This window comes from Hyla sarda, chromosome 5, assembly GCF_029499605.1.
Source record: "Hyla sarda isolate aHylSar1 chromosome 5, aHylSar1.hap1, whole genome shotgun sequence".
Taxonomy (NCBI): Eukaryota; Metazoa; Chordata; class Amphibia; order Anura; family Hylidae; genus Hyla; species Hyla sarda.
This window is the reverse complement of record NC_079193.1, coordinates 224,380,385-224,452,473: the sequence shown is the minus strand read 5'-3', so window position 1 is coordinate 224,452,473 and position 72,089 is coordinate 224,380,385. Positions and strand designations below refer to the sequence as shown.

The 72,089-nt window shown below is 46.7% G+C and overlaps 1 protein-coding gene across 1 annotated transcript; it reads left to right on the top strand.

Moving 5' to 3' along the window:
* Nucleotides 1-27,611: 27,611 nt before the first annotated feature.
* Nucleotides 27,612-66,109, top strand: LOC130272653 (regulator of G-protein signaling 9-binding protein B-like). The gene is made up of 3 exons (XM_056518493.1): nucleotides 27,612-27,853; nucleotides 35,737-36,046; nucleotides 65,148-66,109. The coding sequence occupies exons 1-3, from the start codon at nucleotides 27,758-27,760 to the stop codon at nucleotides 65,495-65,497; spliced, it is 756 nt and encodes a 251-aa protein (XP_056374468.1). The 5' UTR covers nucleotides 27,612-27,757; the 3' UTR covers nucleotides 65,498-66,109.
* Nucleotides 66,110-72,089: the final 5,980 nt, after the last annotated feature.

Below are 72,089 nucleotides of genomic sequence, written 5' to 3'. Positions count from 1 at the left end.
CTTCCTCCCCAAGAGGTGCGAGTAGAAGGATCTGACGACCTCCAAGATCCCTGATCTGGACCGATTCAGAGATCCTGTACTATCAATCAGTCCTGAAATGACTTTACTACTCACTGACATCTTGCAGTTCCTGTAAGGGTCGGGCGAGCGGTACTTCCCGAAATCCCTCTCAAAAACCAAAGATGCGTGCCTATCGTACTGACACCTCATCAGCAAGGATTTCACTCTGGAGATATCCTCTCGGCTACCTCCAGTCGAGACAAGAAGCTCGAGTTTCCTCCTCAGACCCTGATACAGGCGATACCTGTTCAGGGACCTGAGGCTCGAGAGCTGGCGGAAGAACCCCGCAACCCGCTTCTTGAATATCTCCCACCACTCTGACTTACTACTACATAGGTCCAGTAAAGGTACCTGACTCTGAAGAAAATCCTCAAAGGACTGTCTTACCTCCGCTTCCTCCAGGAGGGACGAATTTAGCTTTCAATAACCTTTTCCCATCCGGGGGGTCTCTGAAACATTCAGGGAAAACAAAATCATACAGTGATCGGAGAATTCCACCTCAACCACGGACACTGCGGAAGAGACGGCTTCCTCCTTCAAATAAAACCTATCTATCCTAGACCTGCGACTACCTTGATGATAGGTGAAACCCGCGTGGCCCGAGGGGCTCCGGATGTGGGCATCCTCTAAGCGAGCTTCTCTAGTTATGCTAATCAGTGCCACACTATCACAAGTCAGCGGACCATTGGAGCCTCTCCGATCTTGGGACCTCGTGACATTATTGAAGTCCCCTCCAAAGATCACTTGCCGACTCGTAAAAAGAAAGGGCTTAATCCTCATAAAGAGATCTTTACGGCCCCGCTTAGTTTGCGGGGCGTAGATGTTAATGAGCCGAAGCTCTTGTCCCTTCATGAAGACATCTAAGATCAGGCACCTCCCCATTTCTAATTCAATAACCCGTCGGCATTCAACAGGAGCGGTAAAAAGGACCGCCACCCCACTATACGGCTCAGCCGCAAGAGACCAGTGGGAGGGACCACGCCTCCACTCTCTTCTGGCTCTTACCAGAGAGGCTAGATCTGGCAACCTGGTCTCCTGTAAAAAGAAAATGTCAGCTTCAAGGCGGCGGAGAAAATCAAAGGCTGCGAATCTAGCCGTATCTGACTTTATGCTGGCACAGTTAATAGATGCCAGCGTCAATGGGGTGAGTGCCGCCATACAGGGTGATTAAATTAGACGGCCACACCCTTTACTTTTTCTTTCCCTTCTTTTTAGCCCCCTCATCCCCCGAAGAAGATGAGAGGGCAGGACCACTCTTAGTTCTTTTTTTTGATTCAGTTTGGTCCATTTGATCCCCATCTACGTCCGGCCCCGGTCTAGCCCTGCCCTCCAAGGAAGGAGCCTCAATAGGACAGGGCCCAGTTCCCCCCGGAGGCTCCTTCTTCCTAGGCACCTGGCCCTCACCTTCCCCCTTCAAGGAGGGGGAGGAGATGGTATCGAGGACGAGGTACCGGTTTGACAGGTCAATCAGAGGGGGGGCAATCAGGCTTCCGTTTTGGACCTGGCCCGTAGTACAGGGAACAGAGGGCTCTGACCTCTTCTTTCTCCCTTTTCTTTTGCCCTTGTCTTTCTTTTTAGGCCTCTCTAAACTCTCCTCATCCACACTTTCATAGTGGGAGTAATCGGGAGTGTCGGCCATATTGCCCTCCTCTTTGTGCAGCCTCCTGACCTCCTCATCCAGCACGTCCTCCTCCTGGGTTTCAGCGGTTACAGGGCCAGCTTCAGGAGCAGGGGCCGGAACTACCCCCGCCTTCTGGGCACTCTCCAGCTCCCTACTCCTCCTCCGATTTTCCTCCCGCCTTAGTTTGGCGGGGCCCTTTTTCCTCCTCACTAGCCCTGTTGCGCCCCCATCCCTGCCCGTGCCCTCCCCAGCCGAGGCAACTTCACAGCTCTCCTCAGCCGGAGACCTGCACAGTACAGGCTGCGCTAAAGTGGGTGGGGCTGCCACACCTGTGACAGACCTTAGGCTGCCCCTGGTAGAAGACCTGGATCCTATCATGTCCAAGGAAGGCGGCTGACGGAATGTGGGCAACTGTACTACCTGAACGCTTGAGTTTGACGGAAAACTTCCAGGCCCCGGACCAGATCCCGTGCTCATCAAAGTTTTTCTTGGGCATGTCCGTCACATCCCCCGTCCGAGCCAGGTCATGATGTCATAACAAGAAAGAGACTCGTTACAGGTCAAAACGGTCACTTTCTTGACAGAGTTCTGACGGGAAATCGCCTTTACGGCGAAATCCCGCCAGCCGGGCTCGTTCTTCGCCACTTCGTAGTTCGACCAGAAGAGTTCAAGACCCTCTGGCCGAACGAAACTGACGTCAAACTCAGACGAACCATAGGGGTGAATCAGGGCAAAGATGTCGCTCGTCCTGAATTCCATCTGAAGGAGGAGCTCAACCACTTTTGCGCGAGGTGGGCACGTATCCTCGCCCCTCCAAATCAGACGGACCACATTCCTACGGTTATTGTCCTGCCCGGATGTCGGGAGGGACCAGACCACCTCCCCATTCCTCTCTTGAAAAGCCCCCAAACCGTGCCTCTCTATCCAGAAAGACAGGTCGACCTCACCCCTTCCCTCTACCTGGATCGACCTGTCACCCCTGCGTAGAGCCTCCAGGAGGCGCTGTTGCAAGAGGCCTCCAGAGCCGGACGGAGACAGGGACCCCCCTGAACCCCCGGCAGCGACATTGGCATAGCTCCTAGGAGCAGTCACTACCGGGGGGGGCAGCCGGACCAGACCCAGAACCAAACCCAGAACCACTAATAACACCATTCACACCACTTCTCTCATCATCTTTCTTCCCATTCATACCACTACTACTCCCACCATCATTCACTCCACTGACTCTCCCACATACACTCCTCTCATCCACAACACTTCCACACTAAGCATTCTCACATCCAGCACTCTTATCCTGACTAACATTTTCTGGGCTGGCTGGGACTTGTAGTGTTGCAGGTTTTATTACACTCTTTTTTTCTGGCTTAGCTGCCGGGGTCGATGCTGATAGTTCCTGCTCCATAGCTGAAGTCACTTCCGGAGTCTGGGGCTGCCCCTCCGGGCGCACCCCAGCTCCTCCCACAGTGCCAGCACCTACTTTTCCCAACCACACGGGTTCTGTGGATGATGCCGGCGCCCGGACACTCCCCCCCCCTCACAGAGGAGTGCCCCGCAGCGCCCACAGAATACACAGTACTCGGAGGACCGCCCCCGAGCACACAGACCTACCACTCTCCTCCACCGGCACCCGGACACTCCCCCCCCTCACAGGGGAGTGCCCCGCAGTGCCGGTAATGCCCATAGCACTCGGGGAACCGCCCCCCGAGCACACGGCAGCATAGCTTGCCTCGCCACTGCCCACCATCAGCCCATCCTGCCCCTCCCTACCGGCAAGATGGGTGGGCTTCACATCTATTGCGCCCTCTGCCTTTTCTGACGCCATGCTGTACCCCCCATGCTGGCTCCGTTCCACCACAGAAACGGGGTCTGGCAGTCTGGGGGGCCCAGCAGCCTGAACCAGCTTTGCAGCTGGCCCAGACTGCTGGAAGGGAACAAACACATATTGTACTGTTTCCTGAATCTTTTGTTTCTTAGCTTTTCGCTTCACCACCACATCCTCACACTGATCTTCTCCAAAGGTAAAATTCTGGAGGTGGGCTGGGGACTCCTGCATTATGATCGCCCTCAACAATTCCCCAGCCTCACTTTCCACATCCTCCTCACTATCGCTTGATGGTAGTGCCACCTGTGCTGGCTCAATGTAGCTGTCCTGTGTTTTGGTGTCATAGGGAGTAGCCACAGGAACAGCATCCATCTCCACAACTTGTGCACTTTCTTCCACCTTCTCCTCCTCCTTTACAGCTTCACCACCATCCTCACTATCTTCACCGCCACTACTCTCCCCGACATCCACCTCCACCTTACCTGGGGATTTCGTGGCGGCAAACCGGCTGTCGTTCTCAAGCTTTTCCTTAAAGAGACCGCTCCCCTCCAAGATCTCTGCTCTCCTCTCCTCCAGCTGCACAATCTCAGCTTTCAGTGCTGCGATCTTTTTCCTTAACTCTGGCCTGTTCTTTTTTGGCGCAGTGTTCACCAGATTCTGAGCGCCTCGCAGATCTTCTCTGGCCAACTTCAGATCCTTGCCGCACCGATCATACTCAGCAAACCTCGCGGCCAGGCGGGAGCAGTAGTTGGCACTGGACTCCTTGGGCCCTCGCTCTACCCACAACTCCACACTTCTCCTCCTCGCCTTTTGTCCACCAGATCTCTGGCTGGTATCTGTTGCCGGGGGAGCAGAGCCTGCATTGCTGCAGACTCTGCCAGATCTTCTACCCCGGGCCGGAATGGCTGTTGCTGTTTGCTCTCCACCCCCCGCCAGCCTTGAAGAACGGGAGGTGGAGGCCAGGGACGCCATGCAGGGAGGCTCTCCCGAGGAGGCTGCCACACTCCTGGGGAGGCTGATGAAACACCTGCTCTGGTCTGCTGGAAGTCTCTGGAGCACACAAAGAGACACACCCGAATGAGCTGCACACCAAACTGCTCAGGACTACAGGAAGTGCTCTGTGCTGACACCTCTGTATGTGTCAGGAATTGTCCAGAGCAGGAGAGGTTTTCAATGGGGATTTGCTTCTAATCTGAACAGTTCCTGACATAGACAGAGGTGTCAGCAGAGAGCACTGTTGTCAGACTGGAAATAACTTCACAAATTTCTCTGTAGTATACAGCAGCTGATAAGTACTGGAAGAGTTAAATTAGATTTTTAAATAGAAGTCATTTACAAATCTGTATAACTTTCTGGCACCAGTTGATTTAAACACTAAGGACACTAATATATGACATATGAACAGGCGTGGGATTCCGATTTTTAATAGTGTCTTTATTTTACACCCAGGCTGTCTATGGTGCAGCACACTGAGGAAAATTGTTCCTACTACTGTATAATAGTCAAATTGCCAAGTCAGGTTAAATGTGCTAGTGAAGATTGTAGAAGTGAATCTACCGCTCCCAGTATGACCTGAACAATGATAAGCATATGCAGAAAGTTGTTATTTCTCAAGCTAGAAAGGTGTCCGACATTATTTCACTTGCAGACAGACACACAGACAAACAAGCTCCTCAGAAGCAGGATAGACATGGCCCACATTTATGATTGTTGGTGTAAGTGAAGCATTTTTTACCCTTTTTTTTGTGTGCTGATAATGTGTAGGATCACCAAATGTATTAAATGTTCACCGAGCATTTGATACATTTTGTGCAGGTAAACATTTTCTAAAATTTCTCTCTTCACATACACTAAAAAGCTACGCCAGGTCTGGGCTGGTGTAGTTTTAGACACTTTTCAGTGGCTTTGCGCCTGTTTACAAAAGGTGCAGTTCATAAATCCCTTCTATATCATGTGTATTGCCAAAATCAGTGGATCATAACTCAAATTCAGTGGATTGCAACTTAAAATCAGCAGAAATGTGTAAACAAAAAGGCGCAAATAAACCCTGCTTGCGCTTTTTTGCTCCTCTTGTAGACACAAAAAAACAGTCTAAAGACAATGATAAATGTCGGCCATGATCTGAAAGCAGCGGTAGAAAATGATCTGGGTGAAGATCTGCATGAAATTTATCATGGTCACTGTGACAATATGATAAATTTGGAGCAGCACCGCCAAAAAAACACATCTAGACAAACAACAAAAATTATCTAGCCAAGACCATTATTGATAAATAACCCCCTGTGTGTTTAATCTCTCACTTGCATCAGGCAACCAGCTCTGTACCATGTCCTGCTGCTTCTGCTATTGCTGCAGTTTCCCCTATGTCCTCTTGGGGCTGCGTGCAAGCACTGACTGAGACTTATAGGGCCAGTGTGCACTCCCTATTAGATTCCAAGCCAATTTCTGCTAGGCACCACTTTTAAAAGAGCACTCCTCCTTTTCTGTGGTGCCTGAGCAACATTGTAAGTTTCTACAGCAAAGGTCCCTGTCTGCTGTGTTCCAGTGTTCCAGTCTACTGCACCTGAGCTATCCAGCCCGGCTGTTGTTACGGCACCTGCCTGCTAAATCACTTAATTCAGCTCTGCTGTGTCTGATGCCTTCTATTGCATCTGTTTGCCCCATTCTGCAAGCTTGGCCAGCTGTCACTTTTGGCACTGTGGGTCCGCACCCATGGGGCGTTACACTCGTCTTGGCAGTGACAGTCGGCTCAACCAATCACAGGCTGCAACGGTGTCCTGCCTCAGTCCATGTTTGGCTGAGCGGGTCGTCACTGCCAAGACAAGTCCATCTCGGAAGTAGCAGCTGTAGTATTCAGCGAGGGACCGTACATTTTTTTTTTTTTTATTATTTTCATGGTGGCTACAGCAAAATAAGGGACTATATAAAGAACCTGGAATACCCCTCCAGCTTTCTGAGGGTGAATACCTATTCACAAAAGAAATTGTTTTGTATTTTTCTGCCGTTAAGGGCAATGTTATTATCCTTTTACCATACACCTATTTTAAAAAGTTTGTTATGTTGTCACCAGCAGTAAAAGTACATAGCTGATGTAATCATAGGGAGCTTAAAGGACATCTATAGTGCAAAATAACTTATCCCCTATCCGAAAGATAGGGGATAAGTTATCGATCGCGGGGGGTAAGAGTGCTGCCCCCCTGCGCGATCTCCGGTACGGGGCCGCGACAATGTACAGGAAAAGGGGTGTTCCGTCCCCGCATGACCAGGCGGCCGACACGCCCCCTCCATGTACCCTATAGAGATACATGGATGGGGCGTGTCTGCCGCGGCTTTCTGCTGGGGACGAAACTTCACTTCCTGCAGACTGCCGCTGCCCCATCCAGGAGATCCCTGGGGGCCCAGGTGCTCGGACCCCCCGCGATCTATAACTTATTTCCTATCCTTTGGATAGGGGATAAGTTATTTTGCACTGGAGTACTCCTTTAAACCTTATCCAATATTTCAAAACAATGAAACTGCATGATTTTGTTAGCTTAACCCTTTAGAGTTAGGGTAAGGTGATATTCATGCTTTCCTTGTGGTTATGAGGCCTCTAATAGTCTGTACCATGGTGCACAGTTATTTCCCATTCTCTTTACTTCAGGGGGTTGTTTGCCAGTAGTTCACACACAGGCCCTTTCTTTCCCTTACTTGTCTGGCGAAGTACAGCGTAGTACATGCTCCTTTCTGCTATGATATGACATGGTGCTGGGGAAAATGCACTGAACAGGCTGGCACTGTGCTGGGGGAAATTTTTCACAGACACTGCTATAGGAGGAGAAGGGCTTACTTACTGATGGACTGGGTTTGCAAAGTGCTATATGAGCAGAAATAAAAGAAACAGCAAAACAGCAGTAGCACAGTAAAGAATGGGTTACACTAAACAATAAACTGATTATGATGATGATGGTGTGGGTGATGAAAAGCTTGCAGTCTATAGAGAGAGGGGAGGGGAAGATTACACTGCAGCACTATGGACATACAGCAGTAAGTATGGGGTAGGCGGGAGTGAGAGATGATATGGATACTTAGCTGGCAGGTTTTCTGGTTCATGACACCAAAAGTAGGGTTGTGATACAGTGAACGGTAGACGATGAGGGTTGTAGTTGTTAGGAGCCTGGAGTGTAGCAACTCTGTATAAAAATGACACTTCCCACTAATCACAACTAATTAAGTAATCAAGGCCGTGGGAAATGAACACCTCAAAAGTCATGATTTATACATAACTTGTCCTTTACTTGGTGATGCAGATCCGATACAGTAGAAGACATTTGAGATCATACTGACTTGAAACACAATACAGTGAGCACAATAGGTATAGACAACTTTCTCTGTAGTATACAGCATCTGAAGAAACTGAAGTACTGAAGGGCTAAAGATTTTTAAATAGAAGTCCTTTTCAAACCTGTATAACTTTCTGGCACCAGTTGATTAGAAAACATTTGTTTTCCACCAGAGTACCCCTTTAATGTTCAGAATACCTCAGCTAGCATTTATAATTTTTTTCAATAAGCCACAACTCGTTCTATACGTTTGATCTATTCACAATTTGATCTATTACTATAATATGCCCATTGCTAAGCTCTCTTTCTCTACCATTTACTTGTTGAAACATTGTTCTACCATTTGCAATATGTAACTAATACATTACACATATGCAATCCTGATGTTTTTCTTGCTAAAGTAACCAAGTATTTGGCAATTTAATGTCAGTTAACATAGAACCAGCTATTTCTACTGGCCATCCTAAGTTACCATCAGCACCTTGGTAATCGATGTCTTTTAGCAATGGGGGAAGATTTATCAAAACCTGTCCAGAGGAAAAGTTGTTGAGTTGCCCATCATAACCAATCAGATCACTTCTTTCATTTTTCAGAGGCCTTTTCGAAAATTAAAGCAGCGATCTAATTGGTTGCTATGGGCAACTCAGCAATTTTTCCTCTGGACAGGCTTTGATAAATCTTCCCCCAATGTGACCTGCTAACACTCAGTTTCCATTATTGATTTATAACACCCGAGAGAACAAACAAGTGTCCCCAAGAATTGGGAGGTCATTGACTAAATATTTGACATGTTGTGTGCTACCTGTATGATTATCTGCCCTTAATATCTACAGGTTCATAAAAGTACCTTATCAGTGGGGAAATAACTTATTTATGCTTAATATGTCTTGTGGTCTTTCAACAAGTTGGAAATGGTTGTATGTGTTTCATGTCCATGTGAAAGGGACAGTAAGGTCTGTATCTTATGGTGTTTTCTTGAAAGACATGTGAAGTAAATAGAAGTGAGGAGGTTCCTGTGCAGGCCTACCCTTATTAAGTGGAAAGTGGACTGGGCTTTCTAGTTGTGGTGTCCCAGTACATGTCCCAGGCATGGTCCTGTACCCTTCCTAAGTCCCCTCAGGAAGAGTCCCTGCAGTCCATAGGGCTCTCCTGCAGGGCTCACCCCTTGCTTACCTTTTATAAATGCATTGTAAATGTATTATGCATATTGTTCTTTGTATATAAAGTTGTAAAAATGTATAGGACCTTCCTGGGTTATGTGATCTACTGTCATGTGATGTACCCAGAATTCCCTGGGTACAGGACCTACAGACTTTGCAACCAATGGGCTTTAGTCCAGCCCTCCTAGTATATAAGGGGCTGTAGTCTCTAAATTCACTCTCTTATCACCTGGATTTCAGACAAGCACAATACTCTAAACTCTCTAAATTCATCTAATCTAGGCCAAAGTGTAAGGAACCTGCAGCCACTTCAAAACGTAAGTTATCAAGCTCTATCTACAATTCTAGTAACTACTACTCAACTCAAGAATAATATTAGTAGCACAGTGGCCTGCATAAATCTCAATACTACAAGTCCCAGCAAGCCTGTGAGGTATCCTGCATCCTGGTTGCCTCTAGAGAAACTGCATAACTGTAAAGACTGTTCCATAAGAAGTTTAAGTAAAAGTTCCAGTTATCGCACAAACCCTGCTGTGGACATTCCTTTATTGCCTGCCGTTTCTGAGTTGGTTGTTGTCAGGGCCTTATGCAGAAAACAACCACATCCTGGCGTCACAACTAATCAGGGGTTAATAACACCTTACCCCACAGGGTTAAAACCACCAGACCCTGCTACACCATTGCAACACCCCGGCACCACATAGTAAATAAGAGATTCCTAGGAACTCCATATTAATTTGTCTTGCCTTGAGCAAAAAACATAGGATATTGATCTAAGCATTGATGGGTATCTTACCATGAACAGGTTACGAGCCTCCCAAGTATCCCTATCCACCTACAATTACACAGTTCTAAGTATCTAGGACCTCCCTATGCCCTAATCGGTAGGAACAATTGAAGTAAGGACTACAAGCAGAGGTGTAGCTTGTAGCTTCTGGACCCCGATACCAAATCTGCAACAGGGCCCCATATGCCAATTAATATACTGTTCTCTTATGGGGCACAGGGGCGGACATATCACTTGTTCAGCCGGTTCAGCTGCACAGGGGCCCAGCATGTTAGGGGGCCCCCCTAGTAGCCCAGGTTACAGCCTGGGCCTCACAGTCTGGGCCCCTGCAGGGCCCCCTGCCAGTACTTCATACTTTTTGCTGCAGCAACAGGTCCCGGACCTGCCGCTGACAGCAGTAATTTACCTTTAAACCGGCCGGGGCGAGACGGACAGGCCAGGGGCTGATGGGAACAGAGGTGCCCCGCGCAGGCACGCACGTCTGTTCCAAGCCCCTGACGTCACGTGTCATGGCCTCTGACCCCGGCAGAAGCGACAGGGGCAGCAAACCCTCCCGTCTCACACGGCCGCATCGCTGAGCAGATGAGGTGAGGAGAGCGACGATCGGTTGCAGGGGGGTGGGGGGTTGGGGAGGGGATTGTAATGATGATGAAGAGGACAGGAGGGGTGTTGAAGAGGTTGGTGGTGTAATGATAAGAAGGATTGGGGGTCTGGGAGAGCATAGTGTTGATAAGGAGGACCATAGGGGGGGGGTCAGGGGTGTAGTGATTAGGGGGTTTAATGTTGATGAGAAGGACTGGGGGGTGTGGTGCTTAAGGTATATGAGGTGATGAGGAGACTGAGGATGGAGTGCATGGGGTGTATGAGGTGATGAGGAGACTGAGGATGGAGTGCATGGGGTGTATGAGGTGATGAGGAGACTGAGGATGGAGTGCATGAGGTGTATGAGGTGATGAGGAGACTGAGGATGGGGTGCGTGGGGTGTATGGGGTGATGAGGATGGAGTGCATGGGGTGATGAGGAGACTGAGGATGGAGTGCATGGGGTGATGAGGAGACTGAGGATGGAGTGTGTGGGGTGTATGGGGGTGATGAGGATGGAGTGCATGGGGTGTATGGGGTGATGAGGATGGAGTGCATGGGGTGTATGGGGGTGATAAGGAGACTGAGGATGGAGTGCGTGGGGTGTATGGGGGTGATGAGGAGACTGAGGATGGGGTGCGTGGGGTGTATGGGGTGATGAGGAGACTGAGGATGGGGTGCGTGGGGTGTATGGGGGTGATGAGGAGACTGAGGATTGGGTGCGTGGGGTGTATGGGGGTGATGAGGAGACTGAGGATGGGGTGCGTGGGGTGTATGGGGTGATGAGGAGACTGAGGATGGAGTGTGTGGGGTGTATGGGGGTGATGAGGATGGAGTGCATGGGGTGTATGGGGGTGATGAGGATAGGGTGTATGGGGGTGATGAGGAGACTGAGGATGGAGTGCGTGGGGTGTATGGGGGTGATGAGGAGACTGAGGATGGGGTGCGTGGGGTGTATGGGGTGATGAGGAGATTGAGGATGGAGTGTGTGGGGTGTATGGGGTGATGAGGATGGAGTGCATGGGGTGTATGGGGTGATGAGGATGGAGTGCATGGGGTGCATGGGGGTGATGAGGAGACTGAGGATGGAGTGCGTGGGGTGTATGGGGGTGATGAGGAGACTGAGGATGGGGTGCGTGGGGTGTATGGGGTGATGAGGAGACTGAGGATGGGGTGCGTGGGGTGTATGGGGGTGATGAGGAGACTGAGGATGGGGTGCGTGGGGTGTATAGGGTGATGAGGAGACTGAGGATGGGGTGCGTGGGGTGTATGGGGGTGATGAGGAGACTGAGGATGGGGTGCGTGGGGTGTATGGGGGTGATGAGGAGACTGAGGATGGGGTGCGTAGGGTGTATGGGGTGATGAGGAGACTGAGGATGGAGTGTGTGGGGTGTATGGGGGTGATGAGGATGGAGTGCATGGGGTGTATGGGGGTGATGAGGATGGGGTGTATGGGGGTGATGAGGAGACTGACGATGGAGTGCGTGGGGTGTATGGGGGTGATGAGGAGACTGAGGATGGGGTGCGTGGGGTGTATGGGGTGATGAGGAGACTGAGGATGGAGTGTGTGGGGTGTATGGGGTGATGAGGATGGAGTGCATGGGGTGTATGGGGTGATGAGGATGGAGTGCATGGGGTGTATGGGGGTGATGAGGATGGAGTGCATGGGGTGTATGGGGGTGATGAGGAGACTGAGGATGGGGTGCGTGGGGTGTATGGGATGATGAGGAGACTGAGGATGGGGTGCGTGGGGTGTATGGGGGTGATGAGGAGACTGAGGATGGGGTGCGTGGGGTGTATGGGGTGATGAGGAAACTGAGGATGGAGTGCATGGGGTGTATGGGGTGATGAGGAGACTGAGGATGGAGTGCGTGGGGTGTATGGGGTGATGAGGAGACTGAGGATGGGGTGTATGGGGGTGATGAGGAGACTGAGGATGGAGTGCATGGGGTGTATGGGGGTGATGAGGAGACTGAGGATGGAGTGCATGGGGTGTATGGGGTGATGAGGAGACTGAGGATGGAGTGCGTGGGGTGTATGGGGGTGACGAGGAGACTGAGGATGGGGTGCGTGGGGTCTATGGGGGTGATGAGGAGACTGAGGATGGTTTGCATGGGGTGATGAGGAGACTGAGGATGGAGTGCGTGGGGTGTATGGGGTGATGAGGAGACTGAGGATGGAGTGCGTGGGGTGTATGGGATGATGAGGAGACTGAGGATGGAGTGCGTGGGGTGATGAGGAGACTGAGGATGGAGTGCATGGGGTGTATGGGGGTGATGAGGAGACTGAGGATGGAGTGCATGGGGTGTATGCGGGTGATGAGGAGACTGAGGATGGAGTGCATGGGGTGATGAGGAGACTGATGATGGGGTATATGGGGGTGATGAGGAGACTGAGGATGGAGTGTATGGGGTGATGAGAAGACCGAGGATGGGTTGTGTGGGGTGTATGGGGTGATGAGACTGAGGATGGGGTGCGTGGGGTATATGGGGGTGATGAGGAGACTGAGGATGGAGTGCATGGGGTGATGAGGAGACCGAGGATGGAGTGTGTGGGTTGTATGGGGTGATGAGACTGAGGATGGGGTGCGTGGGGTGTATGGGGTGATGAGACTGAGGATGGGGTGCGTGGGGTGTATGGGGGTGATGAGGAGACTGGGGATGGAGTGTGTGGGTTGTATGGGGTGATGAGAAGACCGAGGATGGGTTGTGTGGGGTGTATGGGGTGATGAGACTGAGGATGGGGTGCGTGGGGTGTATGGGGTGATGAGACTGAGGATGGAGTGCATGGGGTGATGAGGAGACCGAGGATGGAGTGTGTGGGTTGTATGGGGTGATGAGACTGAGGATGGGGTGCGTGGGGTGTATGGGGTGATGAGACTGAGGATGGAGTGCATGGGGTGTATGGGGTGATGAGACTGAGGATGGGGTGCGTGGGGTGTATGGGGGTGATGAGACTGAGGGTGGGGTGTATGGGGTGATGAGGAGACTGAGGATGGAGTGCATGGGGTGATGAGGAGACCGAGGATGGAGTGTGTGGGGTGTATGGGGTGATGAGAAGACCGAGGATGGGTTGTGTGGGGTGTATGGGGTGATAAGACTGAGGATGGGGTGCGTGGGGTATATGGGGGTGATGAGGAGACTGAGGATGGAGTGTGTGGGGTGTATGGGGTGATGAGACTGAGGATGGGGTGCGTGGGGTGTATGGGGTGATGAGACTGAGGATGGGGTGCGTGGGGTGTATGGGGTGATGAGACTGAGGATGGAGTGCATGGGGTGATGAGAGTGAGGATGGGGTGCGTGGGGTGTATGGGGTGATGAGACTGAGGATGGAGTGCATGGGGTGTATGGGGGTGATGAGGAGACTGAGGATGGAGTGCATGGGGTGTATGCGGGTGATGAGGAGACTGAGGATGGAGTGCATGGGGTGTATGGGGTGATGAGGAGACTGATGATGGGTTGTGTGGGGTGTATGGGGTGATGAGACTGAGGATGGGGTGCGTGGGGTATATGGGGGTGATGAGGAGACTGAGGATGGAGTGTGTGGGGTGTATGGGGTGATGAGACTGAGGATGGGGTGCGTGGGGTGTATGGGGTGATGAGACTGAGGATGGGGTGCGTGGGGTGTATGGGGTGATGAGACTGAGGATGGAGTGCATGGGGTGATGAGACTGAGGATGGGGTGCGTGGGGTGTATGGGGTGATGAGACTGAGGATGGAGTGCATGGGGTGTATGGGGGTGATGAGGAGACTGAGGATGGAGTGCATGGGGTGTATGCGGGTGATGAGGAGACTGAGGATGGAGTGCATGGGGTGTATGGGGTGATGAGGAGACTGATGATGGGGTGCGTGGGGTGTATGGGGTGATGAGGATGGAGTGCATGGGATGTATGGGGTGATGAGGAGACTGAGGATGGAGTGCATGGGGTGTATGGGGTGATGAGGAGACTGAGGATGGAGTGCATGGGGTGATGAGGAGACTGAAGATGGGGTATATGGGGGTGATGAGGAGACTGAGGATGGAGTGTATGGGGTGATGAGGGGACCGAGGATGGGGTGTGTGGGGTGTATGGGGTGATGAGAAGACCGAGGATGGGTTGTGTGGGGTGTATGGGGTGATGAGACTGAGGATGGGGTGCGTGGGGTGTAGGGGGTGATGATTAAACTGAGGATGGGTTGTGTGGGGTATATGGGGGGATGAGACTGAGGATGGGGTGCGTGGGGTGTATGGGGGAGATGAGGAGACTGAGGATGGAGTGCGTGGGGTGTATGGGGTGAGTCAGTGGTTGGTACAGTGGTTGGCAGTATTATATTCAGGGGTACAGTATTTGGCAGTATTATATTCAGGGGTACAGTGGTTGGCAGTATTATATTCAGGGGGTTCAGTGGTTGGCAGTATTCAGGGGGTACAGTGATTGGCAGTATTATATTCAGGGGTACAGTATTTGGCAAGGTTATAATGATTATTGTCATCATACAGAGGATGAGCATCTACTGACAAATTAAGGAACCAATTATGTCCAGGTGTCAGACTCTACAGAGAAGATGGAAGAAATCCTGGTGTCTGGACCAGATGAGGAAAAGTAAAGACAACAGAGAAGACGTCACTCAGGTCAGTAATATCATTGTGTATGTTCCTAACTGTCCCATCAGAGCTGTAGTCACTGATATCATTGTGTAGTCTATTGACTGTCCCATCAGCTTTAGTCACTTCAGACATGATGGGAGTTGCAGCTTTCCAACCTCTGGGGAGCCACTTGAACCAAGGTGATTGGTAGGGGTCCCATGAGTCAGAACCCCACCATAAAAATGGGCTGTTTATTTTTGGTCCCAGTCTGGCCCTGCCTGTAAGTCACTTCTATCACTAAGGATAAGAAGCCAAGGAACCAGGGGGTGCCAAGGGGTGTCGTGCTAAGTCCAGGGGTGCGAATGTAAAGGGGAGCACTGCTCTCTGCCTCCCAGCTAGATGCGGGTCAGGCTGACGCGGGGGAGTACTCACTGGGCCTGGGCCGCACATTGAGAGGGACAGGGGCCACCCGGAGCCCACCTCAGGAGCCGTTCCATCCACCTGTGGTGGACAAGGCAAGTGGCGACACTACACGTGCGGGGTAAGTGGAGGCCCTCCGGTGGGGTCTAGGTACATGAGGGGGCACAGTGCTGGGGGGGGGGGGGCCTGGCACATTCTTTTCACAGGGGCCCTCTGCTGTCTGTGTCCGCCCCTGATGGGGCAGATGTGTTTTGGGGCCCTGTGACGGGGTTTGTCACTCAGGAATTGTCACACAATCAACAGAGCAAGAGAAGGGAGAACAGCACCAGGTTTATTGGCAGAGATCACAAAAAACAATCCACAGGATGAGGGGTGATCCAGTGTCTGGGCAAACAATGGGCAACAGAAGGGCACAGTCACTGGGCAAACAATGGGCAACAGAAGGACCCAGTCACTGAGCATCGGGGAAGGAACAAACTGCAGATCCCAGGATTCAGCTCCGGATCCAATACTCTACACTCCAATGTATTGTCAACAGTCCACAGATAACAGCTCCACATCTAGTGGTACCTCAGGTCCCCTGGGGGTCCAGTCCTCACATCCACTCCTCAGTTCACAGGTGTCCACATCTAAGTCCACAGATAACTCTATGGTAACCCACGGTGATGGTGGGACCACGGGGTGTTGCGGTGGAGGGGGCAAAATGGTATTGTGGTGTCCCGGTACGGTATTGCATACCGTACCTTGTATGGTGGTCCCCAAAGTCAGAGTTACTATGTTCAGGTAGGGTCCTCCAGGTAGGACAGCCCCTAGTCTCCTCCTCCTTCTCTAATTTATAGTGTTTAAGTGTATATATTTAATAATGTATATTAATATGATTACCTTTATAGCATAGCATCGCAGGACCTTCGGTCATGTGACTATGTTAATTCCTTTGGGTTATGCTTTAGGACCTTTCAGAGGTCACATGGTGTGGTCACATGTCAGACCATGATCCTTTGTACAGATGATTGACAGAAGTTTTGGACCAATCAGCTTAAGGCCAGCCCCTGCCCATATAAGGGAGCTGCAGCCAATGATCGCTCTCTTGAGTTCTGGATCATCGGAGAGTTGGGATCTGCGTAACTTGCAAAGACAACCCTGGTCCTGAAGCCTGCCGGCCTCAGCCTGAATCAAACCGTGAGTCCTAAACTAAATCCCCACTAAAGCTAGTGTGACTACTGGACCGAAACTAAATCCCCTAAATCCAGTGGAACAGCGCATATTAGTCTCCAGACTTTAAAACGCTCAAGGTCCCAACCACTGTCAATATCTAAGAGACTTTGCTTGTAAAGAACTGTTCCTGTTATAAAGCCTGCATAAAATCTTCTGTAAAAGTTTCAACAGTTTTCAGCAAACTCTCCGGTTGAGGACATTCACTTATTTAATACCTCCCCACCGCTCTTGGGACGGGTGGTGGTAGGACAAGCATTACAGAGGAGCCCTCGCCCTGGCGTCACAAATAGAATTGGTTAACCAGACACCCTTTAGTTGCCACACAGCTTCACCCCATATACCCTACAACCCCAGGCTACCACAGTATTAACCCCATGGGCAAGGTGTTATTAACCCATAATGTTCGTGACGCCAGAGTGTTTTTTTGGGTATCGGAACCACACAAACGGTATCTCCGCTATCTCAATGGCTAGGTGGTGAAATGAGAGTCCACAACCAAGTTATGGTTTAACGGAGGCTTTACTGAGTTAAGACAGGTGTTATTATCTTCACAGCTAGGCCAGAATCCCAGAGAGGTGGCCAGGAACACAGAAGAGGTGGAAGAAGAAGGAGAATTGTAATAGCCGCCCACTTATGTAGAGGCTGAGCCAAAGCCCATTGGTCAAGCTGCAGGTCATGTGTTAAGCTGGTGCCCTCTGGGTAACATGTGATAACATAAACATAACATGTGACATCTCACAGGTCCTTTAGATGACCTCTCACAGGTCCTTTATACTAACTATACATTTAATACACTGACTACAATTCTATTACAATAAATGACAGTATAGTCACAGCAGGGGAGACACTGCAGGAGAGCCCCAGGTCAATGAGGGACTCAACCTGACAGGGCCTAAGTGTAGTGCAGGACCATGTCCTGTAGTGGGACATCACAACTCCAACACAATTCCTTGTTCCAGAGGGCAGCCTCTGCTTCAACTCCTCTATCTCAGCAATTCTCCAGATTCTGGGGCACGATCTTCAGGGCTGTGTTGTACTAGCAGCAACTCTTACCCCAGAGATCATCACACAGCAACTGCTTGAATCCACCACCCAGCTTTTCTTATCTTCACAGATTCCTGTAGGATGGGGGGAAGGTACCTCCAGTGTCTCCATGGTGTATTCCCCCAGACCTGAGGTGGTCAGCATTTTCCTGTGCCCATCTTATGTCCAGACCTATCCACCATGACAGGCCCCTCTTAGGCACCAGGGCCCAGGTGTGACTGCTACCTCTGCTACCTCTATAGCTACGCCCCTGACTACAAGGATATTTAGGAGGCTCCAGCACAGGATCGGCCTCATCAGGGTGGAAATCTTGCATTTTTCTGGCAAGGACTCTTACAGTTGCTTACAGATAACTAAGGATATTAACGGGGTACCCCGGTGGAAAACTTTTTTCTTAACTGGTGCAAGAAAGTTAAACAGTACTTATTAGCTGCTGAATACTACAGAGGAAATTATTTTCTTTTTGGAACACAGAGCTCTCTGCTGACATCACGAGCACAGTGCTCTCTGCTGACATCTCTGTCCATTTTAAGAACTGTCCAGAGTAGGAGAAAATCCCCATGGCAAACATATGCTGCTCTGGTCAATTCCTAAAATGGACAGAGATCTCAGCAGAGAGCACTGTGCTCATCACGAGAAAGCAGAAAGCATTGTGTTTCCAAAAGAAAATAATTTCCTCTGTTGTATTCAGCAGCTAATAAGTGCTGGAAGGATTAAGATTTTATTTATAGAAGTAATTTACAAATCTGTAGAAATACAAAGAAAGGAATAGCCTCGGCACAGGTGCGTCTGACCACAGGTATTGCTCTCAATGAAGGCAGGTACACTGCTATTGCAAAAATAGGTGGCGCTCTGACTTCAGCAGAATCAATAGAGTCACAATCCAAAGAAAGAAAGAATAATTCGGCGACTCACCATTCAGTTGCTTCTCAGTCGCGCTGTTCGGGACCGCCGCGGTGAAATCGCGGCATCCCGAACAGCTGACCGGACACCGGGAGGGCCCTTACCTGCCTCCTCGGTGTCCGATCGACGAATGACTGCTCCGTGCCCGTGCCTAATACATGCCAGTGATCAGCATAGGAGATCAGTGTGTGCAGTGTTATAGGTCCCTATGGGACCTATAACACTGCAAAAAAATATGTAAAAAAAAAGTGTTAATAAAGGTCATTTAACCCCTTCCCTAATAAAAGTTTGAATCACCCCCCTTTTCCCATAAAAAAATAAAACAGTGTAAAAAAAAAAAATAAACATATGTGGTATCGCCGCGTGCGTAAATGTCCGAACTATAAAAATATATCATTAATTAAACCTCGCGGTCAATGGCGTACGCGCAAAAAAATTCCAAAGTCCAAAAAAGCGTATTTTGGTCACTTTTTATACCATTAAAAAAATTTATAAAAAGTGATCAAAAAGTCCGATCAAAACAAAAATCATACCGATAAAAACTTCAGATCACGGCGCAAAAAATGAGTCCTCATACCGCCCTGTACATGGAAAAATAAAAAAGTTATAGGGGTCAGAAAATGACATTTTTAAACGTGTAAATTTTCCTGCATGTAGTTATGATTTTTTCCAGAAGTGCGACAAAATCAAACCTATATAAGTAGGGTCTCATTTTAACCGTATGGACCTACAGAATAATGATAAGGTGTAATTTTTACCGAAATATGCACTGCATAGAAACGGAAGCCCCCAAAAGTTACAAAATGGTGTTTTTTTTCGATTTTGTCGCATAATGATTTTTTTTCCGTTTCGCCGTGCATTTTTGGGTAAAATGACTAATGTCACTGCAAAGTAGAATTGGCGACACAAAAAATAAGCCATAATATGGATTTTTAGGTGGAAAATTGAAAGGGTTATGATTTTTAAAAGGTAAGGAGGAAAAAACGAAAGTGCAAAAACGGAAAAACCCTGAGTCCTTAAGGGGTTAAAAAAAAGTTTTCCAACAGAGTACCCCTTTAATCCCTAGGAATACATCTTTCTTCTGTCTACAATTTTGGCTTTACTGTGCTGTTTTGTGAATTTACTATTTTAAATTTGACATTCAAGGTTAAGTTTTAAGCAGTAGTTTGTTTGATTTGCATGGTCTTTGTTACTGAGCTGCTGATTGGATGACTAATACCATGCCTGGTAACAGGTCTTTTAGTTACACCAATAAATATGGGCAACATAGTCAGTTTTGCTCTGATTTTCAGTGACTGGCCAGGTACCACTGATGTTTTTTTAAAAGGGTATTCCAGCGTTATAGAGTAGAGTAGAGTTTTTTTGTTTGCTTTTTATGCCAGCAGCCTGGGCATGATTTTTAAAAATAAAAGTTTAACACGGGAGTACTTCTTTGTTCACAGACCTTTCATTTTGCACCATTCTTTAAATCACCCTGTATTTTGGTATCTGACAACCCAGTTGCACAACTTGTGAAGAGACTAAACATAATGTGGGCCTTCCCTGCTCGATCCAGTAGCTAAAGCAAAGATATGGAAATTTATCTTCTTAAGGACTGCTGCAAATATATTTTAAGTATAAACAAAAAGCATCCCAGATACATATGGTCAATTGGAATTGTGTTCTATTTTAGACAGTGAGAACTTCCCAATTTAGATGAAGTATGGTATAAGGAAGGGGTCCTCAAACTACGGCCCGCGGGCCACATGCGGCCCGCAGGGCGCATTTACCCGGCCCGCCGGGTGTTTTTGCTTTAGGACATCCCTGTGTTCCGAAAGATGCTTTCGGAACACAAGGATGCCTCTGTGAAGTCCTTGCGGCCCGCGTTTACTTTAAAAACGCGGGGACCGTCGGGAGCAGGCGCACGCAGCGACGTCACTGACGTCCCATGCGTGCGCCCATGGCAACCAAGCGCGGAGCAGCGGAGAAGAAGCAAGGACGCGCGCTGGTAGTAGGTAAGTGTTTACCAGCGGTGCGTCCCTTCGGTGTTCTTACCACCGATCCTCCGGTCCTGCTATGGCCGGACCCAAGGAGCGGTGATCGGAACACTGAAATGGGGCAGTACACAGGCATACAGCCTCCAGCCATACTTTATGGCTGGAGGCTGTATGCCTGTGGGGGAACATACTGCCAACGTAATTTGGGGGACTATACTGCCAGCCTAATGTGGGGGAACATACTGCATCTAATGTGGGGGAACTATACTGCCAACCTAATGTGGGGGAACTATACTGCACCAAATGTGGGGGAACTATACTGCACCTAATGTAATTTGGGGGACTATACTGCACCTAATGTGTGGGGGAACATACTGCACCTAATGTGGGGGGACATACTGCACCTAATGTGTGGGAACTATACTGCCAATGTCATTTGGGGGACTATACTGCCAGCCTAATGTGGGGGACTATACTGCACCTAATGTGAGGGAACTATACTGCCAATGTAACTTGGGGGACTATACTGCACCTAATGTGGGGGAACATACTGCCAACGTAATGTGGGGGACTATATTGCACCTAATGTGGGGGAACTATAATGCACCTAATGTGGGGCACTATATTGCACCTATTGTGGGGGAACTATACTGCCAGCCTAATGTGGGGGACTATATTGCACCTAATGTGGGGGAACTATACTGCCAGCATACTGTGGGGGACTATATTGCACCTAATGTGGGGGAACTATACTGCCAGCCCAATGTGGGGGACTATATTGCACCTAATGTGGGGGAACATACTGCCAACGTAATGTGGGGGGCTATATTGCACCTAATGTGGGGGAACTATACTGCCAGCCTAATGTGGGGGACTATATTGCACATAATGTGGGCCAACATACTGCCAACGTAATGTGGGGGACTATATTGCACATAATGTGGGGGAACTATACTGCCAGCCTAATGTGGGGGACTATATTGAACCTAATGTGGGGGAACTATACTGCCAGCCTAATGTGGGGGACTATATTGCACCTAATGTGGGGGAACTATACTGCCAATGTCATTTGGGGGACTATAGTGCCAGCCTAATGTGGGGGACTATACTGCACCTAATGTGGGGGAACTATACTGCCAATGTAATTTGGGGGACTATACTGCACCTAATGTGGGGGAACATACTGCCAACGTAATGTGGGGGACTATATTGCACCTAATATGGGGGAACTATAATGCACCTAATGTGGGGCACTATATTGCACCTATTGTGGGGGAACTATACTGCCAGCCTAATGTGGGGGACTATATTGCACCTAATGTGGGGGAACAATACTGCCAGCATAATGTGGGGGACTATATTGCACCTAATGTGGGGGAACTATACTGCCAGCCTAATGTGGGGGACTATATTGCACCTAATGTGGGGGAACATACTGCCAAGGTAATGTGGGGGGCTATATTGCACCTAATGTGGGGGAACTATACTGCCAGCCTAATGTGGGGGACTATATTGCACCTAATGTGGGGGAACATATTGCCAATGTAATGTGGGGGACTATATTGCACATAATGTGGGAGAACTATACTGCACCTAATGTGGGGGACTATATTGCACCTAATGTGGGGGAACTATACTGCCAGCCTAATGTGGGGGACTATATTGCACCTAATGTGGGGGAACTATACTGCCAGACTAATGTGGGGGACTATATTGCACCTAATGTGGGCCAACGTAATGTGGGGGACTATTTTGCACATAATGTGGGGGAACTATACTGCCAGCCTAATATGGGGGACTATATTGCACCTAATGTGGGGGAACTATACTGACAGCCTAATGTGGGGGACTAGATTGCACCTAATGTGGGGGAACTATACTGCCAGCCTAATGTGGGGGACTATATTGCACCTAATGTGGGGGAACATACTGCCAACGTAATGTGGGGGACTATATTGCACCTAATGTGGGGGAACTATAATGCACCTAATGTGGGGCACTATATTGCACCTATTGTGGGGGAACTATACTGCCAGCCTAATGTGGGGGACTATATTGCACCTAATGTGGGGGAACTATACTGCCAGCATAATGTGGGGGACTATATTGCACCTAATGTGGGGGAACTATACTGCCAGCCTAATGTGGGGGACTATATTGCACCTAATGTGGGGGAACATACTGCCAACGTAATGTGGGGGGCTATATTGCACCTAATGTGGGGGAACTATACTGCCAGCCTAATGTGGGGGACTATATTGCACCTAATGTGGGGGAACATACTGCCAACGTAATGTGGGGGACTATATTGCACATAATGTGGGAGAACTATACTGCCAATGTAATTTGGGGGACTATACTGCACCTAATGTGGGGGAACATACTGCCAACGTAATGTGGGGGACTATATTGCACCTAATATGGGGGAACTATAATGCACCTAATGTGGGGCACTATATTGCACCTATTGTGGGGGAACTATACTGCCAGCCTAATGTGGGGGACTATATTGCACCTAATGTGGGGGAACAATACTGCCAGCATAATGTGGGGGACTATATTGCACCTAATGTGGGGGAACTATACTGCCAGCCTAATGTGGGGGACTATATTGCACCTAATGTGGGGGAACATACTGCCAAGGTAATGTGGGGGCTATATTGCACCTAATGTGGGGGAACTATACTGCCAGCCTAATGTGGGGGACTATATTGCACCTAATGTGGGGGAACATACTGCCAATGTAATGTGGGGGACTATATTGCACATAATGTGGGAGAACTATACTGCACCTAATGTGGGGGACTATATTGCACCTCATGTGGGGGAACTATACTGCCAGCCTAATGTGGGGGACTATATTGCACCTAATGTGGGGGAACTATACTGCCAGACTAATGTGGGGGACTATATTGCACCTAATGTGGGCCAACGTAATGTGGGGGACTATATTGCACATAATGTGGGGGAACTATACTGCCAGCCTAATATGGGGGACTATATTGCACCTAATGTGGGGGAACTATACTGCCAGCCTAATGTGGGGGACTAGATTGCACCTAATGTGGGGGAACTATACTGCCAGCCTAATGTGGGGGACTATATTGCACCTAATGTGGGGGAACATACTGCCAACGTAATGTGGGGGACTATATTGCACCTAATGTGGGGGAACTATAATGCACCTAATGTGGGGCACTATATTGCACCTATTGTGGGGGAACTATACTGCCAGCCTAATGTGGGGGACTATATTGCACCTAATGTGGGGGAACTATACTGCCAGCATAATGTGGGGGACTATATTGCACCTAATGTGGGGGAACTATACTGCCAGCCTAATGTGGGGGACTATATTGCACCTAATGTGGGGGAACATACTGCCAACGTAATGTGGGGGGCTATATTGCACCTAATGTGGGGGAACTATACTGCCAGCCTAATGTGGGGGACTATATTGCACCTAATGTGGGGGAACATACTGCCAACGTAATGTGGGGGACTATATTGCACATAATGTGGGAGAACTATGCTGCACCTAATGTGGGGGACTATATTGCACCTAATGTGGGGGAACTATACTGCCAGCCTAATGTGGGGGACTATATTGCACCTAATGTGGGGGAACTATACTGCCAGCCTAATGTGGGGGACTATATTGCACCTAATGTGGGGGAACTATACTGCCAGCCTAATGTGGGGGACTATATTGCACCTAATGTGGGCCAACATACTGCCAATGTAATGTGGGGGACTATATTGCACATAATGTGGGGGAACTATACTGCCAGCCTAATGTGGGGGACTATATTGCACATAATGTGGGAGAACTATACTGCACCTAATGTGGGGGACTATATTGCACCTAATGTGGGGGAACTATACTGCCAGCCTAATGTGGGGGACTATACTGCACCTAATGTGGGCCAACATGCTGCCAACGTAATGTGGGGGACTATATTGCACATAATGTGGGGGAACTATACTGCCAGCCTAATGTGGGGGACTATATTGCACCTAATGTGGGGGACTATACTGCCAGCCTAATGTGGGGGACTATATTGCACCTAATGTGGGGGAACTATATTGCCAGCCTAATGTGGGGGACTATATTGTACCTTATGTGGGGGAACATACTGCCAATGTAATGTGGGGGACTATATTGTACCTAATGTGGGGGAACTATACTGCCAGCCTAATGTGGGGGACTATATTGCACCTAATGTGGGGGAACTATACTGCCAGTCGAATGTGGGGGACTATATTGCACCTAATGTGGGGGGACTATACTGCCAATGTAATGTGGGGGACTATATTGCACCTAATGTGGGGGAACATACTGCCAACGTAATGTGGGGGACTATATTGCACCTAATGTGAGGGAACTATACTGCCAGCCTAATGTGGGGGACTATATTGCACCTAATGTGGGGGAACTATACTGCCAGCATAATGTGGGGGACTATATTGCACCTAATGTGGGGGAACTATACTGCCAGCCTAATGTGGGGGACTATATTGCACCTAATGTGGGGGAACATACTGCCAACGTAATGTGGGGGGCTATATTGCACCTAATGTGGGGGAACTATACTGCCAGCCTAATGTGGGGGACTATATTGCACCTAATGTGGGGGAACATACTGCCAACGTAATGTGGGGGCCTATATTGCACATAATGTGGGAGAACTATACTGCACCTAATGTGGGGGACTATATTGCACCTAATGTGGGGGAACTATACTGCCAGCCTAATGTGGGGGACTATACTGCACCTAATGTGGGCCAACATGCTGCCAACGTAATGTGGGGGACTATATTGCACATAATGTGGGGGAACTATACTGCCAGCCTAATGTGGGGGACTATATTGCACCTAATGTGGGGGACTATACTGCCAGCCTAATGTGGGGGACTATATTGCACCTAATGTGGGGGAACTATATTGCCAGCCTAATGTGGGGGACTATATTGTACCTTATGTGGGGGAACATACTGCCAATGTAATGTGGGGGACTATATTGTACCTAATGTGGGGGAACTATACTGCCAGCCTAATGTGGGGGACTATATTGCACCTAATGTGGGGGAACTATACTGCCAGTCGAATGTGGGGGACTATATTGCACCTAATGTGGGGGGACTATACTGCCAATGTAATGTGGGGGACTATATTGCACCTAATGTGGGGGAACATACTGCCAACGTAATGTGGGGGACTATATTGCACCTAATGTGAGGGAACTATACTGCCAGCCTAATGTGGGGGACTATATTGCACCTAATGTGGGGGAACTATACTGCCAGCATAATGTGGGGGACTATATTGCACCTAATGTGGGGGAACTATACTGCCAGCCTAATGTGGGGGACTATATTGCACCTAATGTGGGGGAACATACTGCCAACGTAATGTGGGGGGCTATATTGCACCTAATGTGGGGGAACTATAGTGCCAGCCTAATGTGGGGGACTATATTGCACCTAATGTGGGGGAACATACTGCCAACGTAATGTGGGGGACTATATTGCACCTAATGTGGGGAACTATACTGCCAGCCTAATGTGGGGGACTATATTGCACCTAATGTGGGGGGACTATACTGCCAACGTAATGTGGGGGACTATATTGCACATAATGTTGGGGAACTATACTGCACCTAATGTGGGGGACTATATTGCACCTAATGTGGGGGAACTATACTGCCAGCCTAATGTCGGGGACTATATTGCACCTAATGTGGGGGAACTATACTGCCAGCCTAATGTGGGGGACTATATTGCACCTAATGTGGGCCAACATACTGCCAACGTAATGTGGGGGACTATATTGCACATAATGTGGGGGAACTATACTGCCAGCCTAATGTGGGGGACTATATTGCACCTAATTTGGGGGAACATACTGCCAACGTAATTTGGGGGACTATATTGCACCTAATGTGGGGGAACTATACAGCCAGCCTAATGTGGGGGAACATACTGCCAACGTAATGTGGGGGACTATATTGCACCTAATGTAGGGGAACTATACTGCCAGCCTAATCTGAGGGACTATATTGCACCTAATGTGGGGGAACTATACTGCCAGTCTAATGTGGGGGACTATATTGCACCTAATGTGGGGGAACTATGCTGCCAATGTAATGTGGGGGACTATATTGCACCTAATGTGGGAGAACTATACTGCACCTAATGTGGGGGACTATATTGCACCTAATGTGAGGGAACATACTGCAAGCCTAGTGTGGGGGACTATATTGCACCTAATGTGAGGGAACATACTGCAAGCCTAATGTGGGGGACTATATTGCACCTAATGTGGGGGAACTACAACCTAATGTGGGTGAACTATACTGCACCTAATGTGGGGGGGAACTACAACCTAATGTAGGGGAACTACTACCTAATGTGGGGGACTATACTGCCAACCTAATGTGGGGGAATTGTACTGCACCTAATGTGGGGGACCTATACTGCCAACCTAATGTGGGGGAATTGTACTGCACCTAATGTGGGGGAACTGTACTGCCAACCCTAATGTGGGGGAACTGTACTGCCAACCCTAATGTGGGGGAACTGTATTGCCAACCCTAATGTGGGGGAACTACAACCTAATGTGGGGGATCTATACTGCCAACCTAATGTGGGGGCAACTGTGCTGTGTACTTAAAGTGGTAGTCCACTAATAAGATATATAAGTGTGCATAGGAATTTATTCATGTTTTATTATCTATAGTCCGGCCCTCCAACGGTCTGAGGGACCGTGAACTGGCCCCCCGTTTAAAAAGTTTGAGGACCCCTGGTATAAGGTGTCTAAACGATACACAGCACATTACAGTCTACACATATTGGTGCTTCTGGAGCACAAAAATCATAACAAAAAAAAACTTTACAGAATAGCATCTAAGCATAACTTTGTAAAATAGAATACAACAGAGCTGCATAGAGATCACTTGGGCTCCAAAGCTAAGAGTATGGGATAAAGAGATTACGAAGGCCTTTTCATTTCACCGAGGTTGGAACCTCCTTTCCTAATCCCTTGGATTACTTATCAGCACTCTTCTTGCTAAAGCTTCTGCTCAACTGGATTCAGGAAGGCTGCTACCACTATTTCACACTAAAAAGGAACATTTTATGCCCTAATGAGGTGCTACAGAGCATCATAGCACCCAACAATTCAAGGCTGGAGATGGCAACTTCAACAATAGAGAAACAGCAACAAGCGGTTTGGTGAATTTCAAAACTTATCGGCGTCTTCTCAAAACAACTGAGCAGCGATGCCTATGCAAAATAATAAGGTGGCCATCGAAGAGAAGGTGAACTTTCAGAAAGTGAGGGATGAATGCAACACTGTAGTAGAGGCACTAAACAAGGTATTTCATTGTTACTGTTCTTACCAAGTAAAATGCTTTCATGACCGTTTTTGTGTGCGATTATATTTAATAATTCTTCTCAAGGCACTTTTATTGATAAATCAGGTTACTGCAAATGAATTCTTAAATTGTTCTGCACCATTGTGTTATACTGTATCTGTTGTGTGGTTGACAAGTGCTCAATGTCAGTACAAGGATAAGTGCTGCCTACTGAATGAGATGAGCCAGATGACCAGGCAGCGTAGTTGGACAAGAATAGATATATGGTAGGATTATGTGTAGTGTAGAAAGCTGCTGGAGAAAGCAGAGCCGTTCTATTTTAGATAGAGGAGAAAGAAGTGACTTTAATATTTGTTTGTGAAATCCTGAAGTGTAAATGAAGAAAGAAGGTAGGTATTGCTATGAAAAAAGTATGTAGATGAAAATAGTCATCATACATAACTAAAAGAGGTTGGATCTTAAATCACACAAGCAAACGGTACTAGGAATTGACCATAAACAGTGACAATTTCCAGAACATAGAGTATTCTCATCAGAATAGAAAAACATCAGCTACAGAAGTGATGGTAGTTATTTTGTCTGAACTTTACAGTGCATTTTAAATCTTTATATGTCCTTTTTTAAATGTACCTATAGTGTTCCAGTGAACAAATGAACTATAGGCCTGATGTTTATAACCTAGGATGGTTAAAAAAAAGGGATGGATGCTCAAAGCAACCAAACAAAATCTACCTTACATTCTTTCAGTCCAGGTCAGAAACTAAGATTGGCTGCAAAGTTCAACGAGTGACTTTTAGACAAGAACAATACTTTTTCTACCTAGCTTTTCTTATATGACATCAAGGTGAACGTATAGATTGTATTATGCTTTGTTTTATCAGAATATATCTAAAGCCTTCATCAAGTTTTATAATAAAACTGTAAAGTGGGCAACACCACATTTTTCAAGCTAATTTTTCAATCCCCATCTCTACATAAACTCCCCATGTATATTGCCCCACACAGTAATAGGGCCCCCATTGTGTCCCCATATAGTAGTTAGGCCTTCATCTATTTTCACTATAAAGGATGCTGGGGGGGGGGGGGTTATATGTTGTACTAAAAATTATGCTGGGGGTCATATGTTACACCAGGGGCGGACACAGACAACAGAGGGCCCCTGTGCAAAGAATGTGCCTGGGCCCCCCCCCCCCCCCCCCCCCCAAAAAAAAAAGTAATATGCCATAAAATTGCACTGCAACTCACATTAATCTGCATTAGGTAGGCAGCAGTTCCCCCACATTAGGTAGCATAGTTTCCTCACATTATGTAGCATATATTCCCCACATTAGGTAGCATTGCATAATTTCCCCACATTAGGTAGCGTTGCATATATTCCCCACATTAGGTAGTGTAGGATAACCCCAACAAACAAACACACACACACACTCTCACTCACCCACACACTCTTACCTTGCCTGCACTACTTACATCTGCCTGAGAGGACTTCCTGGCAGAGGTGCGCGCTATAAGTGACGTTATCGAACGCTCTGCGCTGGACGTCAGCGTCCAGGTGCTTGCGATGACGTCACTCACCGCACGTACCTCAGCCAGGAAGTCCCCATGGGCAGATGTAAGTAGCAGTTTAGTGACTGGGCAAGACTGGTTTCCCTGTCATATGTGCACTGGCAGGGCTGCCATCAGAAATTTCGGGGCCCCTTACACAACTCAAGGCCTGAGACCCCCACCGATCACCTTGGTTGAAGTGGTTCTCCAGCTGTTGGAAAGCTAAAACTCCCATCATGTCTGAAGAGCCTCTGGCAATGGGAGTTGTAGTTTTGTAACAGCTGAAGAGACACAGATTGGACACAGTTTTACCCATCATCACTGCAGAACTTACAAGTGACTACAGCTCTGATGGGACAGTCATAAGAACACACAATGATGTCAGTGACCTGAGTGACGTCTTCTGACTTAAGTGATATCTTCTCTGTAATCTTTTCTTCTTCATCTCGTCCAGAGACCAGGTCTTCCCCCAGCTCCATCTTCTCTGCAGAGTCTGACATCCGGACATCATTGGCTCCTCACTGTCAGCAGATCCTCATCCTCTGCATGAAGACAATAATCATTATAACCTTGCCAGAAAGTGTAACCTAAATAAAATACTGCCCCACACTGTACCCTGAATATAATCCTGCCACACACTGTACCCTGAATATAATCCTGCCACACACTGTACCCTGAATATAATACTGCCACACACTGTACCCTGAATATAATACTGCCACACACTGTACCCTGAATATAATACTGCCACACACTGTACCATGAATAGAATACTGCCATACACTGTACCCACTAAATATAATACTGCTATTCACTGTACCTACTAAATATAATACTGCCCCACACTGTACCCTAAATATAATACTGCCAGACACTGTAACCTGAATATAATACTGCTGTACACTGTACCCACTAAATATAATACTGCTATACACTGTATCCACTAAATATAATCCTGCCACACACTGTAACCTGAATATAATACTGCCACACACTGTACCCTGAATATAATACTGCTATACACTGTACCCTGAATATAATAATGCTATACACTGTACCCTGAATATAATACTGATATACACTGTGCCCACTAAATATAATCCTGCCACACACTGTACCCTGAATATAATACTGCTATACACTGTACCCTGAATATAATACTGCTATACACTGTGCCCACTAAATATAATCCTGCCACACACTATACCCACTAAATATAATACCTCTTATCCTCTGTGTCCTCATCATTCCTCATCACCCCAATAACCCCTGCCAAACCTCTCCTCAACACTACTATAACCCCCTGCACCTCTCCTCATCACTACTATAACCCCCCACACCTCTCCTCATCACTACTATAACCCCCCCGCACCTCTCCTCATCACTACTATAACCCCCCCAGGCACCTCTCATCACTACTATAACCCCCCCCACACCTCTCCTCATCACTACTACTATAACCCCCCCGCACCTCTCCTCATCACTACTATAACCCCCCACACCTCTCCTCATCACTACTATAACCCCCGCACCTCTCCTCATCACTACTATAACCCCCCGCACCTCTCCTCATCACTACTATAACCCCTCACACCTCTCCTCATCACTACTATAACCCCCCCCCACACCTCTCCTCATCACTACTATAATCCCCCTGCACCTCTCCTCATCACTACTATAACCCCCCCCTGCATCTCTCACCACCCCCATAACACCCCCCTGCACCTCTCTTCACCCCCATAACACCCTCCTGCACCTCTTATCACCCCCATAACCCCCCCTGCACCTCTCATCACCCCATAACACCCCCCCTCTCATCACCTCCATAACACCCCCTGCACCTCTCATCACTCCCATAACCCCCCTGCATCTCTCATCACCCCCATAACCCCCCTGCATCTCTCATCACTCCCATAACCCCCCCTGCATCTCTCATCACCCCCATAACCCCCCTCTCATCACCCCCATAACCCCCCTGCATCTCTCATCACCCCCATAACCCCCTGCATCTCTCATCACCCCCATAACCCCCCTGCATCTCTCATCACCCCATAACCCCCCTGCATCTCTCATCACCCCCATAACCCCCCCTCTCATCACCCCTATAACACCCCCCTGCACCTCTCATCACCCCCATAACCCCCCCTCTAATCACCCCTATAACACCCCCCTGCACCTCTCATTACCCCCCAAAACCCCCCTCTCATCACCCCCATAACCCCCCTGCATCTCTCATCACCCCCATAACCCCCCCTGCATCTCTCATCACTCCCATAACCCCCCTGCATCTCTCATCACCCCCATAACCCCCCTGCATCTCTCATCACCCCCATAACCCCCCTGCATCTCTCATCACTCCCATAACCCCCCTGCATCTCTCATCACCCCCATAACCCCCCTGCATCTCTCATCACCCCCATAACCCCCCCTGCATCTCTCATCACCCCCATAACCCCCCTGCATCTCTCATCACCCCCATAACCCCCCTGCATCTCTCATCACCCCCATAACACCCCCCTGCACCTCTCATCACCCCCATAACCCCCCTCTCATCACCCCCATAACCCCCCCTGCACCTCTCATCACCCCCATAACCCCCCTCTCATCACCCCCATAACCCCCCCTGCACCTCTCATCACCCCCATAACCCCCCTCTCATCACCCCTATAACACCCCCCTGCACCTCTCATTACCCCCCATAACCCCCCTCTCATCACCCCTATAAGACCCCAAGCACCTGTTCCCTTGCACCTCTCATCACCATTGTAGTCTGCAAACAACATAGCCCCCATCCAACCCCCCCCCCCCCCCCCCCCCCCGTTCACTCACCCTGCCGGGGTTCGGTGCAGCTGCTGCTCCTGTCACAGTGTTCCACTGCACGGGGAGGATCCGTCGGGAGGCTGCTGGACTGGAGATCGCGCCGGGACAGGTCAGGTGACTGGAGTAGACGTGCGTGCCTGCGCGGGGCACGTCGACTCCCATCAGCCCCTGGCCTGTCCGGCCCTGCCGTACTTCTTAAGGGGCCTGCGCCCTAGAAAGAGCGGGCCTCATAGTCCTGCGGGCCCCCCAGACTATGAGGCCCGGTCATAGTTCTGACGGGTACCCAGCCAGGAGTCAGTGAGTGACAGTCGCAGTCACTCACTGACTAGCCGGAAAAAAAAAAGTACAGGGACGTCCGGGCCTCCCTGAAGCTCCGGGCCCCATACAAGTGTATGGGTTTACCCCCTGATGGCGGCCCTGTCCACTGGGTCCGATGGTAGGACCGGCCCAGCGTGTGAGGGCGGGCCCCCTCCCACGCTGGGCCCCTGTGCAGCTGAACCTGCTGCACAAGCGATATGTCCGCCCCTGTGTTACACTACAAAGAATTCTGGGGTCTGGGAGCGGTCATATGTTACATATAACCCCCCCCCCCCCCCTTCGCTAGGTTTGTATGGAGGTAGGGATTGTGCTGAAGCAAGGAGCATCCTGCATCGTTTATAATGCAACACAGTCATTGTTGACCTATGACCCTAGTCCCTAGAATTCTGCTTCCTTTATAGTGCAACTCATTCACCATTGACCTGTAAGTGTTGCAAGCTGTGTCTGCCTTTTCTCTGGCAGGTGCCCTTTTTCCCCACCTCTCTAATGATATTCTGTGGAGCTGAAAAAGCTCATCCTGCTGCTCTCTCAGCTTCAATGATGCAGCAACCCGAGCGAAGAATAGGCTCTGTAAAAGAGCTCTGATTTTCAAAATCAGTACTTATTCACAGTATGCAATTGAGCCATTGTTAAATAGAAGCTCTATGTAGCTCTATATGCGGACAACGTTTTCTTGTCCACATTTTGAGATGTAAGACTGTCGTTTATCCCATTAAATATTGATTCCCACTCAGTTTTATTTCATGCTCATAAGTGTTATGGACTTAACATTAAGCACAAAAAATAAAGGAAATGGGAGCTCAACCATAAATAAAATTGGAATGGGGTGCAAGCAGTCATGCTCTGTAGCAATAATCATCGAAAAAGACATAAGGGGAGTATTAGACGTGCACTCAAAAATGTACCATGGCCAAAAATTTTAATACTGACAACATTTTTGATCTTCACATAGTTTGCTGCATCAGTGATTTTAGGTCTTCTATTTAGATGTTTCTATCGTATATACTGAAATACAATTATGGGGATTTCATTTTTTTTTTTTTTTACTTTTGTTGACAAATACATTAAAGGGGTACTAACATGTCCTGGCATTCTGAACTGTTACGGCTAGCGCTCCGGCCAGTCATACTGGCCGCGATCGCTCTCTCCCTCCGGCCGGCCCGGGAATCGCATCACAAGACACGCCTGCATGCGAATCTCAGGCCGTCACTCACCTCCTCTGTGTTCTTACATCGCCGGCGCACACGTCCCCCGCCTCCTAGGGCGCACGTGCGCTGGAGCTCTGAGATTTAAATGGCCAGTGCTTAATTATTGTTTGCACCTGTCCCTTCTCTATAAGTATGCGCACCTCCCACTACCTATTGCCAGATCTTTGTGTGCCCAGTGCCCTAGTGAAAGTGTTTATTGTGTCTTGCCTTACCGTGTTCCTGACCTACCTGCTCCGTGACCTGACCTTACTCCTGTGCCGCCTGCCTATTGACCTCTGACTACGTCGCTTTTGTCGCTAGGGTGCCGCCTGCCCTGACCTTCTGCTATCCTGTCTACGTGTTGCCTTATTCCTCTTGTACCTTGTTTTCTCCTCAGCAGCCTGTGTGGACGAGTCGTGTCAGAGGTAGTGACCTTGGTGCCGCCTGCTGCAGCAACTTCATCCCGCTTTGCAGCACCTTAGACTCCGTTCCCTGACACGGTCCAAGCCATCATTCACACAGGCTCAGCAGATCTACTACCTCCTTGCCGCTCACATGAACATTTTCTTCAGAACGCTTGGAGCGATCGGCCGTGGTCATGACGTGACGGCCATGCCCCTTGTCTATGGGAGGAGGTGTGTCAGCATCACAAAGGGTTTAGAATGCCGGGTGCTGCGTGAGATCGTGCCCTTAAAGTTTATGCAAAGATTCAATATTCACAATGTTGACCCCTCTTTTTCAAGACTTTTGCAATTCGCCCTGGCATGCTGGATATCAGCTTATGGGCAAAATCCTCACTAATAGCAGAATTTCTGTGTTTTTGTTTGTCTACCTGTTCCTTGCAGATTGACCACAAGTTCTGGTAATATTCAATGGAAAAAATGTTTGGGTTTCTTTTCATGGCTAAGAATGACTTTGCAATGTATTGCAATTCATCTGATCACTCTTCATAATCTAAAGTTAATGCACAAACTAAAGCAACAAACTTTGTGAAAACCAAAATGTATGCCAGTCTCAAAACTTTAGGTCACGACTGTAAAATTATATATCTTTACATTTTATTGAAGAAACATGTTTCAAAACACTAAACACTATGGATTAACCCCTTCCCGACCCATGACAGACTGGTATGCCATGGGTTGGGTGGGGGAAATATGTTGCAGGCTCGGGTGTCCAGTCTGCGTCATAACCAACAGATGCCTGGCTGCTATCAGAGCATCGGAAATGGTTAAATTCCCTGATCAATAGGGATCACAGTATTTAAACATCAAATGGGGGTAATCCCTAGTGTCTAGGGGACCCATCAGCAGCTCTGCTATGTAATTGTGAGCTGCTGATGGGTTGCTATTAAAGAACGGGGACGTACTCGTTCTTCCCAGCGCTCAGTTGAACGGCGATTGTTTTTTTTCCCAATTATGTCCTACATATATAGTTTCTGGCTCTGTAATACATTATTTTATAAAATAAAATGATCCAATGAATAGTACAACTTGTCCCACAAAAAAAGAAGCTCTAATACAACTTTGTTAGTGAAAAATAAAAAAGTTATGGGTCTTAGAATGTGAGGAGGAAAAATAATGTAAGCCAAAAACAATTGCTGGGTCATGAAGCAGTTAAAAACATTTAAAAGCTCACATGAAGATAGAAGCCATATCAAGAAGGGGGCTACAATATAGAAGCACACACTCCAAAAGACATGACAATATAAAGTTCTGTATAATTTACATTAATCAACCATCCATCAATATAATATCAATAATACCTATTTTTGCACTATATGGGAGACCCAAATAAGAATAACAGAACCTGGGAAAGTCACAATAGGTGTGTCAATAAGAAGTCATGAGCCCCCACACATATTGTTCCTCAGGTCACCTTTGAGCTTACTAGCTATTGGCATTCTGTTTATTCCAGAATGGTTCATGTAGTAAATGGCTGAACCAAACACGTTAACATTTATGAATATATATATTTTTTTTTACGCTCTTTTTTCTTTCCTGTATTAATGATAAGGTTGTGGCCTGCTACAGACACTTGGCAATCACTGTTGGTGGATCATCAGACTGCAAGCACCTACGTGATGAATTGAGACGCACAAGAGAAAGAGCACAAGAGCTAGCAGTAACCAACAGAAATATACTAACCGCTGCTCTTCGAGATAAGCAGTTGGGAAAGGAAGATCGGCGGGTGTTGGAGCGACTATGGGTGCAGTTTGCCAGTTGCTTAGAGCTTTTGCAAAATGACATGTGCAAAGTGTTTGACTTGGGTCTTGCTGTTCCCCTCTCATCAACTTATCAACCAGCAATACAGACTGGTGTTACAGGTAAGCAGCATACTAAGAGTCATACATCAGCTAACTAAAGGCATTACCAAGAGTCGTGGAGGGATAAATATATAATGTTCTTTACTGTGTTTAGGATTAGAAGTCTAATCACTTCTACAGACTTAATCCCTTATGTACAGAAATGTAAAGAAAATGATATTATTAGTTGAAACTTAAATGGGCACTGTTAGATACAAAAACTTTTTATATGTTTTACATCTTGGCAAAACATTAACTTTTCTAATATACTTCATAAGAAAATGTTATTTCCTTTTTTATAGAAATCATGGTTTATAAAACTATGGCTTTGTCCAAGCTTAAGCACAGGCATGAACAAAGTCCAGTAAGTGAGGGTGGGCTAGCACTCCTCTGTGCTCTCTCCTGTCTGATAGTACTCCTCTGTGCTCTCTTCTGTCTGATAGTACTTCTCTGTGCTCTCTCCTGTCTGATAGGACTTTTCTGTGCTCTCTTCTGTCTGATAGGACTCCTCTGTGCTCTCTTCTGTCTGATAGGACTCTTCTGTGCTCTCTCCTGTCTGATAGGACTCCTCTGTGCTCTCTCCTGTCTGATAGGACTCCTCTGTGTTCTCTCCTGTCTGATAGTACTTAGCTGTGCTCTCCCCTTTCTGATAGTACTCCTCTACTCCTCTGTGCTCTCCCCTCTCTGATATTATTCCTCTGTGCTCTCCCCTGTCTGATAGTACTCCTCTGTGCTCTCTCCCGTTTGATAGTACTCCTCTGTGCTCTCCCCTGTCTGATAGGACTCCTCTGTGCTCTCTCCTGTCTGATAGTACTCCTCTGTGCTCTCTCCTGTCTGATAGTACACCTCTGTGCTCTCTCCTGTCTGATAGGACTCCTCTGTGTTATCTCCGGTCTGATAGGACCCATCTGTGCTCTCTCCTGTCTGATATGACTCCTCTGTGCTCTCTCCTGTCTGATAACACTCATCTGTGCTCTCTCCTGTCTGATAGTACTCCTCTACTCCTCTGTGCTCTCTCCTGACTGATAGTATTCCTCTGTGCTCTCTCCTGTCTAATAGGACTCCTCTATGCTCTCTCCTTTCTGATAGGACTCCTCTATGCTCTCCCCTGTCTGATAGGACTCCTCTGTGCTCTCTTCTGTCTGATAGTACTCCTCTGTGCTCTCTCCTGTCTGATAGTACACCTCTGTGCTCTCTCCTGTCTGATAAGACTCCTCTGTGTTATCTCCGGTCTGATAGGACCCATCTGTGCTCTCTCCTGTCTGATAGGACTCCTCTGTGCTCTCTCCTGTCTGATATGACTCCTCTGTGCTCTCTCCTGTCTGATAACACTCCTCTGTGCTCTCTCCTGTCTGATAGTACTCCTCTGTGCTCTCCCCTGTCTGATAGTTCTCCTCTACTCCTCTGTGCTCTCTCCTGTCTGATAGTATTCCTCTGTGCTCTCTCCTGTCTAATAGGACTCCTCTATGCTCTCTCCTGTCTGATAGGACTCCTCTGTGCTCTCTCCTGTCTGATAATACTCCTCTGTGCTCTCTCTAGTCTGATAGCACTCCTCTGTGATCTCTTCTGTCTGATAGGACTCTTCTGTACTCTCTCCTGTCTGATAGTACTCTTCTGTGCTCTCTCCTGTCTGATAGGACTCCTCTGTGCTCTCTCCTGTCTGATAGTACTCATCTGTGCTCTCCACTGTCTGATAGTACTCCTCTGTGCTATCCCCTCTCTTATATTACTCCTATGTGCTCTCCCCTGTCTGATAGTACTCCTCTGTGCTCTCCCCTCTCTTATATTACTCCTATGTGCTCTCCCCTGTCTGATAGTACTCCTCTGTGCTCTCTCCAATCTGATAGTACTCCTCTGTGCTCTCTCCTGTCTGATAGTACTCATCTGTGCTCTCTCCTGTCTGATAATACTCCTCTGTGATCTCTTCTGTCTGATATGACTCTTCTGTGCTCTCTCCTGTCTGATAGTACTCTTCTGTGCTCTCTCCTGTCTGATAGGACTCCTCTGTGCTCTCTCCTGTCTGATAGTACTCCTCTGTGCTCTCTTCTGTCTGATAGTGCTTCTCTGTGCTCTCTCCTGTCTGATAGGACTTTTCTGTGCTCTCTTCTGTCTGATAGGACTCTTCTGTGCTCTCTTCTGTCTGATAGGACTCTTCTGTGCTCTCTTCTGTCTGATAGGACTCTTCTGTGCTCTCTCCCGTCTGATAGTACTCCTCTGTGCTCTCTTCTGTCTGATAGTACTCCTCTGTGCTCTCTCCTGTCTGATAGTACACCTCTGTGCTCTCTCCTGTCTGATAAGACTCCTCTGTGTTATCTCCGGTCTGATAGGACCCATCTGTGCTCTCTCCTGTCTGATAGGACTCCTCTGTGCTCTCTCCTGTCTGATATGACTCCTCTGTGCTCTCTCCTGTCTGATAACACTCCTCTGTGCTCTCTCCTGTCTGATAGTACTCCTCTGTGCTCTCCCCTGTCTGATAGTTCTCCTCTACTCCTCTGTGCTCTCTCCTGTCTGATAGTATTCCTCTGTGCTCTCTCCTGTCTAATAGGACTCCTCTATGCTCTCTCCTGTCTGATAGGACTCCTCTGTGCTCTCTCCTGTCTGATAATACTCCTCTGTGCTCTCTCTAGTCTGATAGCACTCCTCTGTGATCTCTTCTGTCTGATAGGACTCTTCTGTACTCTCTCCTGTCTGATAGTACTCTTCTGTGCTCTCTCCTGTCTGATAGGACTCCTCTGTGCTCTCTCCTGTCTGATAGTACTCATCTGTGCTCTCCACTGTCTGATAGTACTCCTCTGTGCTATCCCCTCTCTTATATTACTCCTATGTGCTCTCCCCTGTCTGATAGTACTCCTCTGTGCTCTCCCCTCTCTTATATTACTCCTATGTGCTCTCCCCTGTCTGATAGTACTCCTCTGTGCTCTCTCCAATCTGATAGTACTCCTCTGTGCTCTCTCCTGTCTGATAGTACTCATCTGTGCTCTCTCCTGTCTGATAATACTCCTCTGTGATCTCTTCTGTCTGATATGACTCTTCTGTGCTCTCTCCTGTCTGATAGTACTCTTCTGTGCTCTCTCCTGTCTGATAGGACTCCTCTGTGCTCTCTCCTGTCTGATAGTACTCCTCTGTGCTCTCTTCTGTCTGATAGTGCTTCTCTGTGCTCTCTCCTGTCTGATAGGACTTTTCTGTGCTCTCTTCTGTCTGATAGGACTCTTCTGTGCTCTCTTCTGTCTGATAGGACTCTTCTGTGCTCTCTTCTGTCTGATAGGACTCTTCTGTGCTCTCTCCCGTCTGATAGTACTCCTCTGTGCTCTCTTCTGTCTGATAGGACTCTTCTGTGCTCTCTCCTGTCTGATAGGACTCCTCTGTGCTCTCTCCTGTCTGATAGGACTCCTCTGTGTTCTCTCCTGTCTGATAGTACTTAGCTGTGCTCTCCCCTGTCTGATAGTACTCCTCTGTGCTCTCCCCTCCCTTATATTACTCTTATGTGCTCTCCCCTGTCTGATAGTACTCCTCTGTGCTCTCCCCTCTCTTATATTACTCCTATGTGCTCTCCCCTGTCTGATAGTACTCCTCTGTGCTCTCTCCAGTCTGATAGTACTCATCTGTGCTCTCTCCTGTCTGATAATACTCCTCTGTGATCTCTTCTGTCTGATATGACTCTTCTGTGCTCTCTCCTGTCTGATAGTACTCTTCTGTGCTCTCTCCTGTCTGATAGGACTCCTCTGTGCTCTCTCCTGTCTGATAGTACTCCTCTGTGCTCTCTTCTGTCTGATAGTACTTCTCTGTGCTCTCTCCTGTCTGATAGGACTTTTCTGTGCTCTCTTCTGTCTGATAGGACTCTTCTGTGCTCTCTTCTGTCTGATAGGACTCTTCTGTGCTCTCTACCGTCTGATAGTACTCCTCTGTGCTCTCTTCTGTCTGATAGGACTCTTCTGTGCTCTCTCCTGTCTGATAGGACCCCTCTGTGCTCTCTCCTGTCTGATAGGACTCCTCTGTGTTCTCTCCTGTCTGATAGTACTTAGCTGTGCTCTCCCCTTTCTGATAGTACTCCTCTACTCCTCTGTGCTCTCCCCTCTCTGATATTATTCCTCTGTGCTCTCTCCTGTCTGATAGGACTCCTCTGTGCTCTCTCCTGTCTGATAGTACTCCTCTGTGCTCTCTCCTGTCTGATAGGACTCCTCTGTGTTCTCTCCTGTGTGATAGGACTCCTCTGTGCTCTCTCCTGTCTGATAGTACTCCTCTGTGGTCTCCCCTGTCTGATAGTACTCCTCTATTCCTCTGTGCTCTCTCCTGTCTGATAGTACTCCTCTGTGCTCTCTCCTGTCTGATAATACTCCTCTGTGCTCTCTCCTGTCTGATAGCACTCCTCTTTGCTCTCCTGTCTGATAGTACTCCACTGTGCTCTTTCCTGTTCTATCAGACAGCACAGAGGAGTGCTATCCCACCCTCACTTATTGGACTTTGTCCATGCCTGTGCTTCAGCTTGGACAAAGCCATGATTTTATTAGTCATGATATCAGTAAAAAGTAAATAAAATTCTGCTATGAAGAATGTCAGAAAGGTTAATGTTTTTCCAAGATGTACAACATATAAAAACTTTTTGTATCTGCCAGGGCCCATTTAACCCCTTGCCGCAAATGGACGTTCATTAACGTCCATTTGCGGCTCCTGTGGTATGATGTACGCTCAGCAGGTGAGCCCGTTTCATACCTGGTGGGTCCCGGTTGCTGTCCGATCGATGAATGACCGCTCCCTGCCTGAGATCCAGGCAGGAGCAGTCAAGCTGCAGAAACACTGATCAATGCTATGCTATGGCATAACACTGATCAGTGTACGAGATCAGTGTAATGCAGTGGTTCTCAACCTTTTTTTGTCTGAGTACCCCTTGACATCCCATTCCCAAAAAATTGTACCCCATATTAGAGACATTTTGTAATGATTATAGTATAATTCATATGCTGTACTTTCCTCTATAACAGGCTCCCTGTTCCTCTCCCTATCTCCCCAGTCCCCCAATTTACAGGTGACATATTCTCTAACCACAGTTGTTTGCTTTTCTTTTCTGCCCTATCTGGCCTAGACCGCTATTAAGATTTCTCCCATACAAGACTTCTCCACAGAACCAGCCAAACAAACATTTTAGGATCCTTTCTGCAGTACAATACCCACCAATTTACAAACTCCCCATATTTATTGTAACACATAGTAATAGTACCCACTTTGCATCCCCATAAAGTTGTTTGCCCCCCTCTGTGCCCCCAAATATAGCTGTAGGCCCCCAAACTGCCCCCATATATAGTTGTAAGCCGCCATACTGTACCGCTTTGGTGCTCCACTGCTTCTCTGCTCTGGGGACCAATTTCTATGATTCCTAGCAGTAGGTCCCCGGTCTGCAGGGGCAGTGGAGCAACAAAGCTGATGGTAGTATACTAGGGATGTCCCGATACCGATACTAGTATCAGTATCGTGGCCGATACTCAGCATTTGCATGGTGTTGGGGACTCGTTTAATGTCCCCGGTACCATGTCCAATACCTGCTGCTGGGCCGATCGCATCATGGCATCCTATGGAGGAGCATGTGACATACATGTCACTTCTCCTCCGCTGCACCCAGCGTAACGCTACGAAGGAGGCATATATTCTGTTTATAAGAAGGGGCCTGCGGTCTATAAGGGGGGGGGGGGCTGCTGTCTATAAGGGGGGGGGGGGCTGCTGTCTATAAGGAGGGACACTGCTCCCTACAAGGGGGGACCCTGCTGTCTACAAGGTGTACAAGAGGGAGCGCTGTCTGCAAAGTGGGGGAACCTGCTTTCTATGAAGTGGGAGGGCCTGCTGTCTACAAGGGGGACAAGGGGCGGGGCACTGTCTACAAGGGGGGGCCTGCTGTCTGTAAGGGGGACAAGAGGGAGAACTGTCTACAAGGGGGGGCCTGTTGTCTACAAGGGGGACACGGGGGGGCGCTGTCTACAAGGGGGACAAGAGGGGGTGCTGTCTACAAGAGGGGGGCGCTGTCTACAAGGGGAGGGCTGTGGTCTACAGCGGTGGGGCTGCGGTCTACAGGGGGGCTGCTACTAATGTCTGCAACTATCTATACTACCTACAAGGGGATACTACCTACTATTAAAGGCAATCTTACAGCAGAGTCACCTGCACTAGCTTGAATTTATAGGTAGATAGTGCAGGTGACCCGGTTTCTAATGCTGCTCCCCATGTGAACATCAGGGCAATCGCTCCGGAGACATCGGTCTGGCCGCCAATGCAAATTCCCTGTTCTGTCTAATAGAGAAGAGAGAGATCTTGGCTCATATTACATATTACAGCAGTCGCCTCCATTGCACACAACAGTAATCCACATATCAGCACGGTAAGCAGCGCCAGAGACCGAGTAACCCTGGGGTCAGATTCCCTTTAAAATAAAAGTACTCGTACTTGGTATCAGGGAGTACTAGAATTAAAGTATCGGTACTCGTACTCGGTCTTGAAAAAAAATGGTATTGGGACATCCCTAATAGTTACTGCCCACAGCAGCCCAGTGCACGCGCTTCCACTTTGCTGTCCTCTTGCTCCGCTCCTCGGTGCAGTGACATCAGCCTACCATTTCTTTCAAAGTGGTCAAGACCAGTAACCAGTGGCTGTGGCTGCCATTACTGATTTTTTTTTAAAGTACCCCCTGGAGAACTGCTGAGTACCCCAGGTTGAGAACCACTGGTGTAATGCATGTTATAGTCCCCTATGTGAGCTATAACATTACAAAAATAAGTGTAAAAAAAAAAGATAAATGTGATTTAACCCCTTCCCTAAGAAAAGTTTGAATCACCCCCCCCCCTTTTCCCATTTATATTGTTAATTAAACCGCACGGTCAATGGCGTACACATAAAAAAATTCAAAAGTCCAAAATAGCGTATTTTGGTCACTTTTTATACCATAAAAAAATTTATGAAAAGTGATCAAAAAGTCCGATCAAAACAAAAATGGTACCAATAAAAACATAAGATCACGGTGAAAAAAATTAGCCCTCATACGGCCTTGTATACAGAAAAATTTAAAAAGTTATAGGAGTTAGAAAAGGACTTTTTCAACCTATAAATTTTGGTGCACGTAGTTATAATTATTTTTTTTGTAGTAAAATAAAGTCAATAAAATGGACCTCCGAAAAAATAATAAAGATCTCTCAGGAAAAAGGTGCTTATTAAAACTTAGCTTTTACTAATACAGTTAAAAAAAATCACCAATTACATATTAGTTAGTGGATACCAAAGATAGTAATATAGTATAATAATAGCCTATTGTGTATAGGTAACAAAATCAGTCCATCTACAATATAGAAGGAGAGTTATCAAGCTCCGTAGTAGATTTTTCTTTGTGTAAAAAATTTGCACATACTTGTGCACGTGCAACTTTTCTATCCCCTTAAAGGGGTATTCCGCCCCTAGACATCTTACCCTCTATCCAAAGGATAGGGGATAAGATGTCCGATCGCCGCTGTCCCGCTGCTGGGGACCCCTGGGATCCTCGCTGCGGCACCACGCTATCATTACAGGACAGAGCGAGTTCGCTCTGCACGTAATGATGGGCGGTACAGGGGCCGGAGCATCGTGATGTCACGGCCCGCCCCTTTCAATACAAGTCTATGGGAGGGGGCGTGGTGGTCGTCACGCCCCCTCCCTTAGACTTGCATTAAGGGGACGGGCCATGATGTCACGAGGGGCGGCGCCATGACGTCACGCTGCTCCGTCCCCCGTATCGCCCGTCATTATGCACAGAGCGAACTCGCTCTGTGCTGTAATGATAACGCGGTGCCGCAGCGGGGATCCCGGGGGTCCCCAGCAGCGGGACCGCGGCGATCTGACATCTTATCCCCTATCCTTTGGATACGGGATAAGATGTCTAGGGCCGGAATACCCCTTTAAGGACCAGGCCATTTTACACCTTCAAGGGGTACTCCGGTGAAAACCTTTTTTCTTTTAAATCAACTGGTGCCATAAAGTTAAACAGATTTGTAAATTACTTCTATTAAAAAATCTTAATCCTTCCTGTACTTATTAGCTGCTGAATACTACAGTGGAGATTCTGATGACATCATGACCACAGTGCTCTCTGCTGACATCTTTGTCCATTTTAGCAAATGTATGGTTAGGGCAGCACAATGGCTCAGTGGTTAGCACTGTTACCTTGCAGCACTGGGGTTGTGGGTCAAATCCCACTAAGGACAACATCTACAAATAGGTGTGAGCGCTATATAAATAAAGAGTTATTATTATTATAATAATGTTAGCAGAGAGCACTGTGGTCGTGATGTCAGCAGAGAGCACAGTGTTCCAAAAATAAAAGTATTTCCTCTGTAGTATTCAGCAGCTAATAAGTACAGGAAGGATTAAGATTTTTTAATTGAAGTAATTTACAAATCTGTTTAAGTTTCTGGGATCAGTTGATTTAAAAGAAAAAAGGTTTTCACCGGAATACCCCTTTAAGGACCAGAGCGTTTTTTGCAAATCTGACCACTGTCACTTTAAACATTAATAACTCTGGAATGCTTTTAGTTATCATTCTGATTCCAAGAATGTTTTTTCGTGACATATTCTACTTTAACTTAGTGGTAAAATTTTATGGTAACTTGCATCCTTTCTTGGTGAAAAATCACCAAATTTGATGAAAAAAATGAACATTTTGCATTTTTCTAACTTTGAAGCTCTCTGCTTGTAAGGAAAATGGATATTCAAAATAAAAAAAATTTAGGTTCACATATACAATATGTCTACTTTATGTTTGCATCATAAAATGTATGAGTTTTTACTTTTGGAAGACACCAGAGGGCTTCAAAGTTCAGCAGCAATTTTGAAATTTTTCACAACATTTTCAAACTCACTATTTTTCAGGGACCAGTTCAGTTTTGAAGTGGATTTGAAGGGTCTTCATATTAGAAATACCCCATATAATACCCCATTATAAAAACTGCACCCCCAAAGTATTCAAAATGACATTCAGTAAGTGTATTAACCCTTTAGGTGTTTCACAGGAATAGCAGCAAAGTGAAGGAGAAAATTCCAAATCTTCATTTTTTACACTCGCATGTTCTTGTAGACCCAATTTTAGAATTTTTGCAAGGGGTAAAAAGGAGAAAATTTTTACTTGTATTTGAAACCCATTTTCTCTTGAGTAAGGACATACCTCATATGTCTATGCTATTTGTTCAGCGGGCGCAGTAGAGGGCTCAGAAGGGAAGGAGTGACAAATGGTTTTTGGGGGGCATGTCACCTTTAGGAAGCCCCTATGGTGCCAGGACAGCAAAAAAAAACACATGGCATACCATTTTGGAAACTAGACCCCTCTGGGAACGTAACAAGGGATAAAGTGAACCTTAATACCCCACAGGTGATTCACGACTTTTGCATATGTTAAAAAAAAATGTTTTTACCTAAAATGCTTGGTTTCCCAAAAATTTAACATTTTTAAAAAGGGTAATAGCAGAAAATACCCTAAAAATTTGAAGCCCAATTTCTCCCGATTCAGAAAACACCCCATATGGGGGTGAAAAATGCTCTGCTGGCGCACTACAGGTCTCAGAAGAGAAGGAGTCACATTTGGCTTTTTGAAAGCAAATTTTGCTCTGGGGGCATGCCGCATTTAGGAAGCCCCTATGGTGCCAGAACAGCAAAAAAAAAAAAAACACATGACATACCATTTTGGAAACTAGACCCCTCGGGGAACGTAACAAGGGGTAATGTGAACCTTAATACCCTACAGGTGTTTCACGACTTTTGCATATGTGAAATTTTTTATTTATTTTTTTACCTAAAATGCTTGTTTTCCCAAAATGTTTACATTTTTAAAAAGGGTAATAGCAGAAAATACCCTCCAAAATTTTTAACACAATTTCTCCCGAGTACGGCGATACCCCATATGTGACCCTAAACTGTTGCCTTGAAATACGACAGGGCTCCAAAGTGAGAGCGCCATGCGCATTTGAGGCCTAAATTAGGGACTTGCATAGGGGTGGACATAAGGGTATTCTACGCCAGTGATTCCCAAACAGGGTGCCTCCAGCTGTTGTAAAACTCCCAGCATGCCTAGACAGTCAGTGGCTATCTGGCAATACTGGGAGTAGTTGTTTTGCAACAGCTGGAGGCTCCGTTTCGGAAACAGTGGCGTACCAGACATTTTTCATTTTTATTGGAGAGGGGAGGAGTGGCTGTGTAGGGGTATGTGTATATGTAGTGTTTTTTATTTTTTATTTTATTTAGTTTTTAGTGTTTTTAGGTTACAGTTGCACGGACGGGGGTTAACAGTAGTTTCTCGCTGGCAGCTTGAGCTGCGGCAGAAAATTTGCCGCAGCTCAAACTTGCAGCCGGATACTTACTGTAAACCTCTGCCCATGTGAGTGTACCCTGTACATTCACATTGGGGGGGAGAAACATCCAGCTGTTGCAAAACTACAACTCCCAGCATGTACGGTCTATCAGTGCATGCTGGGAGTTGTAGTTTTGCAACCGCTGGAGGCTCCGTTTTGGAAACAGTGGCGTACCAGACATTTTTCATTTTTATTGGGGAGGGGAGGGGGGCTGTGTAGGGGTATGTGTATATGTAGCGTTTTTTACTTTTTGTTAGTGTAGTGTAGTGTTTTTAGGGTACAGTCGCATGGACGGGGGTTCACAGTAGTTTCTCGCTGGCGGTTTGAGCTGCGGCAGAAAATTTGCCGCAGCTCAAACTTGCAGCCGGATACTTACTGTAAACCTCCGCCCATGTGAGTGTATCCTGTATATTCACATTGGGGGGGAGAAACATCCAGCTGTTGCAAAACTACAACTCCCAGCATATACGGTCTATCAGTGCATGCTGGGAGTTGTAGTTTTGCAACAGCTGGAGGCACACTGGTTGTGAAATACCGAGTTTGGTAACAAACTCAGTGTTTTGCAACCAGTGTGCCTTCAGCTGTTGCAATAGCTACAACTCCCAGCATGTACGGACAGCAGATGGGCATGCTGGGACTTGTAGTTATGCAACAGCCGGAGGCATACTACTTTGGCTGGGGATGCTGGGGATTGTAGTTATGCAACAGGTGGAGACACACTGGTTTGCTACTTAACTCAGTGTGCCTTCAGCTGTTGCAAAACTACAACTCTCAGCATGCACTTTAGCTGATTGTGCAAGCTGGGAGTTGTAGTTATACAACAGCTGAAGGTACACTTTTCCATAGAAAAAATGTGCCTCCAGCTGTTGCAAAACTATAAGTCCCAGCATGCCCATAAGGGAATGCTGGGAGTTGTGGTGGTCTGCCTCCTGCTGTTGCATAACTACAGCTCCCAGCATGCCCTTTTTGCAAGCTGGGAGCTGTTGCTAAGCAACAGCAGGAGGCTGTCAATCACCTCCAACTGCAGATCCACGCCGCCGCCGCCGCGCAGGTCAGTCCCTCGCCGCAGCCGTCGCTCCTGGGGCCCCGATCCCAACAGGGACGCCGGGGATCGGGGTCCCCAGCTCCCGGGGTCTTCTTCCCGCACCCGCTCACGCCTTCCGGAAGAGGGGCGGAGCGGGTTGCGGGAGTGACACCCGCAGCAGGCGCCCTGATTGGTCGTCCGGGAATCAGGGCGATCGTGAGGTGGCACCAGTGCCACCTCACCCCTGTTGGATATGGCTGTTCGGGGCCGGCTCTGAAGGGAGACCCGATCACCGGGTCACTGGAGACCCGATTGACCCGGAATCGCCGCAGATCGCTGGACTGAATTGTCCAGCGATCTGCGGCCATCGCCGACATGGGGGGGACATAATGATCCCCCTGGGCGATATGCCGGGATGCCTGCTGAACGATTTCAGCAGGCATCTGGCACCGGCTCCCCTCCAGCTAGCGGCTGGGGCCGGAAATGCGCAGGGCGTATCCATACGCCCTGTGTCCTTAAGGACTTGGAAACGGGGGCGTATGGATACGCCCTGTGTCCTTAAGGGGCTATACATGCTGCAACTTTTTGATTTTTGCTTATTCCAAAGCACATTTCTGAAATATGCTCACGTAGTAATTTTTAATTTTTTTACTTTGCAGTGGTCATGAATTTATCAAATGCCATAGTCGCTATTTATGAAAGAAAAAAAGTTGCGTCTCCATGTAAAAGTCGCTTATATATTCCAGGTCCAACCTGACTTACAGAAAGTGCATACATCCACAGAAAAGGACTGTCACGATTCGGCTTACGGGTTGTGGATCCGCTGTGTCAGCGAGGGATTGGCGTGGACCGTGCTAGTGGACCGGTTCTAAGAGGCTACTGGTTTTCACCAGAGCCCGCCGCAAAGCGGGATGGTCTTGCTGCGGCAGTAGCAACCAGGTCGTATCCACTAGCAACGGCTCAACCTCACTGACTGCTGAGAAGGCGTGGGACAGAAGGACAAGGCAGAGGCAAGGTCAGACGTAGCAGAAGGTCGGGGGCAGGCGGCAAGGTTCGTAGTCAGGATGGATAGCAGAAGTTCAGGTACACAGGCTTTGGACACACTAAACGCTTTCACTGGCACAAGGCAACAAGATCCGGCAAGGGAGTGCAAGGGAGGAGATCAGATATAGCCAGGGAGCAGGTGGAAGCCAATTAAGCTAATTGGGCCAGGCACCAATCATTGGTGCACTGGCCCTTTAAGTCTCAGAGAGCTGGCGCGCGCGCGCCCTAGAGAGCGGAGCCGCGCGCGCCAGCACATGACAGCAGGGGACCGGGATGGGTAAGTGACCTGGGATGCGATTCGTGAGAGGGCGCGTCCCGCTGTGTGAATCGCATCCCCGACGGCCATGACAGTGCAGCGCTCCCGGTCAGCGGGACTGACCGGGGCGCTGCAGGGAGAAAGACGCCGTGAGCGCTCCGGGGAGGAGCGGGGACCCGGAGCGCTAGGCGTAACAGTACCCCCCCCCTTAGGTCTCCCCTTTTTTTTGTCCGGTGACTGCCTCCCCTGGGAAGAGGACACCGGGAAAGAATGGAGGGTTTCCTCAACGGCAGGCAGTACAGCAGGAGTAGGAATGGGGAGGGAGGGCAGAGGGTGAAGCTTGGCACGGGGCAGGGAGACACAAGGACGGGAGCCATGAGGAGGCACAGAGGCTTGCCTGACGGGACTGGGAGGGGGGAGAGGCACTTCCTGTGGCAGGCAGAGTCCCAGTTCTTGATCTCCCCGGTAGTCCAATCAAGGGTGGGAGAATGAAGCCGCAGCCATGGCAGACCGAGGAGGACCTCAGAGGTACAGTTGGGAGAACGAAGAGCTCAATCCTTTCGTGGTGGGGTCCAATAGACATCAGGAGGGGTTCTGTGCGGTAACGCACGGTGCAATCCAATCTGACTCCGTTGACCGCGGAAATGTAGAGCGGCTTGACGAGACGGGTCACCGGGATGCTGAATTTATTCACAAAGGACTCCAAAATAAAATTCCCAGAGGCACCAGAGTCCAAGCAGGCCACGGCTGAAAGGGAGGAGTTGGCTGAAGGAGAAATCCGCACGGGCACCGTGAGACGTGAAGAAGCAGACTTAGAACCAAGAGACGCCACACGCACGTGAGCTGGGTGCGTGCGTGCGTTTCCCAGGCGTGGAGAACGGATAGGGCAATCCACCAAGAAATGCTCGGTACTGGCACAGTACAGACAGAGATTTTCTTCTCTACGGCGATTCCTCTCTTCCTGGGTCAGGCGAGACCGATCCACTTGCATGGCCTCCTCGGCGGGAGGCCCAGGCGTAGACTGCAAAGGATGCTGTGGGAGAGGTGCCCAGAGATCTAAGTCTTTTTCCTGGCGGAGCTCTTGGTGTCGCTCAGAAAAACGCATGTCAATGCGGGTAGCCAAATGGATGAGTTCTTGGAGGTTGGCAGGAATCTCTCGTGCGGCCAGCACATCCTTGATGCGACTGGATAGGCCTTTTTTAAAAGTCGCGCAGAGAGCCTCGTTATTCCATGATAACTCGGAAGCAAGAGTACGAAATTGGATGGCGTACTCGCCCACTGAAGAATTACCCTGGACCAGGTTCAACAGGGCAGTCTCGGCAGAAGAAGCTCGGGCTGGCTCCTCGAAGACACTCCGGACTTCAGCGAAGAAGGACTGGACTGTGGCTGTGGCAGGATCATTGCGGTCCCAGAGCGGTGTGGCCCAAGACAAGGCCTTTCCTGAAAGAAGGCTTACTACGAACGCCACCTTAGACCGTTCTGTAGGAAACAAGTCCGACAACATCTCCATATGCAGGGAACACTGAGACAAAAATCCACGGCAGAGTTTAGAGTCCCCATCAAATTTGTCCGGCAGGGACAAGCGGAGGTTAGGAGCGGCCACTCGCTGCGGAGGAGGTGCAGGAGCTGGCGGAGGAGATGGTTGCTGCTGTAGCAGAGGCAGAAGTTGCTGTAACATGGCGGTCAACTGCGACAGCTGCTGTCCTTGTTGGGCAATCTGCTGCGATTGCTGAGCGACCACCGTGGGAAGATCAGCGAGACTTGGCAGCGGCACCTCAGCGGGATCCATGGCCGGATCTACTGTCACGATTCGGCTTACGGGTTGTGGATCCGCTGTGTCAGCGAGGGATTGGCGTGGACCGTGCTAGTGGACCGGTTCTAAGAGGCTACTGGTTTTCACCAGAGCCCGCCGCAAAGCGGGATGGTCTTGCTGCGGCAGTAGCAACCAGGTCGTATCCACTAGCAACGGCTCAACCTCACTGACTGCTGAGAAGGCGTGGGACAGAAGGACAAGGCAGAGGCAAGGTCAGACGTAGCAGAAGGTCGGGGGCAGGCGGCAAGGTTCGTAGTCAGGATGGATAGCAGAAGTTCAGGTACACAGGCTTTGGACACACTAAACGCTTTCACTGGCACAAGGCAACAAGATCCGGCAAGGGAGTGCAAGGGAGGAGATCAGATATAGCCAGGGAGCAGGTGGAAGCCAATTAAGCTAATTGGGCCAGGCACCAATCATTGGTGCACTGGCCCTTTAAGTCTCAGAGAGCTGGCGCGCGCGCGCCCTAGAGAGCGGAGCCGCGCGCGCCAGCACATGACAGCAGGGGACCGGGACGGGTAAGTGACCTGGGATGCGATTCGCGAGCGGGCGCGTCCCGCTGTGCGAATCGCATCCCCGACGGCCATGACAGTGCAGCGCTCCCGGTCAGCGGGACTGACCGGGGCGCTGCAGGGAGAAAGACGCCGTGAGCGCTCCGGGGAGGAGCGGGGACCCGGAGCGCTAGGCGTAACAAGGACATTAACACCCACTTTAACAACTGTTCTTGTTTTGCATCATGAAACAAAGCTACTACATTAATGTTAATTATAGAAAAAATTTATTATATAACTAATAACTGTTAATTTGAAGGTTGAAAATACACACTGTACACCTTGTTAATTTTAGGACACGTACATGCTGGCGTACAAACTAAATTTTAAAATTAATGTTGTGTTAAAATAGAATAAGGCACAAAATAATTGTGTAAGAATTTTTACAGACTACGTAAATAACCCATATGTGGCACTAAAATTTTAACAGAAACATCCATAATATTACAGCTTCATGCACATTTTGGGGTGGGTAAAGTACCGAGCCTTTTTGTTTTTTATTTTTTTGTGGTTTCACTATTGTTTATGTGCCTGTTGGTGCTGCGCTGTCTTCCTTCATGACGTAAACTCAGGCCTCAGCGCAGTGACGCAAGACTCCGCCCAGCAACGTCACAAAATCCGGGCTTAAAATTACACAAAAAAGCCTCCAGAGTTCAGATCATTTATTTATCAAGGTCTTGTGACTATTTGATAAATAGGTTGCATGTAAGCAAAAGTAAATTTAAAAAAAAAAATTGCCATATAAAAGACATACGTTTGAAAATAATTAAAAATCTCCTTCAGAGTGATTACATATGGCCCATATGTAGCGGCCATCTTGTCACCATTGCATCAAATTTAATGGGTCAGTTTTACCATACATAAACTCTATGGTCAGATCACACTTGCATAACTCAATGCTATGTGCTTATAACAATAAATGAGTCACACAATAATCCCACTCTCGACACGTTTCTGCAAGCGTGTCAGTTACAATGCTCAACACGCTTGCTTCTTCAGGGGAAACACTCAGGGACCTGTTTAAGGATAGCACAACTTCATTAGAAAATCTGCATTCACCAAGAGTTACTAGATTATAGAGTGGACACCTAGTCCTATATCCAACATAGACCCAAATATACGGACATAGAAAAGTATAGAGATAGCTTCACCATGTTAGCTCCCAAGTGGTAGTCTCACACTACAGAGGTTCCAGTAACTGGTTCTATATACCCCGGAACCCTAGGTGTAAACACTACTGTTAGAAGGTTTACAATTGAACGCTGCAGTGGCAGAGTTCCCGCTTTGTTGTCGGGATTGCACCAGGATCGTATGGACCTACATAATAAATATAAGGTGGCTTTTTTTTATTTTTTTTTGCTTCTCAAAAAAAAATTTCTGGTTTTGCCATAGATTTTGTGGTGAAATTATTAATGGTAATACAAAGTAAAATTGTTGGCACAAAGAACAAGCCCCTGGAAAATTGAAAGTGTTTTTTTTCTTAGAAGGTGTGGAGGTAAAAACAGAAGTGCAAAAATAAAAAATCGCCAAAGAGGGAAGGGGTTAAAGTATCAGACTTGAGGGCTCCTAGAATATACAGTTACTGATATACATGCAAATTAGCATTTTTCCATGTATCAGTTATGTTTTCAAAATGGTTTCATTGTTTTTGTTGTTGTAATTCTGTGTTTTCAGTTGGGGATAGCTTACCGCATACAAGTTTATTTAACTCCTATGAGAAAGAGTGCACAACCTGTAAGAAGGCTTGGAGCTTCTATGCATTCAATGAAATTGCTATTTACTTGAATAGCTGTTGTATAATGTATAGCCAGACATGACAACAGCCGATCGCTGGGCATTAGAGTAGATGGATATCCGATGATCAGCTCATCACTCCAAAAATACTTCCATTTCAGATTACATTGCCTTCATGAGTCCACTGTACCCAAAAGTATAGACAATTCACAGGTGTGACACACAGGTTGTTTTGCTTTTGACACATACTTAGGTAATGTTTGAAGCATTTAAGCTTTATACAAGGAATGACTGACCAGTCTTACTATTTGTAATATCCCAGGGTACTACTCTTCTTTCCTTTTGTATGGGAATACACACATTTATTCTGTGGTGTCCCGGTACCGCATCCTATACGATATCTATATGTCTGTGGGTCCCTAGGATGTAGGGGTCCACGTTATATAGTCTGCCCTTGTCACGTGTATTCCATATAGTAAATCAGTAGTTTACTCAAGGTTTATGTATATATAGTGATATACATGTAAATAAATGGTTAATTACCTGCGCGTAGCGTACCAGGACCTGCGGGTCACATGACTAGGTGAACTCTATGGTATTTCTGCTTTAGGACCTTTGGAGGTCCTTATGACGTATGTAATCCCATCATACTGTGTAACAGTGTATGACAGGTATTCGGACCAATCAGATTCACCCCGCCCCCTGCCCATATAAGGGAGCGGCGGCCATTGTTCTCTCCCTTGTTCCTGTGCAGCCAAGCAGTAAGCATCTCTCTTGTTCCTGGGCTGGCAAACGAGAAGGATCTGCGCAGCTATTATCGCAGTGAGTTAGACCTGAGCCTTGCGGGCAATGGCTGAATCTATTCAGAATCGTGAGTGTATCAATCCCAAACACTCTGCAAGATCACCGGACCTTATCTATCCCCTAAATCCGGACGGATCTGCAATAATTATCCTAAATTCAGAGACTTGTAATAATACTCAAGGTCCGCAACAACTGTCAGTCACTGAGCAATATAGAGACTGTTTATATAAGACTGTCACTTCCTTGTGGACCTTCAGTCATTTCATGCACCTATCCTTACTGGGAAGGGCGGCGATAGGCCAGAGAATTACCTCAGCATACTAGCCCTCAGCCTGGCTTCACAAACTATCGGGTTAATATTAACCCCTCATATACCGAAACAACATCCCCACTACTATACACCCCCCAAGGCGCACCACAATTCTATTAAGGATACAGCTATTTTGGTCCTTAAAGGGGTACTCCACTGGAAAACTTTTTTTTTTTTTTTTTTTAACAACTGGTGCCAGAAAGTTTAACAGAATTGTAAATGACTTCTATTTTAAAATCTTAATCCTTCCACTACTTATCAGTTGCTGTATTCTCCTTAGGAAGTTCTTTTCTTTTTTAATTTCCTTTCCTCTGACCACAATGCTCTCTGCTGACACCTCTGTCCATTTCTGGAACTGTCCAGAGCAAGAGAGGTTTGCTATGGGGATTTGCTCCTATTCTGGACAGTTCCTAAAATGGACAGAGGTGTCAGCAGAGAGCACTGTGGTCAGTTAGAAAGGAAATTTAAAAATAAAAGAACTTCCAGTGGAGCATACAGCAGCTGATAAGTACTGGAAAGATTAAGATTTTTAAATAGAAGTAATTTACAAATCTGTTTAACTTTCTGGTGCCAGTTGATTTAAAAAAAAAATTTCCAGTGGCGTACCCCTTTAAAGGGAATTCTTACCTGCACAAAAAGGCAAATAGGGTCCCTTTGCATGAGCATTATATTATCTTTAATATGGTGCTCTGATGCACTGTTTATCTGTAAAATCAGTCTTAGGTTAGGTTTCCAATTGCAGATTTGAGCCAAAGCCAGAAGTGGATTCAAAATGAATGACAAATAAAAAGGAAGGTTTTATACTTTGTGTTGGATCCACTTCTGACTTTGGCTCAAAAACTGCAGTGGAAGTGGAAACCTAGCCTCACTAATACGCAAATAAGGCCATTTAGAATGCCCTGTTTTCTTACTCCTTGGTGCATAGATATGGATGGTTCCTCTTAAAGAAGATCTATAGTGTAAATTTTTCTAATCCCCTGTGCCCCAGCTGCATAAAGTAACAAAACAAACTTTAACTCACCTTCCGACGTTCCCTGTTGTGCCCTTATTGGTGTCCCGTGCTGGTCTTCTTCCTGCTTCCTGGGGACGATGAGTCATACTTCGCTCAGCGTATCACCTCCCGCAGCGATGTCCCGCCTTGGTCGGTGAGAGGCTGAGCATCATGTAACAAGCCCAGGCAGCAAGGAGAAGGCGAGGCCCAGGCTCTTACATGACAGTGCGCTCAGCCTATCACTGGCCAAGGCGGGACATCTCTGCGTCTGGCGATATGCTGAGCGCAGTATGACTCATCGTCCGGAGGAAGCAGGAAGAAGACCGGCACCGGGACACCAATAACGACGCAATAGGTTAACGTGGTAAGGTGAGTTAAAGTTTGTTTTGTTACTCTTTGCAGCCCGAGTACAGGGGATTACAAAAAATTTACACTATAGATCTCCTTTAACTGAGTACTTACCAGATTAAGGCTTCAGGTAACTTTATTCCCTTACATCATGAAGTGGTGTAACAGGGAGACCCCCATTAATGTTCCCTTTGCACCCCAGTCAATAATACTTCCTCTTAGCAAATAGTCAGTAATAGTGTCCACTTAGGCCCCATTCAGTAATACTGCCCACTTTATTGCTCTGAGTAATTCTGCTCTCTTTGGTCCCCATTTAAAAATGGTACTCCTTTTGGCCCTATAACTTCATAGTTTTGCTCCTATTCAAATTCCCATTAGTAATTTTGCCCACTTTGCCCAACTCTCACTCAATAATTTTGCTCATTCTGTCCCTTATTTAGGAATAGTGCCCCCCTCTGTGGCCTCTGACACTTATTTACTTAGAAAATCGGGTTGTAAGTCTATCTTGCTTTCTTACCCGACTGCTTTTTTCCCCTGGTATTTATTATTATGTTGCATCCTGTTTGTCGCACGTGAGTTTTTTTGGATTTGGTTTCCAACTCCTCTCAGTTGTCGGGAAAAAATCCACAACAATTCAACAAATTCGGGTTGGAAACCTTTATAAATACGTGGGAAAGCTCAGAAATGTCGGGTTACGCCCCTTTTTCGGGTTTGGGAGAATCCACATCGGGTCCGTCGGGAAAAAATGTTGCATCGTGTCGCAGACTGGCGCACGATGTCTGTGACATGTCGCAGACAAAGATGCACCAAAAAAACCTGACAAAACAAGTCGGGTTTAGAATAGTAAATGAGGGCCAGAGTTAACACAGTATATACAGTACACACAGACATAGTATACACAGCATACACTGGGCCTCATTTACTAAGATTGTCGGGTTTTTACTAGTGGGAAAAGTTGTTTCAGACATGCAGGATTCCTCTCTATTTACTATTGGGAAAAGTCGGGAACATTTTCTGACCAGCTTTTTCTAGGTCGATATTTCCAGCCATTTACCCACAGGATTTTCTGTGAATTCCATAGTAAAACGGTCGGGTTGTGAAACCACGCCCCTTTGTTGACCACACCCCTTTTTCGACATGCCACGCCCCTTTTGGGGGTTTGTCGGATTTTTCAGGCGCACACTGGCGCAGACATGTCTCAGGCAAAATAACCAGACAAAAACTGGTCGGTTTCAGCTTAGTAATTGAGGCCCATTGTGTCGCTATGGCTGTTGGAGTGACATGGAAATACCACTAAAATTGAGGAAATAGAATGTGCTTCATACCTGGTCAGTAACAGCTGCTATTAGCAGCTGGGACTCACCGCTTATGCCAGACATCAGCGTGATCGCTTATTTCCTGCATTAACTCTTCACATGCCATGATCATGTCATTAAAAATTGTAAAAAAGCAGGTGCTGGTCCTTTATGTGTGTTTGAGGATGCATGGGTGGGGGGAAAGCTGATTGGGACCTCCACAGCACGATCGGTCCTAATCCATTAAAATGATGGCCAGAGATCCCTTACCACTTTCATGCTGTCTGATGTCACTCTAACTCTACAGGCTGTAAAAGCAGGGCACCAATAACATGGTGTGTTGTTTACTGATGGGGTTTTGTGACTAAGGTTAGAATTTGTGATGCCAGGAATGTTAACCACCACACTACCAAGGATAGGTGATTACCTGTGCCAAGCGTCGGACAAAAGACACCTCAAATGCCAGGTTAGGGAAACCATTTTTACTTTACTTCAGGAACTTGCAGTATAAACAGGAACAGTTCACTTAAGTACAATATTTCCTGAAGGATACTTTTGGGAATCACTGGGACTAGTCCTCCTGTCCTCCTTGACTATCTGGTTGTATGACTTAAATATAGTGTAGATTGGTCTGAACTGGAATTGGACAGACTGACTGGAACTTGACTTTAATAAGTTTGAATTAGACTTGAGAGCTGACAAACACTGTATCTGCACTTCACTTGTGGAATCCTATGCTAGGTCTTACCACCAGGGTGGAACGGAGCTGCCTGAGGCTTTCCCTCTCGTTATGCTCCTCTTTGGCCAATGGAGCACATCTGCAAACTGGCTCCTCCCCCCACTGCGACATAGGTCTGAACTTAAAGGGGTACTCCGGTGGAAAACTTTTTTTCTTAAATGAGCTGGTGCCAGAAAGTTGAACAGATTTGTAAACTACTTCTATTAAAACATCTTAATCCTTTCAGTTCTTTTTAGCAGCTGTTTGCTACAGAGAGAAATCTTTATTTTTTCATTTTCCTATTTGTGTCGTCCACAGTGCTCTCTACTGACACCTGATGCCCGTATCAGGAACTGTCCAGAGCAGGAGAAAATCCCCATAGCAAACCTATGCTGCTCTGGACAGTTCCTGACACGGACAAAGGTGTCAGCAGAGATCACTGTGGACAACACAAAAAATAAATTCAAAAAGTAAAGAATTTCCTCTGTAGCATACAGATGCTAAAAAGTACTAAAAGGATTAAGATTTTTTACTAGAAGTTATTTACAAATCTGTTTAACGTTTAACTAGCTCCTCCCCATCTGGGAAGACCTGGGGGAAGCAGGGCAGAAGGCCCTGATTCGCCGGAGCAGTCATGTGATCCCTTAAGGATCCTCCTGAAGAGACATTAAAACAACATAGTAACATAGTTCATAAGGTTGAAAAAAGACCAGAGTCTATCAAGTTCAACCTATAACCCTAATGAGCCCCTACTGAGCTGATCCAGAGGAAGGCAAAAAACCCTCATACTAGATGTAGAAATTCCTTCCCGACTCCAAATATGGCAGTCAGAATAAATCCCTGGATCAACGTTCTGTCCCTATAAATCTATCATACATAACCGGTGATGTTATTATTCTCCATGAATGCATCCAGGCCCCTTTTGAACTCTTTTACAGATTTCACCATGACCACCTCCTCAGGCCGAGAATTCCACAGTCTCACTGCTCTTACAGTAAAGAACCCCCGTCTGTGCTGGTGTAGAAACCTTCTTTCCTCAAGACGTAGAGGATGCCCCCTTGTTATAGATACAGTTCTGGGTATAAATAGATCATGGGAGAGATCTCTGTAAGGTCCCCTGATATATTTATACATAGTTATTAGGTCTCCCCTAAGCCTTCTTTTTTCTAAAACTAAATAACCCTAATTCTGATAATCTTTCTGGGTACTGTAGTCCTCCCATTCCCTGTATTACCCTGGTTTACTGTCTTTGAACCCTCTCCAGCTCCACTATATCTTTCTTGTTCACTGGTGCCCAGTACTGTACACAGTATTCTATGTGTGGTCTGACTAGTGATTTGTACAGAGGTAGAATTATTTCCTTGTTGTGGGCATCTATGCCCTTATTGATGCACCCTGTGATTTTATTTGCCTTGGCAGCAGCTACCCGACACTGGTCACTACAGCTAAATTCACTGTTAACTAAGACTCCCAAGTCCTTTTCCACGACAGTCGTCCCAAGTGTGCTCCCATTTAATACATAATCCCATCCTGGATTTTTCCTCCCCATGTGCATAACCTTACATTTATCAGTGTTGAACCTCATCTGCCACTTCCCAGCCCAAACCTCTAACCTATCCAGATCCATTTGTAACAGTGCACTGTCCTCTATTGTGTTTACCGCTTTACAGAGTTTAGTATCATCTGCAAAGATTGCTACTTTACTATTCAACCCCTCTACAAGGTCATTAATGAATATATTAAATAGGACGGGACCCAAGACTGACCCCTGTGGTACCCCAATAGTAACAGTCACCCAATCAGAATAAGTACCATTAATTACCACCCTCTGTTTCCTTTCACTGAGCCAGTTACTTACCCACTTACACACATTCTCCCCCAGCCCAATCCTTCTAATTTTTTGCACCAACATTTTATGTGGCACCGTATCAAATGCTTTGAAAAAATCCAGATATACGACATCCAGAGATTCCCCCTGGTCCAGTCAGGAGCTCTCCTCCTCATAAAATCTGATCAGGTTAGTTTGACTGGACCAATCTCTCATAAACCCATGCTGATATGGAGTCATACATTTATTTTTATCAAGGTACTCCAAAATAGCATCCCTTAGAAAACCCTCAAACAATTTACATACAACAGAGGTTAAACTAACAGGTCTATAATTCCCGTGATCACCTTTTGTCCCCTTTTTAAATATTGGCACCACATTTGCCATGTGCCAGTCCTGGGGAACAGTGCCTGTTACTATAGAGTCCCTGAATATTAAAAATAGGGGTCTGTCTATTACATTATTTATTGTAATTCCTTTAGAACATGGAGGGTGAATGCCATCTGGACCTGGTGATTTGTCTATTTAGATTTTTGTAGGCGGCACTGTACTTCTTCCTGGGTTAGACAGGTGACCTGTACAGGGGAGTTTACCTTATCTTGCTGTATTTCACCTGGCATTTCATTTTCCTCCGTGAAAACAGTGGAGAAGACTTTGTTTAATATATTTGCTTTTTCCTGATCCCCGTTTATAATTTCTTCCTCATAATTTTTTTAAAGGGCCTAAACTTTCATTTTTGACCTTTTTGCTATTTATATAGTTAAAGGGGTTCTCCGGTGCTTAGACATCTTATCCCCTATCCAAAGGATAGGGGATAAGATGCCTGATCGCGGGAGTCCCGCCGCTGGAGACCCCCGTGATCTTGCACGCGGCACCCCGTTTGTAATCAGTCACCGGAGCGTGTTCACTCCGGGTCTGATTACCGGCGACCACAGGGCCGACGGCGTGTGATGTCACGCTCCGCCCCTCAATGCAAGCCTACGGGAGGGGGCGTGATAGCTGTCAAGCCCCCTCCCATAGACTTGCATTGAGGGGCGGAGCGTGAGGTCACACTGGGGCGGAGGCGTGATGTCACATGCCGCCGGTCCCGTGATTGACAGTAATCAGACCCGGAGCGAACACGCTCCGGGGACTGATTACAAACGGGGTGCCGCGTGCAAGATCACGGGGGTCCCCAGTGGCGGGACTCCCGCGATCAGGCATCTTATCCCCTATCCTTTGGATAGGGGATAAGATATCTAAGCACCTGAGAACCCCTTTAAAGAACATTTTGGGGTTAGTTTTACTATCTTTGGCAATGAGTCTTTCTGTCTCTATTTTTGTGGCTTTTATCTAATTTTTACATATTTTACATTTTTCTCTAAAGCTTTTTAACACTTCATCACTGCCATCCTCTTTTAGTAGTTTAAATGCTTTACTTTTGTCATTTATTGCCCCCTTAACGTTCTTACGCATCCATATTCATTTTCTTTTATTTCTGACCCTTTTATTCCCATAAGGCAGTGGTTCTCAACCTGGGGTACAAGTACCCCCAGGGGTACTCAGCAGTTCTCCAGGGGGTACTTTAAAAAAAAATCAGTAATGGCAGCCACAGCCACTGATTACTGGTCTTGACCACTTTGAAAGAAATGGTAGGCTGATGTCACTGCACCGAGGAGCGGAGCAAGAGGACAGCAAAGTGGAAGCGCGTGCACTGGGCTGCTGTGGGCAGTAACTACTAGGGATGTCCCAATACCATTTTTTTTTAAACCGAGTACGAGTACTGATACTTTAATTCTAGTACTCGCCGATACCAAGTACGAGTACTTTTATTTTAAAGGGAATCTGACCCCAGGGTTACCCGGTCTCTGGCGCTGCTTACCGTGCTGATATGTGGGTTCCTGTTGTGTGCAATGGAGGCGATTGCTGTAATATGAGCCAAGATCTCTTTCTTCTCCATTAGACAGAACAGGGAATTTGCATTGGCGGCGAGACCGATGTCTCCGGAGCGATTGCGCTGATGTTCACATGGTGAGCAGCGTTAGAAACCGGGTCACCTGCACTATCTACCTATAAATTCAAGCTAGTTCAGGTGACTCTGCTGTAAGATTGCCTTTAATAGTAGGTAGTATTCCCTTGTAGGTAGTATAGATAGTTGCAGACATTAGTAGCAGCCCCCCCTGTAGACCGCAGCCCCACCGCTGTAGACCACAGCCCTCTCCTTGTAGACAGCACCCCCTCTTGTCCCCCTTGTAGACAGCGCCCCCCCCCCCCCCCCCCGTGTCCCACTTGTAGACAACAGGCCCCCCCTTGTAGACAGTTCTCCCTCTTGTCCCCCTTACAGACAGCAGGCCCCCCCTTGTAGACAGGGAGCCACCCCTGTAGACAGTGCCCCGCCCCCTTGTCTCCCTTGTAGACAGCAGGCCCTCCCACTTCGTAGACAGCAGGTCCCCCCACTTTGCAGACAGCGCTCCCTCTTGTCCCCTTGTAGACAGCAGGGTCCCCCCTTGTAGGGAGCAGTGTCCCTCCTTATAGACAGCAGCCCCCCCCCCCCTTATAGACAGCAGGGCCCCCCCCCCTTATAGACAGCAGGCCCCTTCTTATAAACAGAATATATGCTTCCTCCGTAGCGTTACACTGGGCGCAGGGGAGGAGAAGTGACGTGTGTGTCACATGCTCCTCCATAGGACGCCATGATCCGATCGGCACAGCAGTAGGTATTGATCATGGTACCGGGGACATTAAATGAGTCCCCGATACCATGCAAATGCAGAGTATCAGCCCCGATACTGATACTAGTATCGGTATCGGAACATCCCAGTATACTACCCTCTGCTTTGTTGCTCCACTGCCCCTGCAGACCGGGGACCTACTGCTATGAATCATAGAAATTGGTCCCCAGAGCAGAGAAGCAGTGGAGCACCAAAACGGGACAGTATGGCAGCCTACAACTATATATGGGGGCAGTTTGGGGGCCTACAGCTATATTTGGGGGCACAGAGGGGGGCAAATATGGGGAGTTTGTAAATAGGTGGGTATTGTACTGCAGAAAGGATCCTAAAATGTTTGTTTGGCTGGTTCTGTGGAGAAATCTTGTATGGGAGAAATCTTAGTGGCAGTCTAGGCCAGATAGGGAAGAAAAGAAAAGCAAACAACTGTGGTTAGAGAATATGTCACCTGTAAATTGGGGACTGGGGAGATAGGGAGAGGAACAGGGGGCCTGTTATAGAGGAAAGTACAGCATATGAATTATACTATAATCATTACAAAATGTCTCTAATATGGGGGTACAATTTTTTGGGAATGGGATGTCAAGGGGTACTCAGACAAAAAAAGGTTGAGAACCACTGCCATAAGGTATATACATCTTACAGTGAGAATTTAAGATATTTTTCAAAGCCTCCCATTTAGTGTCAGTATTCTTGTTTTTGAGGACATAATCCCATTTTATATTGTTAAGGGCTTCTCTGAGTTGATCAAACTTTGCCTTCCTAAAGTTAATTGTTTTTGTGGCCCCTCGAGAGATTCCCTTATTGAAGAACAAGTTATAATGTATTTTATTATGATCACTATTTCCTAGGTGTCCTTCTACTTGCACATTAGTTACTCTGTCAGGTCTCTTGGTTAATATTAAGTCCAGTAGGGCGCCCCCTCTGGTCGGGCCCTGCACCATTTGGGACAGATAATTGTCTATAGCTATGGTCAGAAACCTGTTTCCTTTATGAGATTCACAGGTCTCAGTCTTCCAGTTTATATCAGGATAGTTAAAGTCCCCCATTATTATCACATCATTTTGATTTGCTGCCTTGTTTGCTTGCCTCAGTAATTGATCTTCTGCCTCTTCCATTATGTTTGGTGGCTTATAGCAAACCCCTATCAGAAGGCCCTGATTCGCATGTGATCCCTTAAGCATCATCCTGCACAGACAAGATAAAGTCTTGAAGAGACAATAAGACATACAAGTACATTATACAATAGATATCACAGTGCAATAAATTACAAAATATAATACAAAGCAAACAATGGTAGACACAGCTCTCCCTCTCGCCCACTCCACAACACGAGACTAGGACCGGACCCTCGATCCAGAGTAACAGCAAAGACAAAAGGCAATGTCCAGCGTGGAGGTTCAAGCTATTCTTAGAAGTTTATTCAGCAATTAGCCAACATGAGAAACAAGTGACGCGTTTCGGCCACAGTGCGCAGCCTTAATTAAGGCTGCGCACTGTGGCCGAAACGCGTCACCTGTTTCTCATGTTGACTAATTGCTGAATAAACTTCTAAGAATTGCTTGAACCTCCACGCTGGACATTGCCTTTTGTCTTTGCAAAATATAATACATATACACATGAGTAGTGGGCCCTGAGCAGGCATGTTAAAATTACATCCACCTGACAGGGCAGTTAGACAGGTGTGTTCCGCACCGGGATACCACAATGGCATTTTAAAAAAGTTAATAAAATAAATGTGAATAAGCTTAATAATAATAATTGTTTAAACCACTCCCTTTTCCTATTTAAAAAAAATCAAAAACAATAGCCCTGTTAGTTTAGTTCTGCTAAGTTTGTGTAGTAATTCTGGAGCGTGGTACCATATAATATGCAGTTCATACTGGGTCACTTTTTAAGTAGTACGTTTTGAGGTTTTGAAAGCCCTATCCCAGACTGTTCACCAATATAGTAAGGTGAAATTTGACTACACAAAACAGTCTCCCTACAAGAGTTTTATCTGTGGAGATATTAGTATTTGATAAATCGGTCCCCCGGCAACAACAGACAAATACAAGCAGTTCCACTTCGGCATGGAGACACACTGACCAGCACAGGACATCTTCGCACGCTTTTCGGGTTCCTTCTTAACCCTTGCAGGTACAATTTGCAATGGAGTGCGTAGCCCCAATCTTACACATGGTGGCCTAAGCGATAACAGACTTAAGCACTATATACAGTGTTATTCACCTCCCCCCTTACTTTTCTTCAGCGCCTCGGCATAGCACAATTTCCCAGACAATGTCCTGTACACTTTTGGGCACAAACTCTGTCGCAGTTCCGGACAATTCCTTGAGCACAGTTCTGACTAGGGGGAGGACTAGTGGCTTTGTGGCACTGGCACACATTCGTATCCTGTTGCGGATGGCCTGACTTGACTTGGTGCTGGAGTTGTTAAGGCACACACCCATATGCTGTTAATGGGTGGCTTGACTTGACTTGGTGGTGGAGTGGTTAAGGCACACACCTGTATCCTGTTTGTGACGCCAAAGTTGTGGTGACCCACGGTGTATGGCAGGACTACGGGGTGTAGGGGTGTAGGTGGTTTGGCCAGATGGTATTAACCCCTGGGGCAAGATGTTGTTAACCCCTAGTGTTCGTGACGCCAGGATATGGTTGTTTGGTGTAGGGCACCGCCGACAACCAGTATTATATTCAAGGGGCACTGTGTGCATTAGTATTATATTCAGAGGTACAGTGTGTGGCAGTATTACATTCAGGGGCATGGTGTATGGCAGTATTATATTCAGGGGTACAGTGTGTGGCAGTGATATATTCAGGGGATAGGGTGTGGCAGTATTCAGGTCATACAGGTAACAGTAGAGTTACATCTTCCACTCTTCAGTCACTCATTTTACCATTTCACTTATTATTAGAGTAATATTAATATTCTACAACAGACAATGCCTATTTCTTTTATGGCACTGTGACTGCTAGGTGTGAACCAGGTTTTAGCGTTCAGCACAGACCTTCACCGGATGGCAGACCTTAATAAGCAGACCCCTACTGAAAATAGTTGAGTACTCCTGTCATAGCGGATGTAAGAATTCCTTTGCATGTATAAGATGATGCTCTTTACATGAAAGTATTAAAATAGCTGCTTCTAAGAATAATGGATTAAATATTGCTACAGCTTGAATTTTCTTCTTCATTTGTTGGTGTGACCTATTTTCCAAAAGCTGTTTTTCTTTCCCGAATAGTTTATTACAAAAAGAGTGGTTCTTACCCTGTGAGCATCCAGTCTGTTCCTTTCTATGATGTATAGGTAAAGATATGTACTAGGTCTTCTAAAGTACCTTTTATTTTCCAGGCGGCACTTCAGCTATTGCCTCCAGGGCACTCAGTGTCCAGAACATCAATTACACTGATTCACCAACTAACAAAGAGAAATTGGAGCACAGTGAACTGGAGAATGAAATTCTGAAGGTGGACCAGATGATCACTGACATGGAGTTGAAGGTTAACGTATTAAGGTGGACTGTGGAAGCCACAGCAAACATGAATGATGAGATTGACAGCACTGATGTCTGCTCAACAGCACTGCTGTCTGTGGAAGAAGAAGGTGACAGGCGCCAGTGCTGCAATGGAGGACAATTTATTGTGTCATTGATTCTATGTGGTGTTGGTCTCATAGCTGTTACCCTATCTTCTGTCCTCTAAAAGTGGTATAGATAAATGGCTAGCGCTGTTGAGTAAATATTATTATTACAAGACACTAATGAAATGTATTTTATCACACTTGTATGTGAAGTCAATTTTTCAATCGTTTACACAGTAGACAATTTCTGCAATACTGTTAGGAATTTGGATTAATAGCAATAAATACATTAAATTGATTTTCTTACAGTTGGCCACCTGTCTAAGATTGTACTCTAGCCTCCCTTATCCCTCATGGGTGCTACATATATTTCTAAAATAAAAATATAGATTTTTAAATGAAAGCTATATGGTAAGTAAACAGTTTGGAAAACTCTGAAGTGATCCATCATTTGAACTGCAAGAAGAAGAAATGACAATCTACTCAAATCATCTACTTGACTTAAGAATGATATTTTATGTAAGATCAGAACAATCACCTCTAGTTATTAGCCATATATAAGGCTATGCACAGAATCTGAAATACAGCCAGCAAATCAGATTACTATAATACCAGGCTTTTTAAGAACTAAAGCCATAGATGTGATTATGAGGCCAACTGAGGCAGCAGGGCTTTGTTTGCATTGCAGCAGGTGTATAAGATATTAAATATGCAATATTTTCTTAAAGACATTGTCCAAGAGTCCAAATTTATGTATTATATGAAAAATGTTGTATTTTGATATACTATAATGAAAGGAGAACAACTATGCATCCATGCCGCTAAAGTAATAAACTACTTACTTGCTCAGGCCTTAGTGTGTTATCTGTAATATTTAATATGTAAACAAAGCCTTAACTACTGGGATAGAGGTCATTGGGGCAAATTGATGAAGGTATTTAAAAGTAAGAATGTCTCTTTTGCCCATAGCAACCAATCACAGACCAACTTGCATTTTTCAACAGCAGAATATGAAATAAACAGAAATGAAGAAATCCTGGCACTCAGGTATGCTGAAAAAACTTTTCTTTTATTCAAACAAAAGTGCATATACAACGCGGCACGCGTTCCGGCTGCTTTAGCCTTTATCAACTGCATAACAATGAAACGGAAAAGGCACTATTTATGTGCCCCCGACACATCCAAAAAAACATCATCATGATCCCAGAAACCTCCCCCTGTAGTGCAAATTCCTAAACACACGTGATACATTTTATGGATCTAGAATGGACTAGAGACCGTAGTACTCAAGGCGGTATCTCAAGATGGCTGTTGCAGCTACAAAGGAAAAGAGAGACATGTAAATATAAACATGAACACAAACTATGGTTAATATAGCAGTTTGGACAATTCATAATCGCGGTTCAGACCACGAGGCTCCAGAGTATCTAACTTGTGGATCCAGTATGCTTCTTTACGGGCTAAGAGTTTTTTAATCGCTCCACACCTTCTTGGTGGAATGACTTCCTCAATCACTAGAAGGAGGTCGTCTATATAGCGCCCATACCAGCCAATCAGATGGGAAAAATAGATTGGCTGGTGAGCATAAGACAACCTCCTCCCAGTATGCCATATACAGATTTGCAAGTGAGGGGGAGAATGTAGACCCCATGTCGCAGCCAGTAATCTGTAAAAAAAAAAAATATTCATCATCAAAGCAAATAAAGTTATTCTGTAACAAAAAATGCTAAACTTGTAATATGTACTCCTTCAAATCATAACTATAAATACTATATTTGTTAAGATGATGAGCTATGGCAGTGATGGCATGATTATGTGGGATACACGTGTAGAGAGCTACAACATCGCATGACATCCACTTTTGTCCATCAGTCCACTTCAATGTTTTCATCACTTGTAGTAATGACTTGGTGTCTTTGATAAACCCCATGGTCCTGGATACTAATGGTTGTAAGAGGCTATCCATCCATGATCCTAGTCTCTCGAGGAGGGAATCAATGCCCGCCACTATCGGTCTTGGGGGGGGGGAGGAAATACATTTTTGTGCAGCTTTGGTAGCGCATGAAAATAGGGCATTTCGGAAATGGTGGCAACAGATATTCAGATTGTTTTACTGTAAGGATCACAAGGTTTACACCATCCTGTAACAATTTTTCTGAACCACTTGTAATGGCATTAGTAGGATTATTCCTTAATCTACGATAGGTATTCCAATCCTCAAAAATTTCAGAACAAGAACAAGTTTTCTGTAAAGGGCACTATCAAGAATGGCTACTGAGCCTCCTTTATCCGAATTATGATTGACTGATTCTCACTATTCACATTCTCATTCAATGCTCGTATAGCCTCCTTGTGTCTATTACTTAAATTGTGTTCTCTTATAAGAGTACTGGAACTTAACTGTATCAGGTCCTTCTCGACCTGTTGTTGAAACAGGTCCATGCTATCACATATAGAATTAATGGGATAGAACGAGGGGTTATGCATGAGAAAACTTTGATATGTATTGTTGTAATGAACAGTGCTCCGGCCGGACATACCAGCCGTGAGCGCATCTTTCCCAGTATGTCGGCTCCCGGCAGGGCTGGGATTTGCATTGCGGGATGCGACCGCATGCGAGTCCCAGCCCGTCACTCACCTCCGTCCCCGGCCTCTGTCCCTCAGCTCCGACGTGCGTGCCCCCATCTCCTAGCGCGCGTGCCGGAGCTTTGAAATTTAAAGGGCCAGTGAGCCCGTAATTAGTATTCACACCTGAACCATTGTTAAAACTTTTAGCTCCTCCCTAGTACCCTTGCCGGATCTTTGTTTACCTTGCGCCTTAAAGAAAGCAGTCTTAGTGTTTCTTTGCCGTGTATCAGACCTTTGTATTCCGTGACCCGACCATGTTTCTAGCCGCCAGCCTATTGACCTTCTGCTAACCTACTGACTACGCTCCTGTGCCGCCTGCCCTGACCTCTAGCCAGTCTGACTATGTCCTGCCTATTCCTTTGGTGCCACACTTCACCTCAGCCGCCTGTGTGGTCAAGTCGTGCCAGGGGTAGCGACCTGGGTGTCGCCTGCCACAGCAAGTCGAACCTGCTTTGCGGCGGGCTCTGATGAAAACCAGCAACACCTTAGACTCCGCTCCCTGGCACGGCCCGTGTCATCGGCCACACAGGTCCAGCAGATCCACTACATCACCCGCTCCTGATGTGTGGGAGGGAGGAAAATGGAATTGTGGGATTTGTAGTCAAAAAAAGAAAAGTCAAACAGGAAATACTAGTTCACAAAAAGCTTGCCCCAGTGTTATGGTAATCTCACAACATAGCCATGTAGCCCCAAGACAAGTACAGATCCTTCCTAAGCATGTCCATTACTGCCTGCCAGGTACGTATTAAAATCACCTTATGGTGGATAAATTTACTTTTCTTGATATCCATTACTGTTTGTTCCAGTGTTGCTAGATATTCATTCATTTTAATTTGCATTGTTTCAAATTCTGTTGTACTTTTGAACGGTTCCAAGGAAATTATTACCTTGCCAATGCTAGTTTCCAAATTGGTCAGCTTTATTTCCTCTTTTTCAATAATTAATGTCATTAATTCCATAGAACATTTCGTGAGGGCATTATTCCACCTAATCGTGAAATCCTCATCCTATACGGTAGGAGATTTTTTCTTTATACGGGGGATCATATGTTTTTCTATGTACTGACTCAAGGTGGTGGCATCCCACCAGGTCTTCATTTGTTGTAATTTAAGATGTTCAAGATCCCACATGAGTTTCTTAAGGCCAAACTCACATGGTGCGTTAGTGTCCCCTGAGAACACCTTTGCTATGCGTGTACAGAATGCAGCATTATTTAATGTGGAGAAATCAGATGGTTGTAGTGTCACATGCTGTGATGGTGTGTCACTCGTTTGTGTCATAATATTAAGAAAAAGTGCAGCAATATTAATTTATTCCAACCAGCAACATGTGTTTGATACAAAAAATATATGTGATGGTCCGCTGTTTGTGCTTGATAACCAACAATCCAATAATATTAAACAATCCTGTCCGCAGTGGTATTGGGGCTAGCATGGTCCACAACAGATATCATGGGTCATAAGGAAAAAGAGGAATATAAACCAGCTCAACCCTCCTATGTGGAAAAGGTCATTTGGCAGCAGCAGCGTGTATTTCAGTTAGGAAGCTCGGAGGAATTCACTACAGCCGGGTCTCCAGGTGCAGCATCTCCAAGGAAAAAGCGGATATCCTGCTCCCAATGGATGAATAAAATCCAACTTTAAAGCATACCCGTCAGATCTAACAAAATTATTATTTTTTTATATATCACTCAGTACCTAATCCTGACCATGTGCATCTATGTGCACATATTTTTATGTGTCTAGCACTTTTATTTATTTTTTTATTACGCTTTTAATTTAGCTCACTAGTCTGAATTCCTCTCAAAGGGAAGGGGCGTGGCCTCACTGTGCAGGTCCCCGCCCCTCCCTCAGTATGCTGTCTGCTCACATTTCACCTAGCATTAGCAAAACTACAACTCCCAGCTTGTCCTCACAGACAGTAGCGGGACACAAGCTGACAGTGGGAGGATTTTTCCTCCATCTGCTAGCCCTCCACTCACAGCTGTCAATCAAGAAAGTGTGTCCATGATGCATGGACGCAGCAGGACTAGTATGTGCCCAAGCAGGTGGGGGGGGGGGGGCAGTTGTTTGACTGGCTTTTTCAGTATTAAATACTGAAAATGTTCTAATGAAAGCAATTGCAAAACCTATTGGTTTTGCATGCTTTACAACATATCAAAAGTTTTTATATCTGACAGTGCCCATTTAATGAAAAATTGTTAAAAACATACAGGTGGAAAAATACAGAAAAAGTGACAAATAGTAAAGCATAAACGAAACGCCAACGCGTTTCGACTTGTCAACAAGTGTTACTCATGACACATAATACAGATAGTTATGATTTGAAGGAGTAAATATTACAAGTTTTGCATTTTTTGTTACAGAATAACTTTTTTTGCTTTGATGATAAATATTTTTTACAGATTACTGGCTGCCCCATGGGGTCTAAATTCTCCCCCTCGCTTGCAAATCTGTATATGGCATACTAGGAGGAGGTCATCTTATGCTCACCAGTCAATTCATTTTTCCATCTGATTGGCTGGTATGGGCGCTTTATAGACGACCTCCTCCTAGTGTGGAGGGGCAGCCATTTGCAGGCTCAGGAATTTATTTTGTTTATTAATACGAAGGATTTTTCCTTACAATTCAACATGTCTCTTGATGATAATATTACAATTTTTTTTTTAGATATTTCCTTGTTGGGTTGCACGGAGAGCAATAGTGTTAATACCAAATTATATTGCAAGCTGTGTGCTGGGAACAGCTTTCTCCATGCTAAAAGCTGTCACCCTCAACACGTAGTGCGAAATCTGCCTATTGGTGAATTTGTTCAAGCTAGAAGGGCGTGCTCAGACAATGTATGTTATGAAATGGTATGTAAGGACATTAGAAAGAGGTTACATGATTGGGGTTATGATGCACACTTGATAGGAAGAGCGGAAGGTATTGTTAATTCAAAACCTGGAGGCTACTATCTCAAACCTAATACTGATAAAACACAAAATGAACAATATATCCCTACTTTTTCCACTCCTTTCTCAAGACAGTTTAATAATATTCGTGATATAATTAACAAACACCTATCCATTCTGAGAACTGACGAATCCATGAGCCAAATACTGGATAATTGCATAAGGATAATTCCCCGTAGAGCACATGCATTACAAAATCAATGGTCACCAAGTGAATTTCATAATGTACAAACAAATGATACATGGCTATCTAGCAGAGGTAATTATAAATGTGGCCGTCCCAGATGTGGGACTTGTAGATATATGACTGTCAGGATCCGGACTGGTATGCAGAGAGGACACTGGAGGTGGATCCTCTGTGTCAGTGAGGTGATGGCGTGGGCCGTACCAGGGGAATGGAAACTAAGGGGTTACTGGTTTTCACCAGAGCCCGCCGCAAAGCGGGATGGACTTGCAGCGGCAGGTAACCCCTAGGTCGTTCCACCCGATAGCGACTCAACCTCACTGACAGCTGAGTTAGGCGCGGTACACAAGGACAAGGCAAGAGCCAGGTCGGACGTAGCAGAAGGTCTGGGCAGGCAGCAATGGTTTGTAGTCAGGGGTAACAGCAAGGGTCTGGATACACAGGCTTGGGATACACAAAACGCTTTCTCAGGGCACTAGGGCAACAAGATCCGGCAAGGACAGGAAGGGGAAGTGGGTTTTTATATGTATTGAACTGATTGGGCCAGGCACCAATTAGTGGTGCACTGGCCCTTTAAATTTCATAGAGCCGGCGCATAGGCCAGTGGGACGAGGCCAATCCATTACCACAGAAAGTTTAACAGGGTCCATTTGAAGACCTTGTCCGGACACAATGTAACCCAAGAAGGGAAGACTGCTGCGTTCGAAAAGACAAGTCTCGATTTTGGCGTAAAGTTGATTTTGGCATAGTCGCTGGAGCACTTGATGAACATGAAGGCGATGTTCCTCTAAGTTGGAGGAAAAAATGAGGATGTCATCAAGATAGACTACCACACAAGAGTACAGCATATCCCGAAAAATTTCATTAAAAAAGTCCTGAAAGACTGCTGGGGCGTTGCATAGACCAAATGGCATAACAAGGTATTCAAAGTGACCATCTCTGGTATTGA

Coding starts and splice junctions, on each gene's coding strand:
- LOC130272653 (XM_056518493.1), top strand. CDS start 27,758: ATGCCTATGCAAAATAATAAGGTGGCCATCGAAGAGAAGGTGAACTTT. Junction 27,854..35,736: donor TAGTAGAGGCACTAAACAAG/GTATTTCATTGT, acceptor ATTAATGATAAG/GTTGTGGCCTGCTACAGACA. Junction 36,047..65,147: donor AATACAGACTGGTGTTACAG/GTAAGCAGCATA, acceptor TTTATTTTCCAG/GCGGCACTTCAGCTATTGCC.